Below are 72,089 nucleotides of genomic sequence, written 5' to 3' on the forward strand. Positions count from 1 at the left end.
TTAACATAATCGGAAAATATGTGACCTAACTCATAATTTACAAAATTATGACCCCGTCGGCTTAGTGGCGTCGATGGTCGGTGGTGTCGGGTGTCGGTTGCGTCGGCGGTCGGGGGTTAGTTGTGTCGGTGGTCGGGGGTTAGTGTTGTCCGGGGTCGAGGATCACTGGCGTTGGGGGTTGGGGTCTCTTTGGTCAACAAGAGGCCGAAGAGGTGTCGGGGGTTGGGGGTCAATGGTGTCGGGGGTCGGGGGTAGGGGGCCAGGGGTCGAGGGTCAGGGGCGTCGGGGGTCAGGGGTCGAGGGTCAGTGGCGTCGGGTGTCGGGGGTCGAGGGTCGAGGGTCAGTGGCTTCTGTAGTCGAGGGTCAATGGCGTCGCGCATCGGGGGTCGGGGGTTAGTGGAGTCGGGGGTCGAGGGTCAGTGGTGTCGGGCGTCGGGGGTCGGGAGTCGGGTCTCAGTGGCGTCGGAGGTCGGGGGTCGAGGGTCGGGGGTTTGTGGCGTCGGGCGTCGGGGGTCGTGGGCCGGGGGTCGGGGGTCGGGGTCCTTTTCTTTCTTCTTCTCCTCTCTCATCCTCTTCTTCTTCTTCTTGATCATCATATTATTATTCTTCTTCTTCTTTCTCCTCCTCCTCCTCCTCCTCCTCTTCTTCTTTCTTTTATCTTTCTCCTCCTTTCCTCTTTCTTCTTCTTCTTCTTCTTCTTCTTCCTTTTTCTTCTAGTTTATTATTCTCTTATTTTCTTCTAAGTTTTTTTATCTATTGTTTTCTTCTCTATCTACTTTTTCTAGTGCTGTTGCTGCAACCTTTCTTTTTTATTTATTATCTTTCATATTTTTCATTGTGACAACCTCTTAATATTTTCAGCCATCTCTTCATAGGTACTACTAACTTGGAGGTCTTTATTATGTGAAACCTAAACATGACATGTGAAGCCTAAATAAATGACACACTATATGTCTATACTATATACTATCTATTGTGTATGTAAAATCAAAAGTGTCATTTAACTGACACACTATATGTCTATACTATATACTATCTACTAGTTTAAAAGAAAAAACAGGAAATAGAGAAAAAAAACTTACCTACAGTGGGAGGAGGGCAGTGGGAGGAGGGGAGGGCGAGCTCCGGCCCTGGGCGGCGGGGAGGAGGGGCGTGGGGAGGACATGCGCGGGGAGGAGGGGAGGGCGAGCTCCGGCCGTGGGGGTGGCGCCCCTTTGCGGGGAGGAGGGGAGCGGGGAGCTCCGGTCGTGGGCGGCGGGGAGGAGGGCCGCGGGGAGGAGGGACGCGGGGAGGAGGGGAGCGGGGAGCTCCGGTCATGGGCGGCAGCGGTGGGCCGGAGCAGTGAAGGGGGTGGTGGCGGCGGCGCTGTAGTGGGCAGGGGCGCGCGCAAGATCGAGGGGAGCGGGGGTGGAGCGTGCCGTTAGGGGAGCGTGGGTGGGGGCTGGGTGCCGTTAGGGAAGCCCCCCTTTGCCGTCTGCAGAAGCTGGAAGGCAGACGGCAAAGGGGTGGGTGGGGTGGGGCGGGCTTCGGCCGTTAGGGTGGGGCCCCTTTTCCGTCTGGGTTCTCTTTGTCGTCCGCCTCTGGGGCCTTTGCCATGCGTCAGCAGACAACAAAGAGGTGGCCGACAGCAAATAAAACCTTTGCCATCAGCAACCTCTTTGCCGTCTGCTTTGTGCCAGCTGACGGCAAAGAGGATCTTTGCCATGCGTCAGCAGACGGCAAAGGCATGGCAGATGGCAAATTTCTCAATTACAGTAGTGAGGAGGGGTTTTACCCAACTGTCAGAAGGTGCACGACAGTGGTTTGGGGTGGTTGCACCCCACCACTTGCTATGCAACTTAACAGGATTGGGTTTGGTGCTAAAACAAGGGGTTTCACCAAGTTTGAGCTCCATTGGACAAGTTTAGCTTTGTAAACTTGAAAACATCCCTAAATGACCAGATCCAATCCTTCCAAGGAGAGTGTGGGCAAATTAAGTCCCACAAATCCCATCTTTGGCATGGAGTCCTCATTTGAGGTATTAGGCACTCCTGCAAAGTTTCAGCTCCATTGGACAAACTTTGCAATGTAGAGTTGCTCTAACTTCATATTGGACACAAGGGGTTTTGCAAATATTTGGTGACCTTAATACCCTTGGATCATGGTGAAATTATATATGGGCACCAAATATGGCTTAGGGATACCACTGGAATTTTCTAAGAATTTATTGAGAATACTTTCTTTGGAAATATTTCAAAAGGTCAAAACATACACAAAAGGTTTTCATGGTTTTACTCAATTAATAATAATATAAAAAGGGGTTGTAAAACTTATGTATGGAAAATATATGTCCTTTTAAGTATCTCCAAATTTTCTCAGATTTTTCTAAGGAAGAAAAGTATTTTTTCCATATAGGAATATCATTTCTGGCCTCAGAAATGGACATGCAAATAAAATAGGAAAATAATTCATAAAATAATTATTTTATGGTTTTGGTGAACTAAAATGGTGTTAGAGCCAGATCATCAACTTGGGTAAGAGCACTCCTTGCCATCAAGGACTTGTAGTGCAACCGAGAGCAGAGTTTTGAATTAACCAGAAATGAGAAAAATGGGTTTTCTAAATAATTAGGTGAAAGTGCGTTATATCGACTAGAGGGGGTGAATAGGAGATTTTTAGAATTTCATCACTGAGGAAATTCCTTTTGAGGAAATTCCTCACTGATGACTAACTTACAGCGGAAACGGTTACGGATCAGACGTGCAAACTTTCACAATAGAAGTATTACAGAGTGAAGAATGTGAAAACAGATTGCACAGTAAGCAGGCACGCAGAATACAGATGATGATTAACTCAAGTGAAGAATTTGGGGTTGAGGAAATTCAGAGAAAGTCTTCAGCAAATTCTTCAAACAGTCACAGTGAAAGTCATCAACACATAATACAAAGAAAGTAAAGAGTTGAGGAATTAGAACCCGATTCTTGGTGAAGACTGTTGTTGATGACCCAGTTCCAACTGCTGTGACACTTGTACATCTGGTTTGGAGCGGCTTGGTATTGAAACCAAAGGACACCCAGTCCCGGGACACACAGTCCCTACCGTATTCTCCTTGAGCTAAGGACACACAGTCCTTGCCGAACACTCGTGGTAAGTATTCAGGGCAGACTTCCAAACCCTCACAAACTCGGTCACCCGGCGATCCACAATTCACTGCTGGATTGCTCTAGACCATGACGCCTAACCGTCTGGAGGATGCACAGTCCTCAAAGGTAAAAGGCTTCAGTCCCACACAGGAACAACTTCTTCAGTGATGCTCAATCACTAGGTTTGGTTTGTGGTTTCGGTGGGTGATGTATTTCCTCACTGATGATTTACTCTCGAAAGCTCTGAGGAATTGGGTTGCTCTTATGACAAGTGTCAGTTTCTAGCGGAGCAGCCAACCAGCTAGTGGTTGTGGGGGGCGGCTATTTATAGCCTAGGTGCATCCCGACATGATTTGACATTAATGCCCTTAAATAATATGACCGTTGGAGTGGATAAGATCAGTGACTTGGCGTGGCTTATCGAAACGGTCGGGACTCTCAACTGTGAGAGTCCTCATGTCACTCATATTCCTCACTTGAGGCTTTTGGTAGGATTTGGCTTGGGTTGAGCATCATGAGGAAATCCATTCCATACTGTTACTTTGACCCCCTTTAACAGTACGGTATTCCTATTCATCAAATGCGAAGAAAGTAAAAACAAAAAGAGAAAATCTTCACGCTTCAATTTCTTCAGAACGATTTTCTTCAGGAACCACCGATCTTCTCAATATCAATATCTTCATGAGGAGCATCAGTTTCATCTCAAATTCTTCGCGTTTCATTTCTTCAGCTTCAGACAAATTTCTTCAACTGAAGACATATATTTTTAGGGGTCAATATTCTTCAAATATCTCAAACTCCTCAATGACTTATAGATCCTGTGTACACTTAAAAACACATTAGATACTTAACCTATAAGTCTTCAAACCACCAAAATCACTAAGGGGCACTAGATGCACTTACATTCTCCCCCTTTTTGGTGGTTGATGACAATTAGGTTAAGTCTTCAACATGGATCAAAAATATGAAGTGTAAATACTCATTTGAGGAATTTGAAAACAAGATTTACATAGACTCCCCCTGAAGATGTGCATACCTTGAGGATTTTTCTTTTATAGCATAAGCACATTGATGATTTATATCATGGAGATCTCCCCCTGAATCTTGTAAATCATGCATACATATAACATATCATATGAAGAAAATGAGGATGCATGATGGCAAATGGTATCTGACGAATTTCAGCATGCGTGCATTAAAACTTGAGGAATAAGCATGCGAAGAAAAACGTTCAAAAGCGTCAGAGTACCATCGGGCTTAAGTTACAACTCATTACATAAAAACTTTAGAAGAGCCAAGAGTTTGTAACTTAAATATAGTTCATAAGCCCCAAAAATAAATCCCGTTTGAAGACTAACTCTCAAGTTTCTCCCCCTTTGTCATCAAGTGACAAAAAGGGACAAACTGAGGACTAACGCCCGTGAAGACTTCATTTCTTGGCGGTTGATGAAGATCCTTGGCGCTTCTTTGGTGTAGTCTGCTTTCTTGGGCCTGTTGCGGTGTCGAGCTGTTCCTCATCAGATTCGGCGGTGCGGAAGGACGAGAAGGAGCTGTCTTCAAGATCTGGCACTGGAATGGGCCTGAACTTCTTCTTGGGAGGCCACGACCAGTCAAAGTCCTGCTCAAAGTTCAATTCTTTAAGCTCAGTCTGGGTCTTCAGATGTGCAAGGGTAGCCCAGGTGTGATCAAAAACCTCATGCAGATAGTGATGATTAAGCTTCACACTGTTCTGTGTCTCGGTGAGGGTTTTCACAATGGCACCAAACTGGCGTTTGACCCATTTGTGGTTGTGATCCACCTTCCGATGAAGACTGAGAAGAAGCTCTCTGGTGGTTAGCACGCGAGGAGGAACTGGGCTTGGTGGACGAGTCTCAGTATCGTCCCATGAGGAATATTCATCTGGCTCTTTAAATTGACCATCAAGAGGCCTGCTGCCTTCATCAATGACAGACTTTCCTTTTACCTCAATAGGCTCGAAAGTCTTCTTGGTGACCCGGATAGGAGGCATATAACCAACATGGTTCTGGAAATCTGCATGAAAGTTGATGCCTGTCCTTGTCCTGAGGAATCTCATGATCCATGGTGCATAGATTTTGTGATCATAGGGGCACATTGCATTGTCAGCCAAAGTCCTCAAGAAGAAATCATGGATATTCATCGGGATACCGTGAATGACGTTGAAGAGGATATTCTTCATGAGGCCGACGACATCTTCGTCATCATCATGGCCTTTGATTGGCGCTAGCACACTGCAGAGAATGCGGTAGACAGACCGTGGTGTGTACTTTAGCTCATGGACGAGGAATGTGGTTCTTGAGGGTTTTCCTGCAGCCAAAGGCTTCATGAGGACTTCCACCATTCCATTTGGCAGCTCACGCTCACCATAAAGCTTCACTACCCCTTCTGAAGGAATTGGTACGGGCAGTTCTCTGAGGAGTTCAGACGCTAGAGCCTTGTAGTGAGTATTTTGGGTCATCCAGTCGAACACCCAAGTGTTGATGTCATCAGCATTGCCCGAGATGTGCAGAGTTGAATAGAACTGAAGAATTAGCTCACTGTTCCAATCTGATATGTCGGAGCACATAGGGAGCAAACCTGCATCATGTAGTACACTGAGAACTGGTTCCATGCAGGGAATCTCTTCAAGTTCAGCATGAGGAATGTGCCTGTGCTGGAATATCTTGTTGCGGCCACAGAGCACAGAAGCATAGTAGTTCATTTGCGTCCTTGTCCAAAACTTCAGATGCCTCATTTGAGGCTTGTCATAAGGATTCTCTCCGATGAAATACATGCGTTCCTCAAAGAAGTTTTCTTTTTGAAACTTTGGCCTCTTAGAGAATGGCAGGCGCTGAACTGGATTGAGATTGTGCTGAGGAATGGGAGGGGAAACAACCATGGCAGATTCTGGGTTGAGGACAATGAATTCATTGTCAGGGGCGGGAACATTTTCTTCAGCAGTTTCCTCAGGATGAGGAATTTCTTGCTCTGGCTGAGCATCAGGCTGAGGAATTTCTTCTTCCTTCTCAGCTTGAGGAGTTTCGTCAGCCTGTTTAGTGGGAGGAGCCTGCTCAGACTGGACATTTTCTTTAGCTTGATTTTCATCAGCTGACTTTGTGGTAGAAGCAGATTCATCAGCAGCTTCGGCTGAGGCTTCAGTAGTCTCTTTCTGAGGAATATGAGGTTGAGGACTGTCATCAATTTGTATTTCCTCATCAGTATGCTCCTCAGAGACAACATCCTTCATTTCCTCATCTGCCCTCGTAGTGTGGTCACCAACGACGACCATTTCAAATGAGGGTGCAACATTAAGAGGCACCGGGTCCAGTAGGGCAGATTCTTCAGTTTCCTTGAGGCGTTTTGCCTCAATCTTTTCTTCTGGTGAGGAAGCTTTTCTCTTCTTCGCTTCCTTCTCAGCAGCCCTTGTCTTTTTCGCGTCTGATGTAGACGGGATTAACTTCTTCACCTTTGAAGTTTTTGGTGAAGGTGTTTTCTTAACAGATTCTTCAGCTGGCAGTGAGGAACCAGCTGGAACAGAGTCATCAGCCTGCTTTGATGAAGCAGCTGGATCAGGAGCAGTTTCATCAGGGGTTGCAGTTTCATCAGGAGCGGTCTCAGTGATGATTTCTTCAATGGCCGGCTCATCAACACGACGCTCTTGGTGTTGTTCCTCAGCTTGAGGAATTTCCTCCTCAATAGGAGATGCATCTTTTGGCTGTTCAACCAGGGGCTGAGGAGTTGGTGCTGGTGGGGGGTGACGTCTGTTGTAGTCATCAACAGCACTAGTGGCTAGCTTGATGAAATTGCTTTTGATGCTTGTGCGATCTGACAGTTTCTCACACTTGTCAGTCAAAACTTCCAGCTCTGCCTAGGTGGACACCAATGCTTCAGGCGTCAGCTTGAGAACATTTTGCCTGAGGAATTTCTCCTTTCTGGCCTTTGCAATCTTTGCCTGCTTGGCCTTCTGTTCCTTCCACTTGGCTTCGTTTATGAAAGTAGCCACCATGTGGCTAACACCAGGAGGAAGTTTCAAATCATCAATGGGTGTGTTTGGGTCTTCATACCACACATTGATGAAATCGAGGAGGACCTTGGGGTCCATTGCCAAAGGAATAGCACTGCCTGATGCTTGTGCTACCCTTTCTTGCTTGTTCCTGATGATGGCTTCCAGAGTTTCATCATCATATTCTTCACTGCCCTCTGATGTAGACGGGACTGTGATGATTTTGCTGGGGCTGGGCAGAGGTGCAGGTTCAGTTGTTATCAAAGTCTTCACATGGGGTGTTGAAGACTTTGTCTCCGAGCTAGTTGCAGCTGGGAGTGAGGAGGTGGAGCTGGCAGTCGTATTCTTCACGACTTTCTTCTGTACTGGCTTTGGAGGTGGAGCTAAGGACTTTGGTGTAGATGCAATTGGTGCTGAAGGTTTTGGCGCTGATGGTTTTGGTGTTGTCGGTTTTGGAACCGAGGGTTTTGGAGCTGAGTGTTTGGTGACAGAAGTCTGTGCAAACTTTTCTTGAGGTTTTGAAGCTTTTGGCTTTGTTGGCACAGACTTTGGTTGAGGAATCTCGGAACCTGAGGTTTCTGCTGCTGAGGAATGAGCAGCACCGGAGGCAGCAGCTGAGGATTCATGAAATTTCTTCACTGCTGTTTCTGCTTGCTTCTTGAGCTTGGCCAGATGCCTTTCTTTTTCCTCTGGGTAGTCATCAAGAGTCATAAGACTTGAGGGATGAGCTACTTGATGATCCTCAAGCGGGTCCCTTCTGCCAGGAGGCTTCAAAGCGAATTTCTTCGCATACTTTGGAGTCACAAACCTGTACTCCTTCCACTCCTTTGCCCATCTGCGTTCAATTTTCTGCAGCCTAATCTTTCTTTTAGGCATAGTCCCAGGTTCATCATCAGGCGTGCAGTAGTCCAGGTATATGTCATCAGGAATGTCCACAGCTGTGTTCTGCTCCAGTTTCTTTCCGCCCCTCTGTTTCCTTTCTTCCTCCATTTGCTTCAGACGAGGAATTATCTGAGGATTTTGAACTCTTGAGGATTCTGATGAGCCTTGAAGAGTTTCTTCCAGAAACGCTGCAAATGAGTTAATGTGATGAGAACCGAGAGATTCATCAGCTGACATGTGTGTACCTGTGAACAGAGTATAGTTGCGAGGAATTTGGAGAGGTCATATGCGTTCTCAGATTTGAAGAAAATGGAAAAGTTTGACAATTTGAGGAATATAACCAGTGGTTGAGGAATTTGCTTAAGCATTCTGTTCTTGGGTTCCAGAGTTGTACAGATCCGAAAATTCGCACAATTGAGGAATCGCGTGAAAATCATAGATGCTTAGCTAGTTCATCAATGATTGTGGTGATGGATAGTGTTTGAGCAATCATGTGCGCATCGTATCTTGAGGAAAAACAGATTTCACATGGGAGAGGTAAAATTTTAGATCTAATCTGTTGTAAAAATGGGATATAATTACCCTGGAAGGTGCGAACGAAGAACACAAAAAGGTGGTGATGGAGAGGCTCTTCGATTAAGTGTCCAATGCACCCTAACTTGGCAGCAGAGGACGTCTACGGGGGCGGCGGACGTAGATGTTCCGTCTCCGGCGTGATCCTGGCGGCGAGAAGGTTGAGGCAGTGAAGCTCTTCCTTGCCGGCAACAAGACTACCAGCGGTGGCGCTAGGGTTCGGTGTGCTGTGGCAGGAGAGTGATGAGGTGAAGAAGATGATACCGAGGGGGTTAAGGACATATTTATAGCCCGAAAGTTACTGTTCGGCGCGAAAGTTTCGGACCAAATAGCCCTTGCCTCTACGTCTCCGCAGGACATGTGTAGCTCCCGTACGATGCGGTGGAGATAGTGGAGATCGTGGCTATCCAATCGTGGGAAGTGGGGATTCAGTTACTGTTCCTTTGAAGAAAACAACTTTTCGAAGATTTGAGGATTTTTGTTACAAAATCATCAGTTGACAAGGATGCAGTGAGGATTTTGAACAAAGTTTCAAGTAGAACGCATATGAAGAATTGAATAGACTGGATAAGTATAGCATAGAGGGAAAATCGGGTCCGATCACATTCACTTAGCAGAAACATCAAATTGAAGAAATAGCAATAAGTGAATGCTGTTGAGGACTAAAAATCACAGTCTACCTAGACAAATGAAAGTCATCAAGTGTTTTTGAAGATTTTTGCAATAGATCATCACAATGAAGAACAACTGTCTTGAAGAAAATGCATTGTGAGGAATTTGATCATTTGAAGAAAATCAACTTGAGGAATTTCACATTGGGCGGTGGCGTTGCCCACCATATAAGAATGTTGATTACAGACGCTGCGTACAATTGTCGTAGGGCCGTGAGAATCAATTTCTTCGTTAATTTCTTCACATTCAGAGTGACTTTCTTCATTGGTTGAAGAAAATCGTTTCATCATGTGTTGCACATCTAATTCATCAACTTTGCATAAGTGTTAGGATGTGTGCATGTTTTTACAAAACATTTGAAGATTCTAAGATATTTAGCTCACACCGCAACTTGCAAAACCTTTTCTCATCCAAGGGCTTAGTGAAGATATCAGCCAGTTGATCATCAGTATTCACATGGTCGATGAGGATATTGCCCTTGAGGACATGGTCCCGAAGAAAATGATGACGTATCTGGATGTGCTTGGTCTTCGAGTGCTGTACTGGGTTATAGGCAATCTTGATAGCACTCTCATTGTCACAGTATAGAGGCACATTCTTCATGTTGATGCCGTAGTCCTTGAGGGTTTGCTTCATCCATAGTAATTGAGCACAGCAAGAACCAGCAGCAATGTACTCAGCTTTGGCAGTGGAGAGTGATACGCAGTTCTGCTTCTTTGAGGACCAGCAAACCAGTGATCTTCCGAGGAAATGGCATGTGCCAGATGTTGACTTGCGATCCACATGGTCACCAGCATAGTCTGAATCAGAATACCCTACCAGATGAAGATTGGAGCCCTTGGGATACCATAATCCTAGTGTTGGTGTGTGAGCTAGGTATCGAAGAATATGTTTCACAGCCTTATGATGTGATTCCTTCGGTTTTGCTTGAAAACGTGCACACATGCAAACACTAAGCATTATGTCTGGCCTAGATGCACATAGATACAATAAAGAGCCAATCATAGAACGGTATACCTGCTGATCGAAATCTTTACCATTTTCATCAGTGCCGAGGTGACCGTTGGTAGGCATTGGAGTCTTGGCACCTTTGCATTCATGCATGTCGAATTTCCTCAGAACATCCTTGAGGTATTTCTCCTGTGATATGAAGATTCCATTGCTTTGTTGACGAATTTGAAGACCTAAGAATAATTTCAGCTCCCCCATCATAGACATCTGATATTCTTCACTCATCATATAAGCAAATTCATCACTGTATCTTTTGTCAGTACAGCCAAATATGATATCATCAACATATATTTGACATACAAACAGCTCATTATCATAAGATTTTGTGAAAATAGTTGGATCGAGTGAACCAGGTTTGAAGCCTTTCTTCATGAGGAATTCCTTCAATCTATCATACCATGCCCGAGGGGCTTGCTTGAGGCCATACAGAGCCTTTTTGAGTGTGAAGACTTTGTCTGGATTCTTTGGATCCTCAAAACCTGGGGGCTGAGCAACATATACTTCTTCCTCAAGCTTACCATTAAGGAATGCACTTTTCACATCCATTTGATATAAGATGATGTTATGATGATTAGCATAAGCAAGTAGGATTCGAATAGCTTCAAGTCTAGCAACAGGTGCAAAAGTTTCATCGAAATCTATTCCTTCAACCTGGGTGTAGCCTTGGGCTACAAGTCGTGCCTTGTTCCTCACCACTTGACCGTCCTCATCTTGCTTGTTTCGGAAAATCCACTTGGTGCCGATTATGTTATGCTTGCGAGGATCTGGTCGTTTGACGAGCTCCCATACGTCATTCAGCTTGAATTGAAGAAGTTCGTCTTGCATGGCTTGGATCCACTCCGGTTCCAGAAAAGCCTCAGCTACTTTTGAGGGTTCTGTGATAGATACAAAAGAAAAATGCCCATAGAAGTTAACTAAGTGTGAAGCTTTTGAGCGAGTGAGAGGACCTGGCGCGTTGATGTCGTTGAGGATTTTGTCAAGTTCTACTTCATTTGCAATCCTCGGATGTGCTGGTTGAGGATTTTGTCTGGGCTGAGGAAGTGGTGTTGTTGCAATTTCCTCAGGAGCATCTTCTTGTCTTTCATCAGCGATGGGGATTGTTTCTTCACCAATTTCCTAAGTGGGAACAATGTCTTCAGTAGGCTTAAGCTTTATTGCTTCCTCAGGAGACAGCTTATCTGGATCAGAAGGCAATTGCTCTCTTTGCGAGCCATTAGTTTCATCGAACCGCACATCTACAGTCTCAACAACTTTGTTGTGATAGTTGTTGAAGACTCTGTAGGTGTGCGAGTCCTTTCCATAACCGAGCATAAAACCTTCATGTGCCTTAGGTGCAAATTTAGAGCTATGATGAGGATCTCTAATCCAGCATTTTGCGCCGAAGACTTTGAAATAACTTACATTGGGTTTCTTGTCTGTGAGGAGTTCATATGAGGTTTTCTTTAGGAATTTGTGAAGATATACCCTGTTGATGATATGACATGCAGTGTTGATTGCTTCAGGCCAGAAGCGTCGAGGAGTCTGATATTCTTCAAGCATAGTTCTTGCCATTTCAACCAGAGTCCTGTTCTTTCTTTCGACGACACCATTCTGCTGAGGAGTATAAGGAGCAGACAATTCATGAGTAATACCAGGTTCATCAAGATAATCATCAAGACCAGTGTTTTTGAACTCGGTTCCATTATCACTCCTAATATGTTTGATCTTGATGCCGAAGTTCGTCGAGGCCCTTGAAGAAAATCGTTTGAAGATTTCCTGCACTTCAGTTTTATACACTATGATATGCACCCAAGTGTATGTGGAATAATCATCAACTATCCCTCTTCATAGGCAGATGCATTAATGGCAAGATTGAGCATTGTCACCTCTGCGCACCCGACCTTAGTATCCTTAAGAGCGCAGTGACGGGTGACAAGAGTTTCAACATGGGAACTATAATAGCAAGGAGGCTCAATAAGAATGCTAATGAAGGGGATTTCTTTGGTGGGATCTATGCCACCCGCATAGCAAATTTTCTTGGATTACCCATCCAAAAAGGAGATCTCCCGCTTCATTCAGCTTTCCTTGACCGCGTTGATTTGACACACTACCAGTTCCTTGAGAGGGATGATGAATCCCTCCTATACCGTTTAATATTTAACCGGCAACGTGTTTTCCGTATTACCCTTCCTGCTCCTGCCTTCTTTGACTTTCAGGTAAAACGGATATATTACATAACCAAAGGAGAGGCAGAGGAGTATGAGAGGGAGGCAAAGGCTGCTCGTCTCCGTGAGGCAGCTATTCAGGCAGTGGCTGCAGCGCTCCCGTATAACCTCCATTATGATTTTGGGTGTCGCCAGGACCATCCTTGGGAGTAGAGCAACTTAGGCCAAAAGCCTAAGCTTGGGGGAGTACGTGTGACAGCCCGATGCCGACATTCCAGAAGATTCCCCTTCTATTCCGTTTTCATCGTGTGTCTATTTTCTTTTGTTGCATCATCATCCCATCATGCGCATCATCTTCATTGCATCGGCATCTCCGTTGCTGCCAGTTTTCAAACTTGCATACGTTGTTAGTTGCCGGTTCTCGTCGTTCTCCGTTTTGAGCCCGACCGCACACGCACGCGCCCGCTGCATCATTCGAACCCTGTTTTAAAAGTGTGCGTCAAACTTTCTCTGATCGAGGTGAAACTTGACATGCGGTCGTGATTAGTTATAGCCAGGCCGCCTGTCGAACTTCGTCGCGATCGGAGTTCATCTGGTACCCGAACGGTCGACCGTAGCGGCACCATATTCGGTCTGCCGTCGGACGTCTGTTGGTGTTTTAAAATTCGTTGCCGCGCCGCCCGTTCTCCCTCTCGTCTCCGGATATCCACTCTACACGGCCTCGTAACCGTTCCCGCGTTCGGAATCGTCCGAATCCGACCGCACGGTTGGATCCGGAACGAAATTCTGGCTAACCTAGCCCCCTCATTTGTCTACAAATAGACCTCCTCCTTAATTTTAGGAAGGCAACCCCCCTCACCTCGATTTCCGCGCCGCCCACCTAACCCTAGCTCTCTCCCCCTTAGCCTCTCCCACCTCCAGCCGCCGGGCCCGCCCCAAGCCCATCTGGCCCGAGGCAAACCCTAGCCGAGTCCCCATGGCTCCCCCTGCTCCCGAGCGCCCCTCGTCGGAGGCAGCCGCATCCTGCCTTCTCGCCGCTAGCCTGCGCGCCTCGCCGCCCTGGAACCTGCGCCGCCGGTCGTAGCCCCGCTGGCCGAAGCAACGCCGCCCCGCTCCGTCTTCCGTCATGTCGAAGCAGCCAAGCGCCGCCTGCACCTTGTGTTGCCCCGCTGCCGCCTCGGTCCCGCCGATCCGGCCGGTCCCGTCGAGCCCCCTGTGCTCCCGTCGCCATGCACCGCGGGTCGCCGCCGCGGGAGGAGGACCCGCCGTCGCATGCGATCCAGATCAGGATCTCGATCCCGCTGGCGCCCCGTTGACCGAGCGGCTGCGCTTCCACCTCGCGTGGGCCGGTTCCCTCCCCTCGGCCCATCAGCAGCAGCCTCCACCGCTTCGGCCAGGCCTCGGCCCTCCAGCGCCCACCAGTGGGCCCCGCGGTCGGCCCAGCTTGCAAATCCCGTCGGCCCAAGCGGCCACGCAGGTGAGCCCCCGCCCGAGCCGCTTTTCCTCGCCCATAGCGAGATTTAGTTGCTATGCGCCTCAGGTTTCGGCCCGATAGGGTTTAGTAGATTTTTTTAGTTAGTTGTATTTCAGGAAATATCCGTATATTAGATCGTCCGTAGTTTTAAATCCGTAAGTCGGAACGAGGCGTGTAGTATATGGATTTCGTGTAGTTTTGCGCGTAGAATACGAATTTAAAACATGCATAATTGTTTGACGTAGTTTGAGACGCCATATGCCTAGATTAACATGTTGTCCCAATAGGTTTCGTCCCGTATTAATTTTTCACGCAAGACCGTATAGCCCGAATGTCGTATTAGAAATGCCCATGTTTTAGGAACCATTTTTGCATGTATTTTAGAGTGGTCACTCGTATTTTTGCGTGTAGGGTTTGCCACTAGTTTACTTTTCCGTGTATATGTCTTTATCTCGCATTTATGTGTGGCATTACTTTGTTGTGCAACCCCACATATTTTGTCTGTTTCCGGGGTAGAAAAACCCATGGGATTTTTCTGTGCAATTAGTTTTAGCTTTTGAGTAAGTTAGTTCGCGCGATATTTTGCCATGATGCCCTTTTGTTTATTTCGTAGGATTTATTCCGTGCTTCGTTTGACGGAGTTGTCAACTAGAGAGTTGATCTTGGATGTTTAGTCTAGCCCCGGGTATTTTTGTTTGCAATAGAAAAGCATGTTTAGGTGTGGTCTGCTTGCTCCCAAGTTGCTAGAAATAGTGCTGATTTGGAGGTGCTGAAATATTTCAAGTCTGGAATCTGTTATATTTTGTTGCTGTCTTGTCTTGCTTTTATCTTTTGATCTGTAGCTCTTTTGAGGTTGGTCCAATGGAGTTAGTTGTAGGCCTTGTGTTTCTCTAGCATGCTGTAAATTTTCATGCCATTTGGAGTCTTGTAGCTATAGGTTTTTGCTGCTGTCAATATGCCTTCAGATCGAAAAATGCACTTTCATGAGGTGTAATTTTCACTAAGTCTGAAATAGTGTGTGGGAAGCCATTTTGTGACTTCTTTTCCTAGTGTTCCTTGCTGCCATGCTAGTTGTTGTTAGTTGTTCGTAGTAGTGCTTCTTTCCCTCTTTCATGTCAATCCTTGCTTGAGTTTATCAGAGTTGTGTAGCTCGTAGTTGTGGGGTGTAGAAAATGCTATGTGGCTGATTTTTGCAGATTATAGTGTTTTCTTGTTTTGCTTGTAGTTGTTGAACCGTAGCTCCGATTTGATCGTGTCCTATATGAAACTTGCTTAGAATCTAGTATAGTTTCATTTTATCTTGCTGGTTGTATGTTTTGAAGTGCTCGTGACCGTCGTTGCACCCATATTGCATTCATGCCATCATATCTTGCGGTGCTTGTAACTTTTGATCCGTAGCTCCGTTGGAGATGTTCAATATGTGTAAATTGCTTGTCTCGACGCGTAGAATCACGTGAACCTATTTGTTTTGCTGTTTAATAACCAATTAAATGTCTTAATTCAGATCTGAACAGAATTGTAAATTAACATGTGAGGTCATCTCGGAGGTGCTATATGTCATTTCCGGCCTCATTTAAAATGCCTAGATAGGTAGACTAAATGTGCTTCATGTCTTGCCATGTTTAACCAAATTTCATATTGTCGTGTTAATAAACAGGAGTAAACTTAATATTTAAACGTGGAGTTTCGTAAATATGCAACCCGTTGCATATTGAACTCCACTTAATGTGTAGTGTTTGATTGTGTGAATTGCCATGCCGTGACCTGCATGTTTTCAAATGTTCATGCATCATTTGTGTTGTGCATCGTGTGGTGAATATCGTGTGTTGATGCTTGTTTCCGGTTTTCCCCGTCTCGATAGAGTTCCGCAAGCGTGATCTCAGGAAAGATGACCATTTCCCCAGATACCATTACTATCATTGCCATGCTAGTTTACCGTTTCTATCGTTTATGTCTCGTTGCCTACCATATATTAAATATCAGTCTCTCAACAATGCCATGAAAACCTTCAACATGTTCGACCTAGCAAACCACTGATTGGCTATGTTACCGCTTGCTTAACCTTGTGTTAGCGTTGCTAGTTGCAGGTGCAGTTGCTTCCATGTGATAACATGGGTCCCTTGTTATATCACCATATTAATGCTATTTAATTTAATGCACCTATATACTTGGTAAAAGGTGGAAGGCCCGGCCTTTCTAGCCTGGTGTTTTGTTCCACCTTTGCCCCCTTAGTTTCGGCTACCGGTGTTATGTATTGTACTGCTCTTCTTCATGATGATTATGTATTGTACTGCTGTGACTCTGATGTAGCTTGTGGCGAGTGTAAGCCAATTCTATTTATATCTCATCTTTTCAATACATGTACTTTTAACGATATCCATTCTTGCGACACGACGAGATGCGCTTCTATCCCTGACGAGGCCTTCGTGCCAAATTGAGGATAGGGTCGCATCTTGGGCGTGACAGTACGTGTTCTCACCGACTTTACATTCTTGCTTATGCTTTCACTTTGTTCATCGGTGTTCACACTTTGCCACTGTATCATCCATGCTAGTTTTTTTTCTTTTTCTCGTTTTCTTTTCGTGTGTTTGTCTAGTTTGAGAAAAAACAAAAACATTTTATTTTCTTCTTTTGCTTGTTGGGAGCTTTCCCGTGTAAATAATTTTCTTTTTATTTGGGTCAAGGTAGAAGACCATGGTTACACTGTTTAGTGGCTCTTGCATGCATACCTGTTTAGCTGTCAAAGAGCAATATTACTTTGTCTTCTCCTTTGTGTTTGCCTGCAGATTCCATCTTTAGTCCAATGCACGAGCACTCTTATTATTGTTCACATCGTTCGGTCGTGCAAGTGAAAGGCAATAATGACGATATATGATGAAGTGACTGAGCCTGGAAAAGCTGGTATGAACTAGATCTATTTTGTTTTTGTAAATATGAATAGGTCATCATGCCTGATTCAGCTTTGTTGTGAGAGAGACATGTTTGCAATGACAACTTAGATATCATAGTTGCTTATGCCATGCTTACTTAGCTAGGAGCTTATAATGGTTTGTCTTGGTTGCCAACATGAATGTTGAGATGACTATGATGTAGTATGATAGGATGGTAACCTCCTTTGAATGATTCAAGTGGCTTGACTTGGCGCATGTTTATGAATGTAGTTGAAACAAAATCAACATAGAATCTATGATATTCATGTTGATGGTGATTTATGTCCTACTCATGCTTGCACTAAATTTTAGTTAATCTCAATGCATTTTGATGACCGTTGTCACTCTCTAGTTGGTCGGTTCCCAGTCTTTTTCTAGCCTTCACTTGTACTAAGTGGGAATACTACTTGTGCATCCACTTCCATAAACCCAAAGTTGTTCCATATGAGTCCACTATACCTACCTATGTGCGGTATCTACCTGCCGTTCCAAGTAAATTTGCATGTGCCACTATCTAAATCTTCAAGAAATAATCTGTTTTGCATGCCCGAACCTCTCATGTGGTGTCAGGGGGCTATTAGTATCTTCCATGCTAGGCGTGTTATCCTCGGTATGTGTTTATTCACTATCATTCATGAGAAAGGGGCCGGTAATTGGAATTCCCAGTTCGATGCTCAAATCGAAAAGATAATTGCAAACAAAACTCCCCCAGGATTGATGTTGGTATGGATGGTACCCGAGGATTCGGCTAGCCGTGGAGTGTGATTGATTGGTGGTGGGGGAGTCAAAACTTTACTTTTCTGTTTGGGAATCGCCTATAGCATGTGTAGCGTGGAAGATGTTGAGAACTCTTAGTAATTGCATTGACAATGAAAGCATGCCACCCAAAATTATTATCTCTGTTTTCAAAGCTTGAGCTCTGGCACCTCTGCAAATCAATGCTTCCCTCTGCGAAGGGCCTGTCTATTTTTGTTCCTGTTGAGTCATCCTCCTCTTATAAAAGCACCAATTAGAGAGCACCTCTGTCATTTTATGCTTTGCTTTTAACTGTGTTGAGTATGACTATGACTGGATCTTATTTGCCATGAATTACAATGTTTAGTCAGCCCTTGGTCTTTGAAGGTGCTCTGCATTTATGTTTTGCGGTCTCAGAAAGAGCTAGCAAGATACCATCTGTTCGCGCTGTTTCATGTTGTTTTGATTGAAGTGTTGACATTTGAGGCTTATTATTATTTGCTCGCTAGTTGATTATGCCATTGATATGAGTTTACCGTGAGACCTAGATGTCATTTGCTTATGTGGTTTGCTTGTGATTTTGCTGAAACTCTGGATATGAGTTAGACATAGTTGCAACAACAAGATCAAACAGAGTTCGTCAAAGTTTTTCTTTTGTCTCTTTCAGTTTGTCAACTGAATTTCTAGAGGACAAAGCAAGGCTTTAAGCTTGGGGGAGTTGATACGTCTCCATCGTATCTACTTTTCCGAACTCTTTTGCCCTTGTTTTGGACTCTAATTTGCATGATTTGAATGGAACTAACCCGGACTAATGTTGTTTTCAGCGGAATTGCCATGGTGTTGTTTTTGTGCATAAATAAAAGTTCTCAGAATGACTTGAAAATTTTCGGAGAATTTTTCTGGAATTAATGATAAATACCTGCGCAAAGATCCACCGGAGGAGGTGAGCCAGTGGGCCACAAGCCCAGGTGGCGCGGCCACTCCCCTGGCCGCGCCTGGCAGGCTTGTGGGGCCCACGAGGCTCCACCGCCTCCAATCTCAGCTCTATATATTCCGTTTCACCCGAAAAAATAATCAGAGAGAAGATTCATCGCGTTTTACGATACGGAGGCGCCGCCACCTCCTGTTCTTCATCTGGAGGGGAAATCGTCGCCATCGTCATCATAAACCTTCCTCCATCGCCAATTCCATGATGCTCTTCACCGTTCGTGAGTAATCTCATCGTAGGCTTGCTGGACGGTGATGACTTGGATGAGATCTATCATGTAATCGAGTTAGTTTTGACGGGGATTGATCCCTAGTATCCACTATGTTCTGAGATTGATGTTGCTACTACTTTTCCATGCTTAAGGCTTGTCACTAGGGCCCGAGTGCCATGATTTCAGATCTGAACCTATTATGTTGTCGCCAATATATGTGTGTTTTAGATACTATCTTGCAAGTTGTAGTCACCTACTATGTGTTATGACCCGGCAACCCCGGAGTGACAATAGCCGGAACCACTCACGGAGATGACCATAGTATGAGGAGTTCATGTATTCACCAAGTGTTAATACGTTGGTCCGGTTCTTTATTAAAAGGAGAACCTTAATATCATGTAGTTTCCATTAGGACCCCGCTGCCACGGGAAGGATGGACAATAGATGCCATGCAAGTTCTTTTCCATAAGCACGTATGACTACATACGGAATACATGCCTACATTAGATTGACAAACGGGAGCTAGTTACTTATCTCTCCATGTTATAGCTGTTACATGATGAATCACATCTGGCATAATCATCCATCATCGATCCAATGCCTACGAGTCTTTTACTACTGGTCCTTGCTACGTTACATTGCCGCTACTGCTGTTACTTGCTACTGCTGTCACTACTGCTGTTACTTGCTACTTATGTCACTACTGTTGTTACTTGCTACTGTTGTCACTACTGTTGTTACTTTTTACTTTGTTGTTACCTGCTGCAAGACCTTTTTTTGGCACCATTGATACAACAAGTAAGGAATAGTCTGCCGTCAACAAACCTTTTTCTGGCACTGTTGTTGTCATACCACTTTGCTACTGATACTTTGCTTGCAGATAATAATCTTTTAGGTGTGGTTGAATTGACAACTGAGCTGCTAATACTTGAGAATATTCTTTCGCTTCCCCTTGAGTCAAATCAATAAATTTGGGTTGAATACTCTACCCACGAAAACTGTTGCGATCCCCTATAATTGTGGGTTATCATGCCCTGCCGGAGGGGGGATTCGGACAAGGAGGGCTTCTACATCAACACCATTGCCTCTCCGATGATGCGTGAGTAGTTCACCACACACCTTCGGGTCCATAGCTAGTAGCTAGATGGCTTCTTCTCTCTCATGGATCTTCAATACAAAGTTCTCCATGATCTTCATGGAGGTCTATCCGATGTAATCCTCTTTTGCGGCGTGTTTGTCGAGATCCGATGAATTGTGGATTTATGATCAGATTATCTATGAATCTTATTTGAGTTTCTTCTGATCTCTTATGTGCATGATTTCATAACCTTGTAATTCTCTTCGAGTTGTGGGTTTCGTTTGGCCAACTTGATCTATAATTCTTGCAATGGGAGAACTGCTTGGTCTTGGGTTCATACCGTGTGATGTCCTCACCCACAGACAGAAGGGGTAGCGAGGCACGCATCGTGTTGTTGCCATCAAGGGTAAAAATATGGGGTTTATATCTATTGCTGTCACACCCTGTTTTTGGCTTTCCTCACTAACTAACTTATTTCAAAATTTAGGACCAATTAATTTTTTTTTGTGAATGCTTGTGATGCTTGGAGTGACTATTGTCTGTCTGTTTGTTTTGCATGTGATTGATCCCCATTAATTCATGCCATTCCCCTAATCACATCCTCACTCCATGATCTTCTGCCTAATGATCATACCATGTGTTTAGGACAAATATCTATTTTCACCAAATATTATTTTCACCAAAAAGCTTTTCTTTGAATTAAACTTTCAAACCCCTGAGATGAGGTTTGTACTACAAGTCCTCAAATTAGGGATTTTCTTTTGCACCAATTGTTTTATTTAAAACCATTATCAAAATGACTTCCAAAATCCACCATATTATTATTTTAAAAGTTATTTTATTATTTTATTTTAAAGCCCTTCTGTGAGGCCAGAAATGGTCTCCTATGAAGGAAAGTTATTTTTATTGCTGTCAAAATATTTCAAAAAATTTAGGGAAACTCAGTGGATATACTTATTCCATATTTATGAGTTTCAACACATGGTCATGTTCAAAATATTGGGCAAACCCCTCCAAAACCATTCCTGCCTATTTCAAGATTTTGGAATATTTCTATATGAAATATTCTCAACAAATTCCAGTAAAATTCTAGCATGTCATCTATGATGTTCTTGATGATCTTGCCAAGTTTCATTTAAATCCAAGTTGATTTGACTCCTCTAATCACTCTAAAACCCTATCTGTCCAGAATCAAATTTGAGCAACTCTACATTGTGAAGTGTCTCCAATTGTGCTAAAATTTGGCGGACATGTTCCAGTACTCCAATGAGGCATCCACACCAAGTGGTACACCAAGGAGAATAGAGGAACTTGTCCTAAGACCCCCAAAACCCTCTCTGTTGATTTTTGACTTTGACAAACTTTACATTATAAAGTTTGTCCAATTGACCTAAAACTTTTTGTGCATGCCTTAATGCTCAAATAATGCCCCTACACCAAATATTGGATTTGTGGGAATTTATTTGAATAGGGTTCTAAGCAGAAACCCATTTCTGCCCCTTTCTAGAGTTTTCAAGTCTACATTGGAAAACTTCTCCAGCATATCCCAAATTTGGTGTGCAAGCCTATTTTGATATATTATTTGACCCTGTTAAGTTTCATAGCCATTGGAATCCATATGGTAGCCTAACCATAGATCAAACACCTTGTGTGCACTCACTAATTTGGCTTCTTTTGCCCCTTCCACTTTATTCCTTGAGCCCAAATTTCTACCACAGCCTCACATAGTTACATTTCATCTCCAGTAACTTTCCAATGGCCACTGGTCAATTATTGGAGAAGGTTACTTTGTAACTTTCTCTCATTTTTACCTTTGGCAGCACTGTTTTACCATTCCTTCCATTCTTCTGCTTAAGCTATCACCCCCAACTCTTTCCAGAGCATCTATTATATGCCAAGGCTCTATAAAGAACCAAGAAATGGCATGCTCATGTGGCGAAAATGAGGAGCACATCTGCAAGTTCATTTTTGGCTGAAAAGTAGCTTTGTACAGCAAGTGCTAGCTACACTTCTTTTCTTGAGCTGAATTTTTGCAGACGTGTAGTCCTTCCATACCAGATGCTCCCGGACATGGTTTCACCTCCCCTCTCTCCCTGTGAAAACTATTTGCATCAGCCCCTAGTTTCCTGCTGAAATGTTCACAACAGTCAAACCCCATTCAAACCTTCTTCACTTGGCTCCAAACTTCACCTGTGCATCGTGGCAAGTATGCCTTGCATGGTTGACACCTTGGCCTGGCCAAGGGGTGCCCCAGGACACCAGGTGGGGTGGTGACCACCACCCTGGCATGCTGAAACGGTGCTCTGCACCATTGGACTCTAGCTGCAGCTTGGGTCCAGCGAGGGGAGCGTGTCCCAGAGCGCCGCAGAGCATCCTTGACCCCCTCCACGACTCTAGCAAGCCTCCAAGACCCCTCTGGGACATGTGGCGCCCATGCCCACGTGAGCTCCAGAGAGCTCTCGAGCTCTCTCGGTTCCTCCTCCCCACTTAGAGCCTCCCGAGCCCTCATTGTCTCTCTCTCGTTTCCCCTCTCTCCCTTGAACCTTCGGGCGCCCTCATTTCTCCTCCCATGCCCCATTTCCACCCCATGGCCGAAGCTCCCTCAGCGGCATCCGCTTGAATCCAAGCATCCCCAGCCTTCCCCTCTCCACCTTGCACCTCCAGGCCTCGCAGCTCCTTTCCCCTCCTTCCTATCCCCTCCAGGTGGTCGGGGCGCAGCTCCCCATGGCAACCATCGCGGCCCTCCACTGCGGCCGTGGGCCAACTTCCCCAAGGCTCCCCTGCTGGTACCAGGCGTGGGCGGTGGCTGCGGTGCGGTCTCCCCGAGCCGCCGGTGCGCTCGCCTAGGCCGGAGCTGGCCGGAGGCACCGGGCCAGTGCGGCTACCCCTCCTCCTTTGTTCTTCCCTGCCCGAGCCGGAGGAAGAAGAAGGGCATGACGAGCGGGGCACCCTGTCAGCGACTAAAGGGATGGGCCCAGCCGTCTTAAGTGGAGGCGGGTTCCCCTGGAGCCGTCTTCCTCACGCCGAAGGCATAAATCCCGCAATGCGCCTCCTGCATGGCGCCTCGCTGGTGGCCCGGGCCAGTGGGCTGGCCCAAAGGCTTACCTGGCACTGGTGGCGCAAGATAGCCTTTCCCCAGAGGCTGAGCTCTTTTCCTTTTATCTTTCTCTTTAACTTATAAAATCCATTACAAATGCATTATGACTCCAATTTCATTGATTCAAATTTCTACAGGTTCCTAAATTCAAGCTCTATCCACCTATGTGCCTTGCACATTTTTCCAAGCACCTTTCCTGTTGTATTATTTTTCAAATGTCAATCTGGACATTGAAAACTCCACCTTTGAAAAATCCCATAGTCTTCATTTCAACTCCAAATGGAGTGATTCAAACTCCCAGAGCCTTCTAAAATCATTCTCCATTTTTAGAACCCTGGTCAACATTTTTGTGTGACTTATTTCTGTTGCAATAAATAAATAGCTCCTATCGCTATTTATTCCTCATTGTAAAATCTCTAGAATATTCATACCATCTCCAAATCCAGTGAAACCACTTCCTAAATATTTCTGAAATCATTCTCTGTTAAATGGGTGCCTCCACTCATTTTTAATAGAATGATTTCTGTTGGTTATTCAATGGCCACCTATTGCTCCTTTCACCTATTCAAAAATCCTTGATGATTCAAATCTCCTATGAGAAGCTTCAGGTATTTTTCTTATGACTAGAGAGGTCCAAGAAAAATAAAACTTCTATTTATAGAACACATTTATTCTTCTTAATTTGTGGCTTACTATGGTTATTTCCGATGTTAGTTGACGTTAGACGGAGTATTCGGGGACGGAGAGGAAGACCTCGAAGACCCCGAGGACTTACGTGAGCAAGGCAAGCAACCCTTTGACCATGACTTGAGCACAAGCATTGTTGTATGCTAGAATAGCCAGTACTTTTCTATTGCATGTGATCACGATGCCGGTTCATCATTGTGGTGATGGTACCGAAGGCTTCTTCGAAGCACTTGCATGATAGTAATGTTATACACATGGCTCCTCGGAGCACAAGCATGATGAGCTTGACCCTACCACTTATAAGGATCATGCTACTGTCATGTTGACTAGTAGAGTAAGATCATTGCATTGAGCTTGACCCTACCCCTTGATGGTCATGTTATTACCATGTTGACAAGTAAAGATAGAGCATTTTATCATGAGCATGATGATGAGTTAAATCAAAGAGTTTATGAAAACCCCGTCGGGTGCCACTAATGCCCGAGGGTGATGATGAGTTGGTGATCACTATTGGTGAAGTGATGCACCGGTGTTTTTGTGTGAGTATGGTTTCAGAAATGGGATTAGATTTCTGATGTGTCGAATGTCCCAACCTTACCAGTACGACCACGATACCCCTTTATGGGACGGGGCTTTGTTGATTACTCTGGTCGGTACTAGCAAAGAGCCACATTACTAGTGGCGGGAGTGATCAGTGTCACTCTCGTGATGGGGTCGTGCCAGGTAGGACGACTATGCCATTATTATGAGTTCCAGGCACACCGTTGGTCCCTGCATGGTTGATACTGTCCAGAGTCGGTGCTCATAAGACGTACAACATGTGGGCTGGGTACCAATCGAGTGGACCTCTTTGTCTAGTATCGTCAGGGGAAAGATGATGATCGGGTACTTACCTCGGGTATATGTGATATACCGCGAGTCGTGGATGACACGGAAGTTTCCTGTTTCTCGTGGGTCCAGCGTACTACCTCTGAAGAGTGTAAACTATTCGAATAGCCGTGTCCACGGTCAAGGACAGTTGGGTGGTGCTGCTTAAACTACGTCCAGCGTTTCCGCATAAACCAAGTGTGTGTGAGTGTGTGGGTTTGGTGTTAAAAAGGTGTTGTTATGATAATCATAATAATATGACCAAGATCGGTGACTTGGCATATAGGGTAAACCCAGATGGTTTAGCCCTCATTAATACATTGAGGTTATAACAAGTCCGATGACTTGGCATATAGGGTAAACCCGGATGGTTTAACCCTCATTAATACATTGAGGTTATGACAAGTCCGATGACTTGGCATATAGGGTGAACCCGGATGGTTCAACCCTTAGCAGATATGTTGATATCTGTAACCAGTTCTTCAAAAGTAATTCTTTAACTTGATGCATATTCATGATCATTCCACCCAGATGAGTTATACAAGAGATGCATGATATTGTTATCCTTCACTTCCATTGTTCGTATCATGGGTTGTTTGCGAGTACATTCAAAGTACTCATTGGCTTGCCACTGGTTATTTCATTGACCAGGTGTGAAAGACAGGATACGGTGAAGATTAACTCGGTGACGTTCTTGCGAGCTAGGACGCTTCCCAGTCAGAATGCCTATAGGTTAAGGCTGATGGCATGGGTTCACGCTTTCAACCAATAATTCCGCTATTGGTCTAGTTTGGTGCTTTGGCCTTTAAGGCCCTATGTATGTAAGACTCGACCGAAGTGGTCATTTATTGTATCAAACAGTATGTGTGGATGTAAGACTCTATTATTCAGTATATGTGTTCAGTGAGCATTGATCCTTGGGATCACTGGGCACGGCGATCTCGACTTACCAGTCGGGGTCCCCACAGAGCTGGTATCAGAGCCATCCTGACTTTAGGAAGCCCTTAGTTAGCACGGACGTTAGTTAGGATAAAACTGCTTTCCAGATTCTTCAAAATACTTACAAAACCTATATATTTTGTCGACTCTCCTAAACCTTCAAAAAAATTGAAGGTTATGCTCTAGCCTTCCACTCTTATTTTCTTGACACTCCTCGTCTACTTTTTCAAAACTTGCAAACGGTCGCTAGTACCCTATGCCCTCTGACCACGGGATAAATTTAAATCCTCGTGGGCAGCCCGGAAGGAAGTAACCTTCCAGGAAAACACCTGTGCTGAAGGACAGAGAAGACCACTCCGCGACCGGACGACACCAACAGAAGTACCTCTAAGAGGAACAAGGACATCGAGGCTTAGAAGATGGTGAAACCCTGGGCACTGTTCCATAGTGATGCCACTTTCGCCTATGATAATATGGACATAATATATGCAAACCTTGATCCGCATCACTAGTAGAGCGACCCTGTCAGTTATACGTAATTGTGTCGACCACCACCGGTGGATGAGAGCCTCGCCATTTGGTCTGCCTCACCTTAGTGAGCAGGAAAACGGTTCTCTTCATCGCCCGCTCTAGGTGTCGATATCGCAATTAGAATGATTGGCAGATCAGAACTCTATCATGTCATGCGAATATCGGTGCATGAAGATGTCCACTTGAGACTCTCGAAGCCTCGGAAGACAAGAAGACACTGACAAGATCATGAAGACAACAGAAGACCCTGTTAGTGACAGCTATGAAGAACCACCTTTGTCAGCAACTTCCCAGACGAGAAGACAACCAGGGTTCCTTACAACTCAAGCGAATTGCATCAGCAAGCGGCAACAAGAGGCGTTACAACACCATGAGAAGGTCCAGAAGACTTAGCGGACTCCTCTACGGAGCAAGAAGCAAGCACGACTGTCGAGTCCCTGAACCTAGGATAGGATGAGTCGTGAATCCCCTATGCGAAGTCGAGTCCGTGAAATGGTTCGGATGGACCATGTTATGTGTTGTTGTTTGTACTTTGATATAAGTCACACTTTTGCTTAGGCAACAAGCATGCGGTTATATCACTTGCCTTATTTTGATGTTCAAAATAATTTTAGCACTTATTTGAGTTGATTTTTCAACGCTTGTTTGATTGCACTAAGACACTTAGACCTTCCCCCTGGTACTCTCTCTCTCTCTCTCTCTCTCACCCCTCTCGACAACTGAAGACAGCAAGACAAGATGCACCAAGGATCCACTTCGGAGGACGAGTGACACTGAAGACACTGACTGTGCTATGCTTAACCACACGCAACCCGTAGGAGTGTGTTTTCCCCTCGAGATTGGAAAACCACACTAGACCAGACTATCCTCCACAAGCCTTTCCGACTCAAATTTTCTGGTCACGTGTCTAGTACATGTACTTGCCAGAACTCGTGTAGGTCCCTGATAAACCCCGCTAAGCACCGGGTTCCTTGTGGAACAGGTGATCACCGTGAACAAGTATCCTTCCATCTCAAGATAGCACTGTAACGTCGATGCCATAGGAGGATCGTTCGCGGATATAGAGTATTCGACTAAGATTGTGGTGATGATATGTGTCTTGAGGATATAGCTAGACTATTCTGGTGGATCGTGAGACCCTTATAAAGGTAAGTAAACTTGGTGGAACGATTCGATACAGTAGTATAACCTGCATAATCTGGAGTAAGATTGGATTTAGTAGGATGATTATGATCGTGAACCTTATTCTTGGTGGTATACATGACTTTAGCTAGTAGTTGGCATGATTTGATGTGTTTGCCAAGATAACTTGGAGTATCAAGTAGACTTCCTATTGGATTTGAGTCTTGGATTTAAATAGGGAATCTTAATAGAGTATTAAGGATAACAGAAACCACATGGTTCGGAGTAAATTGGATTTAGCTCGTTAATATCGATCATGATACCATGTTTCTCGGTGGATATAGAGTGTGTATACTTGGAGTTGTAAATAGATTTACAACCTATGTAGTTTGTCCTTGGAGATTAGATGGCCATGATTATTGAAGTTGGTGGATATACTATGACGTAATTCTTGCAGTAATATGTGAATTATGAGGACCCTAAGAGATTATGTAGAACCCCATCCGTGTTGGATTTGTAAGAGTGATAGGTCTAGTAATGATTGATCAGATTGATGGATCACTTGATCTGATTCATAGGAAGGAAACAAAATATTGGATCGGTCTACTACGTGTTTCCTTAATATAGTAGTGTAGTACCCTGTCCATTGGATGACATAGGTGGACAATTGGATTTGTTGTGCCTCAGATTCAATCATGGTAGCTGTATGTCTCCCCAAGGTCCTTGCATAATAATGCATGTGCATTTGGGGCTACGCCATACTTGTAGTGTTTGGGTTTAGTTCTTCCCTCAATCCGGGGTTGACTAGCATGAGCGGTGTGGAGTTGACCCACGTAGGATGATATCCTTGATGAGATGAGGTGATGTTGTCTCAAGTTAGCGGTCGAACTATTGGCATCTAAGGAATGTGCTTAGAGATAATATGATAACTATTCGCCCACATCCTAAGTTCCTTGAGACCCTAAAGCTTCGCGTAGCCACAAGATGGATGGACTACGACCATAGAAAACGACACTAAGTCATTAAAATGTGGCCAGTACCCACCCATAGCAAGTCCTGTTCTCCTCACCTGACTTTTGAGCACTGTGCTTATGTCGTGTTTGGGGAAAGTATGTTGCCATCCTCACTGATGACATCCTTACTCACCCAGTAAGAGGAAGAACACCTTAGTCCTGTTTGGACGAACCCCAGGAACGCCGATTGTTATACCTCTCGAGGGTACGGTGATGTCTCGAGAAGGTGGACTTCTTGAAGCAATCCCAAGACGACGGAAGTCTATCCTACTCCAGCCAAGACGAAGAACTACCGTGATGAGGAAGCCACGACAACGGCAATGAAGCAACAAGAAGTCAACCACCGACCACGCGCCGACTACATCAACAACGTCAAGAAGCCTCGACGATTCAAGATGATGAAGCCCTTCGACAAGGGAAAGGATCAGACGACCTCTCCTTGGTCAAAATCAAGGACGAGAGTACTAGTAAGTCGTGGTGGAAACCTGCTAAAGGTGATTCCCGCTTGCCGAGTCGCAGACCTTGGGAATGGATGACTGGTCTATACTCTTGGGTAGCGAGCTTATCCAGAAACCTTCACAACTCCCAAGATGGCAGGACCTGTTCAGGACCTGAGCCTCCGAGCTTAGACTCATAGGTGAGACCCAGCCCGGACCCTTTCAAGAGGAGCCTTCGAAGACTAATTGCGACCATAGCTTGACTGCCGAAAGGAAGTCAAGGACTTCCCCGTAAGCAGGAAGCCATGCGAAGACTTGACAGTGCGTTCTAACACGAGACATCTTGATGTCACTAACCGGCATGCGAAACCCCAGGACCAAATCCTAGACGCACTATCTTGCCACGTATTCTCACTTGGAGTACACTCGCAAGCCAGAACCTTGCACGGACTTAGCTTACCAAGCCCTTGACCTCGGTAAAGCCTAACTTATTGCCAGATTCCGCTCACGATCAGTCGAGGACTTGTGAACATTCGAAGTTGTACCATCAAGCACCTCAAGACCACCACAGCAACATGGGGACATGAAGACTACCTCCGACTCAAGATTCTGTATCTCACCAACCCCTAGCCTAGAAATCTCGGGGACGAGATTTTCTTAAGAGGGTAAGGTCTGTCACACCCTGTTTTTGGCTTTCCTGACTAACTAACTTATTTCAAAATTTAGGACCAATTAAAAAAATGTGTGAATGCTTGTGATGCTTGGAGTGACTATTGTCTGTCTGTTTGTTTTGTATGTGATTGATCCCCATTAATTCATGCCATTCTCCTAATCACATCCTCAATCCATGATCTCCTGCCTAATGATCATACCATGTGTTTAGGACAAATATCTATTTTTACCAAATATTATTTTCACCAAAAAGCTTTTCTTTGAATTAAACTTTCAAACCCCTGAGATGAGGTTTGTACTACAAGTCCTCAAATTAGGGAGTTTCTTTTGCACCAATTGTTTTATTTAAAACCATTATCAAAATGATTCCAAAAACCACCATATTATTATTTTAGAAGTTATTTTATTATTTTATTTAAAAGCCCTTCTGTGAGGCTAGAAATAGTCTCCTATGAAGGAAAGTTATTTTTATTGCTTTCAAAATATTTAAAAACAATTAGGGAAACTCCGTGGATATATTTATTCCATATTTATGAGTTTCAACACATGGTCATGTTCAAAATATTGGGCAAACCCCTCCAAAACCATTCCTGCCTATTTCAAGATTTTGGAATATTTCTATAAAATTCGAGTAAAATTCTAGCATGTCATCTATGATATTCTTCATGATGTTGCCAAGTTTCATTTCAATCCAAGTTGATTTGACTCCCCTAATCACTCTAAAACCCTATCTGTCCAGAATCAAATTTGAGCAACTCTACATTGTGAAGTGTCTCCAATTGTGCTCAAATTTGGTGGACTTGTTCCACTACTGCAATGAGGCATCCACACCAAGTGGTACACCAAGGAGAATAGAGGAACTTGTCCTAAGACCCTCAAAACCCTCTTTGTTGATTTCTGACTTTGACAAACTTTACATTATAAAGTTTGTCCAATTGACCTCAAACTTTTTCTTCATGCCTTAATGCTCAAATAATGCCCCTACACCAAATATTGGATTTGTGGGAATTTATTTGAATAGGGTTCTAAGCAGAAACCCATTTCTGCCCCTTCCTAGAGTTTTTCAAGTCTACATTGGAAAACTTCTCCAGCACATCCCAAATTTGGTGTGCAAGCCTATTTTCATATATAATTTGACCCTGTTAAGTTTCATACCATTGGAATCCATCTGGTAGCCTAACCACAGATCAAACACCTTGTGTGCACTCACTAATTTGGCTTCTTTTGCCCCTTCCACTTTATTCCTTGAGCCCAAATTTCTACCACAGCCTCACATAGTTACATTTCACCACCAGTAAGTTTCCCATGGCCACTGGTCAATTATTGGAGAAGGTTCCTTTGTAACTTTCTCTCATTTTTACCTTTGGCAGCACTGTTTTACCATTCCTTCCATTCTTCTGCTTAAGCTATCACCCCCAACTCTTTCCAGAGCATCTATTATATGCCAAGGCTCCATTTAGGACCAAGAAATGGCATGCTCATGTGGAGAAAATGAGGAGCACATCTGCAAGTTCATTTTTGGCTGAAAAGTAGCTTTGTACAGCAAGTGCTAGCTACACTTCTTTTCTTGAGCTGAATTTTTGCTGACGTGTAGTCCTTCCATACCAGATGCTCCCGGACATGGTTTCACCTCCCCTCTCTGCCTGTGAAAACCATTTGCATCAGCCCCTAGTTTCCTGCTGAAATGTTCACATCAGTCAAACCCCATTCAAACCTTCTTCACCTGGCTCCAAACTTCACCAGTGCATCGTGGCAAGCATGCCTTGCATGGTTGACACCTTGGCCTGGCCAAGGGGTGCCCCAGGACACCAGGTGGGGTGGTGACCACCACCCTGGCATGCTGAAACGGCGCTCTGCACCATTGGACTCTAGCTGCAGCTTGGGTCCAGCGAGGGGAGCGTGTCCCAGAGCGCCCTAGAGCATCCTTGACCCCCTCCACGATGCTAGCAATCCTTCAAGACCCCTCTGGGACGTGTGGCGCCCATGCCCACGTGATCTCCAGAGAGCTCTCGAGCTCTCTCGGCTCCTCCTCCCCACTTAGACCCTCCCTAGCCCTCATTGTCTCTCTCTCGTTTCCCCTCTCTCCCTTGCACCTTCGGGCGCCCACATTTCTCCTCCCATGCCCCATTTCCACCCCATGGCTGAAGCTCCCTCGGCGGCATCCGCTCGAATCCAAGCATCCCCAGCCTTCCCCTCTCCACCTTGCACCTCCAGGAGCAACCTCCAGGCCTCGCAGCTCCTTTCCCCTCCTTCCTATCCCCTCCAGGTGGTCGGGGCGCAGCTCCCCACGGAAACCATCGCGGCCCTCCACTGCGGCCGTGGGCCAACTGCCCCAAGGCTCCCCTGCTGGCACCACGCGTGGGCGGTGGCTGCGGTGCGGTCCCCCCGAGCCGCCGGTGCGCTCGCCTAGGCCGGAGCAGGCCGGAGGCACCGGGCCAGCGCGGCTACCCCTCCTCCTCTGCTCCTCCCTGCCCGAGCGGGAGGAAGAAGAAGGGCATGACGTGCGGGGCCCCCTGTCAGCGACTAAAGGGATGGGCCCAGCCGTCTTAAGTGGAGGCGGGTTCCCCTGGAGCCATCTTCCTCACGCCGAAGGCGTAAATCCCGCAATGCGCCTCCTGCATGGCGCCTCGCTGGTGGCCCGAGCCAGTGGGCCGGCCCAAAGGCTTACCTGGCACTGGTGGTGCAAGATAGCCTTTCACCAGAGGCTGAGTTCTTTTCCTTTTATCTTTCTCTTTAACTTATAAAATCCATTACAAATTCATTATGACTCCTATTTCATTGATTCAAATTTCTGCAGGTTCCTAAATTCAAGCTCTATCCACCTATGTGCCTTGCACATTTTTTCAAGCACCTTTCCTATTGTATTATTTTTCAAATGTCAATCTGGACATTGAAAACTCCACCTTTGAAAAATCCCATAGGCTTCATTTCAACTCCAAATGGAGTGATTCAAACTCCCATATCCTTCTAAAATCATTCTCCATTTTTAGAACCCTGGTCAACATTTTTGGGTGACTTATTTCTGTTGCAATAAATAAATAGCTTCTATCGCTATTTATTCCTCATTGTAAAATCTCTAGAATATTCATACCATCTCCAAATCCAGTGAAACCACTTCCTAAATATATATAAAATCATTATTTGTTAAATGGGTGGCTACACTCATTTTTAACAGAATGATTTCTGTTGGCTTATTCAATGGCCACCTATTGCTCCTTTCACCTATTCAAAAATCCTTGATGATTTAAATCTCCTGTGAGAAGCTTCAGGTATTTTTCTTATGACTAGAGAGGTCCAAGAAAATTAAAACTTCTATTTATTATGACCTCTCGTGATGGGGTCGTGCCAGGTAGGACGACTATGCCATTATTATGAGTTCCAGGCACACCGTTGGTCCTTGCGTGGTTGATACTGTCCAGAGTCGGTGCTCGTAAGACGTACAACATGTGGGCTGGGTACCAATCGAGTGGACCTCTTTGTCTAGTATCGTCAGGGGAAAGATGATGAGCGGGTACTTACCTCGGGTATATGTGATATACCGCGAGTTGTGGATGACACGGAAGTTTCCCGTTTCTCGTGGGTCCAGCGTACTACCTGTGAAGAGTGTAAACTATTCAAATAGCCGTGTCCGCGATCAAGGACAGTTGGCTGGTTCTGCTTAAACTACGTCCGGCGTTTCCGCATAAACCAAGTGTGTGTGAGTGTGTGGGTTTGGTGTTAAAAAGGTGTTGTTATGATAATCATAATAATATGACCAAGATCGGTGACTTGGCATCTAGGGTAAACCCAGATGGTTTAGCCCTCATTAATACATTGAGGTTATGACAAGTCCGATGACTTGGCATATAGGGTAAACCCGGATGGTTTAACCCTCATTAATACATTGAGGTTATGACAAGTCCGATGACTTGGCATATAGGGTGAACCCGGATGGTTCAACCCTTAGCAGATATGTTGATATCTGTAACCAGTTCTTCAAAAGTAATTCTTTAACTTGATGCATATTCATGATCATTCCACCCATATGAGTTATACAAGAGATGCATGATATTGTTATCCTTCACTTTCATTGTTCGTATCATGGGCTGTTTGCGAGTACATTCAAAGTACTCATTGGCTTGCCACTGGTTATTTCATTGACCAGGTGTGAAAGACAGGATACGGTGAAGATTAACTCGGTGACGTTCTTGCGATCTAGGACGCTTCCCAGTCAGAATGCCTGTAGGTTAAGGCTAATGGCATGGGTTCACGCTTTCAACCAATAATTCCGCTATTGGTCTAGTTTGGTGCTTTGGCCTTTAAGGCCGTATGTATGTAAGACTCGACCGAAGTGGTCATTTATTGTATCAAACGGTATGTATGGATGTAAGACTCTATTATTCAGTATCTGTGTTCAGTGAGCATTGATCCTTGGGATCACTGGGCACGGCGATCTCGACTTACCAGTCGGGGTCCCCACAATTGCATGAATTTATCCCTCTACATCATGTCATCTTGCTTAAGGTGTTACTCTGTTTTTTATGAACTCAATACACTAGATGCATGCTGGATAGCGGTCGATGTGTGGAGTAATAGTAGTAGGTGCAGAAAGTATCGGTCTACTTGTCTGGGACGTGATGCCTATATGTATGATCATTGCCTTAGATATCATCATGACTTTGCGCGGTTCTATCAATTGCTCGACAGTAATTCGTTCACCCACTGTAATATTTTCTATCATAAGAGAAGCTCTAGTGAACACTGTGGCCCCCGGGTCTACTTCACATCATATTTTCAACCCTACACTTTTACTTTGTTGCACTTTCCACCTTCAGATCTCACCTTGCAATCAATCGTGAAGGGATTGACAACCCCTTTGTAGCTTTTGGTGCAAGTTTGTTGTTTTTGCGCACGTACTTTGGAGACTTGCCTTGATACTCCTACTGGATTGATACCTTGGTTCTCAAACTGAGGGAAATACTTACTGCTACTATGCTGCATCACGCTTTCCTCTTCAAGGGAAAAACCAACGCAAGCTCAAGAGGTAGCAAGAAGAATTTCTGGCGCCATTGCCGGGGAGCATCAAGTCAAGAATAGTCTTCCTCCAACGTGTAAATTTCTGGCACCGGGGACTATTCTAAGTGAAGCTTATCCAAGTAACTGTCGCAAACTCATCTCTTGCATTTAATTTTTTGCATCTCGTTTTCCTCTCCCCCACTTCTGAAAAACAAAAATTTACAAAAATATTTGCCTTTTTCGTTTGCCCTTTTCTTTCGCTTGCTTTCTATTCGCTTGTGTGCTTGTCTACTTGCTGAAGTCACCATGACTGAAAACACCTAACTTTGTGACTTCTTGAATACTAATAATAATGATTTTATTAGTACTCCGATTGCTCCCGCCACTAGTGCGGAATCATATGAAATCAATGCTGCTTTGCTGAATCTTGTTATGAAAGAGCAATTCTCCGGCCTTCCTAGTGAATATGTCGCATCCCATCTTAATACCTTCATTGAGTTATGCGATATGCAAAAGAATAAAGATGTGGATAAGGATGTGATTAAATTGAAGCTATTTCCGTTCTCATTGCGAGATCGAGCAAAAACTTGGTTTTCATCTTTGCCCAAAAATAGTATTGATTCTTGGAACAAGTGCAAAGATGCTAATATATCCAAGTATTTTCCACCGGCTAAGATTATCTCTCTCCATAATGATATCATGAATTTTAGGCAACTATATCATGAAGATGTTGCACAATCTTGGGAGAGAATGAAATTGATGATTAGAAATTGTCCCGCTCATGGCTTGAGTCTTTGGATGATTATACAAATCTTCTATGCTGGTTTGAATTTTGCTTCTAGAAATATCCTTGACTCCGCCTCCGGTGGAACTTTCATGAAGATCACATTAGGAGAAGCCACAAAACTCCTAGACAATACCATGACAAACTATTCTCAGTGGCACACTGAAAGGTCACCCACTAGTAAAAAAGTGCACGCTATAGAAGAAATTAACTCTTTGAGTGCTAAGATGGGTGAGTTAATGAAATTTTTTGCTAGTAAAGGTGATCCTTTAGATCCTAATGATATGCCCTTGTCTTCCTTGATTGAGAGTAGCAATGCGAGCTTGGATGTTAATTTGTTAGTAGGAATAATTTTGGCCACAACAATGCTTTTAGAGGTAACTATATTCCTAGGCGTTTTCCTAGTAATCCCTCTAATAACTTTGGCAATTCCTACAACAATGCTCATGGAAATTACAATAAATTACCCTCTGATCTAGAGAGTAATATTAAAGACTTTATAAACTCGCAAAAGATTTTCAATGCATCCATAGAAGAAAAACTGCTCAAAATTGATGATTTGGTTAGGAGCGATGATAGAATGTCTCTTCATATTGATGCTTTGAAATTTAGAGGTGATCCTCCCAAGATCAATATGGATGAAACTTTGAAAGCTATCCGTGTTTCCATGAATGAGAGTAAAGAAAGAACCACCAAAATTCGTGCTAGACATGAATGGCTTAAAAAGGAGTGCCCTCGTGATGAGAATCATGAAGATCTTAAAGTGCTTGGTGTGACTCCCATTGAATCCTTGTTTTCTAGTGTCAAACCTAATGATGATGGGGTTGGATATGAATCCACTTGGTTTGAGAAACGCCCCAATGATTCGAAGTCTATCTATCTTGATCATAAAAGCATTGAAAGTGGAGTACATGATATCAAAACTTTGAGTAGTAATGAAACTACTACTTTGGATTTTAAGGAATTCAATTATGATAGTTTCTCTTTGATTGAGTGCATTTCCTTTTTGCAATCCATGCTAAAATCTCCACACGCTTATAGCCAAAACAAGCTATGATGAAATCTCTTGAAGAGAAATTTGAATTGGAAGTTTGTATTCCTAAAAAACTTCATGATGAGTGGGAACATACTATCAAAATCAAGATCAAAAACTATGAATGAAATGCTTTGTGTGATTTGGGTGCTAGTGTTTCCGCGATTCCAAAGTCTTTATGTGATGTTCTAGGCTTCAATGAGATTGATGAGTGCTCTCTTAATTTGCATCTTGCGGATTCTACTGTTAAGAAACCCATGGGAAGGATCGATGATGTTCTTATTATTGCAAATAGGAACAATGTACCCGTGGATTTCATTGTGCTTGATATTGATTGCAATCCAACATGTCCTATCATTTTTGGTAGACCTTTCCTAAGGACTATTGGTGTTGTCATCGATATGAAGGAAGGGAATATTAGATTTCAGTTTCCATTAAAGAAGGGCATGGAAAATTTTCCTAGAAAGAAAATAAGATTACCTTATGAATCCATGATTAGGGCTACTTAAGGTTTGAGTACCAAAGACGACGGTACGTGATTCTATCGCCTTATGCCTAGCTAAGGGCGTTAAACAATAGCGCTTGTTGGGAGGCAACCCAATGAATTTATCTTTGCTTTTTGCTTTCTGTTTTGTTGCGTCCACACCATCATAATTATGTTATGATTGTGTTTTTTGTGTTCGAGCCAAGTAAAACCTATATGACTAGTTTTGGTGATGGTTGTTTGATTGTGCTGAAAAAGATAGAAACTTTTCGCTCACGCAATTATTTTTCATTTTTATCCAGAAATAGATTTTGAGTTGATTCTTTTTGTGGCTGGTTGATATGCCAACTGACCAAATTGTCATAAGTTTTCAGAATTTTTTAGATAACAGAAGTATACGAAGTATACATATTGCTACAGACTGGTCTGTTTTTGACAGATTCTGTTTTTGTTGTCTTGATTGCTTATTTTTGATGAAACTATGGATAGTATCGGGGGGTACTAGCCATGGAAAAGTGAGAATACAGTAATATAACACCAATATAAATAGAAATCAAGTTTCCTACAGTACCTAAAGAGGTGGTAGTTTGTTTTCCTGTGCTAATGATATCACGAGTTTCTGTTTAAGTTTTGTGTTGTGAAGTTTTCTTCTTTTGGGTGATGTTCTCATGGACAATGGGATGAAGAGTGGAAAGAGCTCAAGCTTGGGTATGCCCAAGGCATCCCAAGCCAAATTCAAGGACACCAAAAAGCCTAAGCTTGGGGATGCCCCGGGGAGGCATCCCCTCTTCGTCTTCAATCCATCGGTAACGTTACTTGGAGCTATATTTTTATTCACCACATGATATGTGTTTTGCTTGGAGCGTCATGTATTATAGGAGTCTTTTTGTTGTGTCACAATCATCCTTGCTGCACACCTTTTGAGAGAGACATGCACTCATCATGAATTTGCTAGAATACTCTTTGAGCTTCGCTTATATCTTTTGAGTTAGCCAATTTAGCTCGCATGTGCTTCACTTATATCTTTTGAGCTAGATAACTTTGCTCTAAGTGCTTCACTTATATCTTTTTAGAGCACGGCGGTGTCATATTTTGGAGAAATAAGAACTCTCAATCTTCACTTATATCTTTTTGAGAGTGCTCTCTTTGAGTAGCTGGGTAGTTGGCTTGTGCTATGAAAGTAGTCCTAAAGATGATAGACATCCAAAGAGGATACAATAAAAACTTACATATTCTTGCGCATTGATTAGAAAGAGAAGTTTGACTCCTCTCAGTTAGTTTTGAGACATGGATTTGGTAATATTAGAATCATGTTAGTAGGGTGTTGTGAATGTAGAAATACTTGTGCTGGAGTTAGTGATTCCCGTAACATGCACATATGGTGAAACGCTATGTTAGGAAGTCGGAGCATAATTGATTTATTGATTGTCATCCTTTGTGTGGCGGTCGGGATCGCGCAATGGTTAACCCCTACTAACCCTTCCCCTAGGAGTATGCGTTTAGCACTTTGTTTCGATTACTAATAAAAACTTTCACAATAAGTATGTGAGTTCTTCATGACTAATGTGAGTCCATGCTATAGATGCACTTTCACCTTCCACCATTGCTAGGCTCTCTAATGCCGCGCAACTTTGGCTGGTACACAAAACCACCATAGACCTTCCTCAAAACAGCCACCATACCTACCTATTATGGCCTTTTCATAGCCATTCCGAGATATATTGCCATGCAACTCCCACCGTTCCGTCTCATGACTTGTGTCGTCACTTACATATTGCCATTGCATGATCGTAAGATAGCTAGCGAGATGTTTCAACGTCATACGCCAAGCTAGATCGTTGCACATCCCGGTACACTGCCGGAGGCATTTCCTATAGAGTCATCATCGTTCTAAGCATTGATCTATGAGCAAATAAAAGTGTGATGATCATCATTATTAGAGCATTGTCCCATGTGAGGAAAAAATGAAAAGAGGCCAAAGATGCCCACCAAAAAAAATGAAAAGAGGCCGAAGAGCCCAAACAAAAAAGAGAGAGAAAAAGAGATAAGGGACAATGCTACTATCTTTTTCCACACTTGTGCTTCATAATAGCACCATGTTCTTCATGATTGAGAGTCTCTTGTTTTGTCACCACCATATACTAGTGGGAATCTTCATTATGTAACTTGGCTTGTATATTCCAATGATGGGCTTCGTCAAGATTGCCCTAGGTCTTCGTGAGCAAGCAAGTTGGATGCACACCCACTAGTTCTCCTTTTGAGCTTTCAAACACTTATAGCTCTAAGTGCATCTGTTGCACGGCAATCCCTTGATATCTATTCATGGGCATCTCCATAGGCCTTTGATATGCCGAGTCAATGTGACCATCTCCTCCTTTTTGCCTCACAACCTCCACCACACTCTATTCCACCTATAGTGTTATATCCATGGCTCATGCTCATGTATTGCGTGAGAGTTGAAAAAGGTTTGAGAAAGTAAGAGTGTGAAAACAATTACTTGGCCAATACCGGGGTTGTGCATGATTTAAATTCGTTGTTTGGGGATGATGGAGCATAGCCAGACTATATGATTTTGTAGGGATAACTTTCTTTGGCCTTGTTATTTCGGAAGTTAATGATTACCTTGCTAGTTTGCTTGAAGTATTATTGTTTTCATGTCAATAGCAAACTATTGTTTTGAATCTTACGGATCTGAACATTCATGTCACATGAAAGAAGTTACAAAGGACAAATATCCTAGGTAGCATTCCACATAAAAATTCAGTCTTTATCACTTCCCTACTCGAGGATGAGCACGAGTTAAGTTTGGGGATGCTTGATACGTCTCCAACATATCTATAATTTTTTATGGTTCCATGCTATTATCTTGTCAAACTTTGGATGTTTTGTATGCATTTTATATCTTTTTGGGACAAACTTATTAACTCAGTGCCAAGTGCCAGTTCCTGTTTTTCCGTGTTTTTGACATTTTTCATAGGAGAATATCAAACGGAGTCCAAACGGAATAAAACATCCGAAAAGATTTTTTCCGGAACAGAAGATACGCACGGAGCTTGAGAACCAAGGCAAAGGGTCCCGGGGGAGGCCACAAGCCCCCTAGCCGCGGCCTGGGGGCACGGCTAGCAGGCTTGTGTGCCCCTGGCTTCTTTGTCCTACTTCTTCCGCCTATAAATCCCTGAAAAATCTGAAACCACGAGAGAGAGCCATGAAAATACTTTTCCGCCGCCGCAAGCTTCTGTCTCCGCAAGATCCCATCTGGGCACGTTCTAGTGCCCTGCCGGAGGGGGGTTCGGACAGGGAGGGCTTCTTCATCAACACCATTGCCTCTCCGATGATGCGTGAGTAGTTCACCACATACCTTCGGGTCCATAGCTAGTTGCTAGATGGCTTCTTCTCTCTCTTTGATCTTCAATACAAAGTTATCCATGATCTTCATGGATATCTATCCGATGTAATCCTATTTTGCGGTGTGTTTGTCGAGATCCGATGAATTGTGGATTTATGATCATATTATCTTTGAATCTTATTTGAGTTTCTTTTGATCTCTTATATGCATGATTACATATCCTTGTAATTCTCTTCGAGTTGTGGGTTTCGTTTGGCCAACTTGATCTATAATTCTTGCAATGGGAGAAGTGCTTGGTTTTGGGTTCATACCGTGCGGTGTCCTCACCCAGTGACAGAAGGGGTAGCAAGGCATGCATCGTGTTGTTGCCATCAAGGGTAAAAAGATGGGGTTTATATCTATTGCATGAATTTATCCCTCTACATCATGTCATCTTGCTTAAGGCGTTAGTCTGTTTGTTATGAACTCAATACACTAGATGCATGCTGGATAGCAGTCAACGTGTGGAGTAATAGTAGTAGATGCAGAAAGTATTGGTCTACTTGTCTCGGACGTGATGCCTATATGTATGATCATTGCCTTAGATATTGTCATGACTTTGCGCGGTTCTATCAATTGCTCGACAGTAATTCGTTCACCCACCTAATATTTGCTATCATGAGAGAAGACTCTAGTGAACACTATGGTCCCCGGGTCTACTTCACATCATATTTTCAGCCCTACACTTTTACTTTGTTGCACTTTCCGCCTTCAGATCTCAGCTTGCAATCAATCGTGAAGGGATTGACAACCCCTTTGTAGCGTTGGGTGCAAGTTTGCTGTTTTTGCGTAGGTACTTTGGAGACTTGCCTTGATACTCCTACTGGATTGATACCTTGGTTCTCGAACTGAGGGAAATACTTACTGCTACTGTGCTGCATCACCATTTCCTCTTCAAGGGAAAAACCAATGCAAGCTCAATAGGTAGCAATGTGCACTATAGAATTTGCATTTAAATACAAAATGCACAAGATGGGATCATCACTTTCTCTATATTTATAGAAACATTGGACATGTTCAGAAAGATCCACAAGAGGCAAGGAAGAGAAACGATACACAAAATCCAATGTAAAGATGATTAGCAATTTCTAACACATGAAGGGAATACCAATTGTCAAAGAACTATAAGTGTTTGGATATAATTCTTATTGCTAGATTGCAAATATATCCAACATCATCTTTACTTCTAAAACACAAGTAAATGACACTTGTAGGGCTAACATGCCACCTAGGGACAAGATAATTTACAATATCAACACTAAGTGGCAATATCTCAAATGTACACATTTCTAGGCTTGTAATACGCACATAGCATATTATTCCCCCATAATGTGATAACCCAACATTATTAACAAGTGGCAAATGAAAACCAACAAGAGAAAATTAATGGACTATTTAGAATTTGAATTTCTCATGAGTAATACCTACCACATAGAGAATATATATTCTTGAAATATCAATACTAAGTGCCCATCACCCCCCTTAAGAACATGCAGTTATGAAAATGTCAATGATATGGATATGTGAAACATCTATGAATGAAGAATCGACAAAAACTCCCAACTTCGAAAACATCATAGAAGATGCATATGGACTCCATTTTCGAGGAACTCGAGCTTGTCATGCAGATGACCATAAGCTCTACAACTCACAAAGAGAAACACCAAACAAGAACCAAGCAATATGATGCAAGGATGCAAATGGTTTGAGCTCTCAACAAACGATACAATCAAGCTACCCACTTGAGAGCCCCCTTGATAGTACGACATTCTATCCTAACATAGAAAAACCTATCAAGGGAAAACCTATACCTTGCACATAGTCCACTTGAGCTAGAATATGATGATCTTGACTTCCTCAAGATGGACCACCTTTCTTGATTGTGTTGTCTTGATTTAGACTAGTTGATTGCTCCCCCATACTCACTATGGGTGAGCCACTCTTCAGCACATCTTCACAAGTCCAGTGCCACCACAATGGACGACAAGCTTCAAGCATGATATCTTCGTGATGATCCACTTGAACTTGCACACCACAATATTGATGATGATCACCACTTGACTTCATCCTCCATGGGTTGCATGAGATCTTCCTCTTGACGCAAGCCCATGGAAACACACCTAACCCCACATAGAATTCTCACAAGGACCATGGGTTAGTACACAAAAGCATAATGGACAATACTTACCAGACCATGGGATCACTTGATCCCTCTCGGTACATCTTGTATGCTTTGTGTGTTGATCAACTTGATTTACTCTTTGACTTAGTCTTGATCAACCTTGTGTCTTTATGACCAAGCTTTGGATAATACCTTGAATAACACCTTGGTCATCATATAAACTCCTTGAAACCAACAGATGGACTTCAAGAAACCAACATATGGACTTCAAGAAGTGCCTATTGACAAATCCTACAATTATAACTTAAGGCAACCATTAGTGCATAGGGATTGTCATCAATTACAAAAACCACATATGGAGAAATATGATCTAACATCAAGTAAAGCCAATCCACATTCGAATATTGCTCTCCCTCATGTTGTGTAACTTGTTTGAGCAGATACAAGATTTGTGAAACTGTTGCGAGCTGGAAATTCTTTTACAAGATACCTTAGAGAGATCATAAAAGAATAGAAAAAAATTAGTGAGAGCATCTTCCCAACCGCTTTAGATATTAAAATATTATTACATAGAAAACACAACTAGTAGTGAATAAGAAAAATTTGTGAAATGGTCAAAAATCATATGCATATATGTCCATCTGCACCCATGAATATGCTTGCATAGAAAGAAGAAAAACATAAGTAACATAAAGGGAGATAATTATCAGCATGTTGATGTGAGTCTCGACAGGAAACGACCTGAAAGTAAAGATACAAGTACCATGGAAAACAATGAGCAGTGCATTTTGTTGGGGAACGTCGCATGGGCAACAAAAATTTTCCTACGCGCACGAAGACCTATCATGGTGATGTCCATCTACGAGAGGGGATTTCCGATCTACGTACCCTTGTAGATCGCATAGCAGAAGCGTTAGTGAACGCGGTTGATGTAGTGGAACGTCCTCACGTCCCTCGATCCGCCCCGCGAACCGTCCCACGAACCGTCCCGCGATCTGTCCCACGATCTAGTGCCGAACGGACGGCACCTCCGCGTTCAGCACACGTACAGCTCGATGATGATCTCAGCCTTCTTGATCCAGCAAGAGAGACAGAGAGGTAGATGAGTTCTCCGGCAGCGAGACGGCACTCCGGAGGTTGGTGGTGATCGAATCTCAGCAGGGCTCCGCCCGAGCTCCGCAGAAACGTGATCTAGAGGTAAAACCGTGGAGGTATGTGGTCGGGCTGCCTTGGAAAGTTGTCTCAAATCAGCCCTAATAGCACCATATATATAGGAGGAGGGGAGGGGAGGCTTGCCTTGAGGCTCAAGGAGCCCCAAGGGCTGCGCCACCAAGGGAGGAGGAGTCCTCCTCCAATCCTAGTCCAACTAGGATTGGAAGGTGGAGTCCTTCTCTCCTTTCCCACCTCCTTTTTTTCTCTTTGATTTTCCATCTATGGCGCATAGGGCCTTCTTGGGCTGTCCCACCAGCCCACCAAGGGCTAGTGTGCCACCCCCAAGGCCTATGGGCTTCCCCGGGGTGGGCTGCCCCCCCCCTCCGGTGAACACCCGAAACCCATTCGTCATTCCCGGTACATTCCCGGTAACTCCGAAAACCTTCCGGTAATCAAATGAGGTCATCCTATATATCAATCTTCGTTTCCGGACCATTCCGGAAACCCTCGTGACATCCGTGATCTCATCCGGGACTCCGAACAACATTCAGTAACCAACCATATAACTCAAATACGCATAAAACAACGTCGAACCTTAAGTGTCCAGACCCTGCGGGTTCGAGAACTATGTAGACATGACCCGAGTGACTCCTCGGTCAATATCCAATAGCGGGACCTGGATGCCCATTTTGGATCCCACATAATCTACGAAGATCTTATCGTTTGAACCTCAGTGCCAGGGATTCATATAATCCCGTATGTCATTCCCTTTGTCCTTCGGTATGTTACTTGCCCGAGATTCGATCGTCAGTATCCGCATACCTATTTCAATCTCGTTTACCGTCAAGTCTCTTTACTCGTACCGTAATACAAGATCCCGCAACTTACACTAAGTTACATTGCTTGCAAGGCTTGTGTGTGATGTTGTATTACCGAGTGGGCCCCAAGATACCTCTCCGTCACACGGAGTGACAAATCCCAGTCTCAATCCATACTAACTCAACGAACACCTTCGGAGATACCTGTAGAGCATCTTTATAGTCACCCAGTTACGTTGCGACGTTTGATACACACAAAGCATTCCTCCGGTGTCAGTGAGTTATATGATCTCATGGTCATAGGAATAAATACTTGACACGCAGAAAACAGTAGCAACAAAATGACACAATCAACATGCTACGTCTATTAGTTTGGGTCTAGTCCATCATGTGATTCTCCTAATGACGTGATCCAGTTATCAAGCAACAATACCTTGTACATAGTCAGAAGACCCTGACTATCTTTGATCAACTGGCTAGCCAACTAGAGGCTTGCCAGGGACAATGTTTTGTCTATGTATCCACACATGTATATAAGTCTTCATTCAATACAATTATAGCATGGATAATAAACGATTATTTTGATACAGGAATTATAATAATAACTATATTTAATATTGCCTCTAGGGCATAATTCCAACAATCTCCCACTTGCACTAGAGTCAATAATCTAGCCCTCACATCACCATGCGAATTACATTGTAATAAATCTAACACCCATATAGTTCTGGTGTTGATCATGCTTTGCCCCTGGAAGAGGTTTAGTCAGCGGGTCTGCTACATTCAGATCCGTGTGCACTTTGCATATATTTACGTCCTCCCCTTCGACGTAGTCGCGGATGAGGTTGAAGCGTCGTTTGATGTGTCTGGTCTTCTTGTGAAACCGTGGTTCCTTTTCTAAGGCTATGGCACCCATGTTGTCACAGAACAAGGTTATTGGATTCAGTGCGCTTGGCACCACTCCAAGATCCATCATGAACTGGTTCATCCAGACACCCTCCTTAGCCGCCTCCGAGGCAGCCATGTACTCCGCTTCACATGTAGAATCAGCTACGACGCTTTGCTTGGAACTGCACCAGCTTACCGCACCCCCATTAAGAATAAATACGTATCCGGTCTGCGACTTAGAGTCGTCCGGATCTGTGTCAAAGCTTGCATCGATGTAACCCTTTACGGCGAGCTCTTCGTCACCTCCATACACGAGAAACATCTCCTTAGTCCTTTTCAGGTACTTCAGGATATTCTTGACCGTCGTCCAGTGATCCACTCCTGGATTACTCTGGAACCTGCATGCCATACTTATGGCCAGGCTAACGTCCGGTCTAGTGCACAGCATTGCATACATGATAGATCATATGGCTGAAGCATAGGAGACGGTGCTTATATGCTTTCTATCTTTATCAGTTGCTGCGCACTGATTCTTACTCAATCTCGTACTTTGTAAAACTGGCAAGAACCCTTTCTTGGATTGTTCCATTTTGAACCTCTTCAAAACTTTATCAAGGTATGTGCTTTGTGAAAGTCCTATCAGGCATTTTGATCTATCCCTATAGATCTTAATGCCTAGAATGTAAGCAGCCTCTCCTAGGTCCTTCATAGAGAAACTTTTATTCAAGTAATCCTTTATGCTCTCCAAAAACTCCACGTTGTTTCCAATCAGCAATATGTCAGCCACATATAATATTAGAAACGCCACAGAGCTCCCACTCACTTTCTTGTAAATACAAGATTCTCCAACCACTTGTATAAACCCAAATGCTTTGATCACCTCATCAAAGCGTTTATTCCAACTTCGAGATGCTTGCACCAGTCCATAAATGGATCGCTAGAGCTTGCATACTTTGTTAGCATTTTTAGGATCGACAAAACCTTCGGGTTGCATCATATACAACTCTTCCTTAAGGAAACCATTAAGGAACGCCGTTTTGACATCCATCTGCCAGATTTCATAATCATAAAATGCAGCTATTGCTAACATGATTTTGACAGACTTAAGCATCTCTACGGGCGAGAATGTCTCATCGTAGTCAACTCCTTGAACTTGTGAAAAACCCTTTGCCACAAGTCGAGCTTTATAAACGGTCACATTGCCGTCAGCGTCTGTCTTCTTCTTAAAGATCCATTTGTTCTGAATAGCCTTGCGGCCCTCAGGTAGTACTTCCAAAGTCCACATTTTGTTTTCATACATGGATCCTATCTCGGACTTCATGACCTCCAGCCATTTGTTGGAATCTGGGCCCACCATTGCTTCTTCATAATTTGCAGGTTCATTGTTGTCTAACAACATGATTGACAAAACGGGATTACCGTACCACTCTGGAGCAGCACGTGGTCTCGTCGACCTACGTGGTTCGATAGGAACTTGAACCGGAGTTTCATGATCATCATCATTAACTTCTTCCTCAACCGGCGTCGCAACGACAGGGGTTTCCCCTTGCCCTGCGCCACCATCCAGACGGATGAGAGGTTCAACAACCTCATCAAGTTATATCTTCCTCCCACTCAATTCTCTCGAGAGAAACTCCTTCTCGAGAAAAGCTCCATTTTTAGCAATAAACACATTGCCTTCGGATTTGAGATAGAAGGTGTACCCAACTGTCTCTTTTGGGTAACCTATGAAGATGCACTTTTCCGCTTTGGGTTCCAGCTTTTCAGGCTGAAGCTTTTTGACATAAGCATCACATCCCCAAACTTTAAGAAACGACAACTTTGGCCTTTTGCCATACCACAGTTCGTATGGTGTCGTCTCAACGGATTTTGATGGTGCCCTATTTAAAGTGAATGCAGCTGTGTGTAATGCATAACCCCAAAATGATAACGGCAAATCTGTAAGAGACATCATAGATCGCACCATCTCTAATAAAGTACAATTACGACATTCGGACACACCATTACGCTGTGGTGTTCCAGGCGGTGTCAACTGTGAAACGATTCCACATTGTCTTAAGTGAGCACCAAACTCGAAACTCAGATATTCACCCCCACGATCAGACCGTAGGAACTTGATCTTGTTGTTACGATGATTTTCAACTTCACTCTGAAATTGCTTGAACTTTTCAAATGTTTCAGACTTGTGCTTCATTAAGTAGACATAACCATATCTACTCAAATCGTCAGTGAAGGTGAGAAAATAACGATATCCGCCGCGTGCCTCCAGGCTCATCGGACCGCACACATCGGTATGTATGATTTCCAACAAGTCACTCGCACGCTCCATTGTTCCGGAGAACGGAGTTTTAGTCATCTTGCCCATGAGGCATGGTTCGCACGTGTCAAGTGAATCAAAGTCAAGTGACTCCAAAAGTCCATCGGTATGGAGTTTCTTCATGCGCTTTACACCAATATGACCTAAACGGCAGTGCCACAAACACATGGCGCTATCATTGTTAACTCTAACTCTTTTGGTCTCAATGTTATGTATATGTGTATCATCACTATCAAGATTCAATATGAACAATCCTCTCACATTGGATGCATGACCATAAAAGATGTTACTCATAGAAATAGAACAACCATTATTCTCTGACTTAAAAGAGTAACCGTATCGCAATAAACAAGATCCAGGATCTAATGTTCATGCTCAACGCAGGCACTAAATAACAATTATTCAAGTTCATAACTAATCCTGATGGTAACTGAAGTGAAACTGTGCCGACGGCGATTGCATCAACCTTGGAACCATTTCCTATGCGCATCGTCACTTCATCTTTCGCCAGCCTTCGCCTATTCCGCAGTTCCTGTTTCGAGTTGCAAATATGAGCAAAAGAACCGGTATCGAATACCCAGGCACTACTATGAGAGCCGGTTAAGTACACATCAATAACATGTATATCAAATATACCTGATTTTTCTTTGGTCGCCTTATTATCAGCCAGATACTTGGGGTAGTTGCGCTTCCAGTGACCCATACCCTTGCAATAGTAGCACTCTGTTTCAGGCTTAGGTCCGGCTTTGGGTTTCTTCGTCGGATTGGCAACAGGCTTGCCGCTCTTCTTTGAATTGCCCTTCTTCCCTTTGCTGTTTCTCTTGAAACTAGTGGTCTTATTCACCATCAACACTTGATGCTCTTTACGGAGTTCAGACTCTGCGACTTTCAGCATCGCAAACAACTCGCCGGGTGACTTATTCATCCCTTGCATGTTGTAGTTCAACACAAAGCCCTTATAGCTTGGAGGCAGTGATTGAAGAATTCTGTTAGTGATAGCCTCTTGCGGGAGTTCAATCCCCAGCTCAGCTAGACGGTTTGAGTACCCGGACATTTTGAGCACATGTTCACTGACAGACGAATTCTCCTCCATCTTGCAAGCATAGAATTTATCGGAGGTCTCATACCTCTCGATCCGGGCGTTCTTCTGAAAGATAAACTTCAACTCCTGGAACATCTCATATGTTCCATGACGCTCAAAGCGATGTTGAAGTCCCGGCTCTAAGCCATACAAGATTGCATATTGAACTACTGAGTAGTCCTCCTTACGTGTTAACCAAGTGTTCTTAACATCTTGGTCAGCCGTAGCGGGTGGTTCATCTCCTAGCGCAGCATTAAGGACATAATCCTTCTTCCCAGCTTGTAGGATCAACTTAAGATTACGAGCCCAGTCTACAAAGTTGCTTCCATCATCTTTCAACTTAGCTTTCTCTAGGAATGTATTAAAATTCAGGGTGACTGTTGCGTGAGCCATGATCTACAACACAAATATATTCAAAGTGGACTTAGACTATGTTCAAGATAATTAGAGTTTAACTTAATCAAATTACTTGCTAAACTCCCACTCAAAAAGTAAATCTCTCTAGTCATTTGAGTGGTTCATGACCCACTTACACTAGCTCAAGTCTGATCATCACGTGACTTGAGTATAGTTTCAGTGGTAAGCACCCCTATGCTAATCATATCAACTATATGATTCATGATCGACATTTCGGTCTCATGTGTTCCGAGGCCATGTCTGCACATGCTAGGCTCGTCAAGATTAACCCGAGTGTTCCGCGTGTGCAACTGTTTTGCACCCGTTGTATGTGAAGTTGAGTCTATCACACCCGATCATCACGTGGTGTGTCGAAACGATGAACTATAGCAACGGTGCACAGTCGGGGAGAACACAATTTCGTCTGGAAATTTTAGTGAGAGATCACCTCATAATGCTACCGTCGTTCTAAGCAAAATAAGGTGCATAAAAGGATTAACATCACATGCAATTCATAAGTGACATGATATGGCCATGATCACGTGCTCCTTGATCTCCATCACCAAAGCACCGGCACGATCTTCTTGTCACCGGCACCACACCATGATCTCCATCAACGTGTCGCCATCGGGGTTGTCGTGCTACTCATGCTATTACTACTAAAGCTTCATCATAGCAAAATAGTAAACGCATCTGCAAGCACAAACGTTAGTTTAAAGACAACCCTATGGCTCCTGCCGGCTGCCGTACCATCGACGTGCAAGTCGATATTATCTATTACAACATGATCATCTCATACATCCAATATATCACATCACATCGTTGGCCATATCACATCACAAGCATACCCTGCAAAAACAAGTTAGACGTCCTCTAATCTGTTGTTGCATGTTTTACGTGGTGACCATGGGTATCTAGTAGGATCGCATCTTACTTACGCAAACACCACAACGGAGATATATGAATTGCTATTTAACCTTATCCAAGGACATCCTCGGTCAAATCCGATTCAACTAAAGTTGGAGAAACCGACACTTGCCAGTCATCTTTGAGCAACGGAGTTACTCGTAGCTATGAAACCAGTCTCTCGTAAGCGTACGAGTAATGTTGGTCCAAGCCGTTTCAATCCAACAATACCACGGAATCAAGAAAAGACTAAGGAGGGCAGAAAGACGCACATCACCGCCCACAAAAACTTTTGTGTTCTACTCGAGATTACATCTACCCATGAACCTAGCTCATGATGCCACTGTTTTGGGGAACGTCACATGGGAAATAAAAATTTTCCAACGCGCATGAAGACCTATCATGGTGATGTCCATCTACGAGAGGGGATTTCCGATCTACGTACCCTTGTAGATCGCACAGCAGAAGCGTTAGTGAACGCGGTTGATGTAGTGGAACGTCCTCCCGTCCCTCGATCCGCCCCGCGAACCGTCCCACGAACCGTCCCGCGATCTGTCCCACGATCTAGTGCCGAACGGACGGCACCTCCGTGTTCAGCACATGTACAGCTCGACGATGATCTCGGCCTTCTTGATCCAACAAGATAGACGGAGAGGTAGATCAGTTCTCCAGCAGCGTGACGGCGCTCTAGAGGTTGGTGGTGATCTAATCTTAGTAGGGCTCCGCCTGAGCTCCGCAGAAACGCGATCTACAGGTAAAACCGTGGAGGTATGTGGTCGAGCTGCCTTGGAAAGTTGTCTCAAATCAGCCCTAATAGCTCCATATATATAGGAGGAGGGGAGGGGAGGCTTGCCTTGAGGCTCAAGGAGCCCCAAGGGCTGCGCCACCAAGGGAGGAGGAGTCCTCCTCCAATCCTAGTCCAACTAGGATTGGAAGGTGGAGTCCTTCTCTCCTTTCCCACCTCCTTTTTTTCTTTTCTCTTTGATTTTCTATCTATGGCGCATAGGGCCTTCTTGGGCTGTCCCACCAGCCCACCAAGGGCTGGTGCGCCACCCCCATGGCCTATGGGCTTCCCCGGGGTGGGCTTCCCCACCCCCCCCCCCCCCCCGGTGAACACCCGGAACCCATTCGTCATTCCCGGTACATTCTCGCTAACTCCGATAACCTTCCGGTAATCAAATGAGGTCATCCTATATATCAATCTTCGTTTCCGGACCATTCCGGAAACCCTCGTGACGTCCGTGATCTCATCCGGGACTCCGAACAACATTCGGTAACCAACCATATAACTCAAATACGCATAAAACAACGTCGAACCTTAAGTGTGCAGACCCTGCGGGTTCGAGAACTATGTAGACATGACCCGAGTGACTCCTCGGTCAATATCCAATAGCGGGACCTGGATGCCCATATTGTATCCCACATGTTCTACGAAGATCTTATCGTTTGAACCTCAGTGCCAGGGATTCATATAATCCCATATGTCATTCCCTTTGTCCTTCGGTATGTTACTTGCCCGAGATTCGATCGTCAGTATCCGCATACCTATTTCAATCTCGTTTACCGGCAACTCTCTTTACTCGTTCCGTAATACAAGATCCCGCAACTTACACTAAGTTACACTGCTTGCAAGGCTTGTGTGTGATGTTGTATTACCGAGTGGGCCCCGAGATACCTCTCCATCACACGGAGTGACAAATCCCAGTCTTGATCCATACTAACTCAACGGACACCTTCAGAGATACCTGTAGAGCATATTTATAGTCACCCATTTACGTTGTGACGTTTGATACACACAAAGCATTCCTCCGGTGTCAGTGAGTTATATGATCTCATGGTCATAGGAATAAATACTTGACACGCAGAAAACAGTAGCAACAAAATGACACGATCAACATGCTACGTCTATTAGTTTGGGTCTAGTCCATCACATGATTCACCCAATGATGTGATCCAGTTATCAAGCAACTAAACCTTGTACATAGTCAGAAGACCCTGACTATCCTTGATTAACTGGCTAGCCAACTAGAGGCTTGCTAGGGACATTGTTTTGTCTATGTATCCACACATGTATCTAAGTCTTCATTCAATACAATTATAGCATGGATAATAAACGATTATTTTGATACAGGAATTATAATAATAACTATATTTATTATTGCCTCCAGGGAATAATTCCAACACATTTTCCAATACAAATTCACCAAACGTTGGGGTCATATCATCATTTGAATCATTCTGAATCACTTGACAATTGCATAGAGGGTTCATCACTGCTGGAGTCACAAGCAAGCAATACAAATTAATAATCAAATAATTATACAGCATGTACACAACACAGTCTCACTTCCCCCTCCCACCCTACCTTCCTACCCATTTATACATCGATTGTGAATAGAAGAAGCAACAACAGTGTAGCATAAAAATCATTGTATCTCTCGCACACTCACACACACACACGAGTGTAGCAGCAGTAGCATCACGAACAACAAAAACAACATAGACAAAAAATATCTATCTTTCTCTCTCTCCCTCTCTTAATATAAGAGCATGCAACATGATGAGATGAAATTTGCACTTGTATTTCTCAAACTAGCAATGAAACAAGAAAGAGAGTATCTATAAAAGGAAAAAAGTATTCAACGACGGGGCATCGGGGATAACACAAGAATTAACAAATTACGCCCTACTTGAGTATAGAATAAACACATCACAGATTGGTAATTGTAGTCTATGATTTGCAAGATTTCACCCTTATGTGTAAGCAATTCTGAAAATAATTTCAACTTCAAGAGAAATACTAAAAAACATGTTGCTGTTTGAACTGCTCCCACCCACTTTGGCGTCCTAGTTGCCTTACCAGATCGTGGCGGTCAAGCCACTATGCGCGCTTGTGATAGCCTGGCTTATTAGGGATGATAGACTACTCATATCAATAAGGAATTCCTTCTTTTCGGGAGCCCATTCGAACAGAACTCCCAAGTTGGAGTAGTTCTAGGATGGGTGACCGACCGGGAAGTTGATCCCGGGTGCGCATGAGTGAGGACAAAGTGCGCAGAAAAGACTAGTGTTGGTATGTGGGGCCAGTCTAGATCCCGCCAGGAGTAACGACCGTCGGCGGGTGTGTTCGGGGCGTTACAAGTTTGGTATCAGATCCGACCCTCGCGGTTACATGGATGTTTGCGAATAGGTGTGCGGTCCCGTCGTGGCACACGACATGGTACATGTACTGGACTGGATGCACAAACGTTTGTACCAAGAGGGAACGCTCCTGTGGCCCGACGAAGAGGTCGGTTCCTCTGAGTGGTGGTGTATGTGATAGCCTGGCTTATTAGGGATGATAGACTACTCATATTAATAAGGAATTCCTTCTTTTCCGGGAGCCCATTCGAACAGAACTCCCAAGTTAAGCGTGCTCGGCTTGGAGTAGTTCTAGGATGGGTGACCGGCCGGGAAGTTGATCCCGGGTGCGCATGAGTGAGGACAAAGTGCGCAGAAAACACTAGTGTTGATATGTGGGGCCAGTCTAGATCCCGCCAAGAGTAACAACCGTCGGCGGGTGTGTCCGGGGCGTTACGGCGCTGATCTCATGCTTCTTGATGGCCATTGGAAAGCGCTACCCCCTTCTTCCCCCATGCATCATCCTTGCAACGCACACTGCTCTGGAATAGACACGAAAACATTGGTGCACGGATCAAGCTCCAGCATGACTGCTCGTCGTGACTTCGTGAGGTAATTCGTTATTGGTTTTCTTAAAATCCGTAACTTTGTTTCCTAAACTAAACTGCATTTGTGACTGAGATCATTTGATTTGGGTAAGCTAGGAAAGTTATATTTGCAATATTTTGTTCGTTAGGAAATTGTTGGTTACAAGAAAATAGTGAAGAGAAAATTAAACCGGTGGCAAGAGCTAGTGAGAGGAGATGGTGGTAGGCGAGACAAAAAAACCGACAAAAATAAACCTCAAACGGAAGCTACCAACACCTCCTTTAGGAGTAGAGGTGGGAGGAGGGACAAAAAAAGACGAAAAAAACAAAGGAAGGTGGGACAAGAAAGAGAGAGAAAAATCTAGAACATAATGTTAATTAATGTAATTTGGTGATGTATGGAAATATTAATTAATGTGATTGAGCAATTCATGTTAATGTTAATTAATTTAGATTTGATCTTTAAAGATTCATTAGAAATTAATCATGATTCATTCTTTCACATAAATACATTACTAAATATAAGATGATGGGAGGAGGGACCAAAACGTCGTACAAAAAAACTAGACGAAGGTGGGAGGGACGACGGAAAAAAACGGAAGAGAATCTACCAAGTCCCCCTATCATCACGACTGCAAACAAAAAAGTGACAAAAATAAACCTGGAACGGAAGCTGCCAACTCCTCCTTTAGGAGTACAGATGGGAGGAGGGACAAAAAACCAAACAAAAAATAGAGGAAGACGGGAGGAGAAACATAAAAAAAAATATGGAACGGAATGTTAATTAATGTAATTTGGTGATGTATGGTAATATTAATTAATGTGATTGAGCGATTTATAGTAAGGTTAATTAATTAAGATTTGGTCTTAAAAAATCATTATAAATTAATCTTGATTGATTCTTTCACATAAATACATTATTGAATATAAGATGATGGGAGGAGGGATGAAAAAACCGGATGAGAACAAACCGGACGAAGGTTGGAGGGAGGAGGGAAAAAACCAGAACGAAAGCTACCAAGTCCCCCTACCATCATGACCGTAGACAAAAAAAGGCAAAAATAAACCTGGAGCGGAAGCTACTAATGACCCACAAGTGTAGGGGATATATCGTAGCCTTTTCGATAAGTAAGAGTGTCGAACCCAACGAGGAGCAGAAGGTATTGACAAGTGATCTTGAGCAAGGAATAACTGCAAGTACTGAAAGGTAACTTTTTATTCGTTTTCTAGTATAATCAACAAGGAGATAAATGCAAGTAAAGTAAATGGTGCCGAGGTGCAGCAAGTGGCCCAATCGTTTTGAACACAAAGGATAAGCCGAGGGAGTAAACTTATAAAGACTAAGGCGTTCCTGAGGACACACGGGAAAGATAGTTAAGTGCTTTCGCCATATTCGTCTAGTACTATGTTTTATATTGATAAGTGTTATGTGGGAGGATCTTAACTAGTGCACCGTCTAGGCTAATACAAGCACACCCTCATGATTAATCCCTCTTGCAAGCATCCGCAAATACAAGAGAGAAATTAAGGCAAAGCCTAACCATAGCAATAAACTTTAGGATCCAATACTCCCTCATGCAAAAGTATGTGAACTGGGGTTCATGTTTCTCTCACTCCGGCAACCCACCATAAGCATTCTTTATACACGATGCATTCCCCTAGGTCCTTAAAAAGGCGAAGTGTTATGTAGTCGATGTTCACATAACACCACTAGAAGAATAACACCATAACTTAAATATCAATCAACACATATTACTTCAACATCATATGACTACTAGCATCTAGACTTTTCCCATGTCCTCGAGAACTAACGGAACTACTCATAAGAAATAAAAGAGATCATCATCAGAGGTGATGAAAATATGATTAACAATCTGGTCATAACAATAATTATCCAACAAAACTCAATAGCATTCACCACAAAAGAGTAACCAACACCGGTAGAGTAGAGGGGATGAATAGCAAGGTACAAATCCGATTGCAATGGTGAAGTAGATGGGATGAAGATGGAGATGGTGTTGCTGATGGTGATGATGGTGATGATGATCTCGATGGTGATGACGATGAGGATGATCTCCCCTTCCGGGAGGAGTTCTCCCCGGTGGAATCTGCCCATCGGAAAGGTCTTTTCTTCTTTGTAGGTTTTCGCCGCGGAGCGACGGCGGAACTGCGAAAACTCTTCTGTCCCCATAACTTTTAGGTCAAGAGGATGATAAAGGCCAAAGGAGAGCGCCGGAGGCGGGATCCACCACGAGGCGGCCTCTGGGCGTGGCCTAGAGGTGGCCCGCACCAGCAGGTCGCCTGGGTGACCTGTGGCCCCCCTCCGGCCCTCACTCGGTCAGTCTTCATGATTTGTTCAGAACCTTCTTCCCCCAAAATTTCAGTGCAATTGGAGATGTTCTGATATTGCAACTCTTCGTGCTTTTTTTCTGTTGAATCCTGCGTCTGCTATTTCTGCACCAGAAAGTTGTAAAATGTGTAAAAGTAAGCCAAAACACTATAAGTACATCATCATAATGTGAAATAGATCAATGAATAGAGACAAATTATGATACAAAACAGTGATGCATTTGGGGACGTATCAACTCCCCCAAGCTTAGACCTCGCTTGTCCCCAAGCGAATACTGAGCTCGGTAAACCTGTCCACAAGTTTAGAGAGTGAACTATTGATAAATAAGAATACGGACAAGAAGCATCATAATTTCTCTACTAGACGCAACCATCCTCAACAGCAATCTCAACTCATAAGGCTCATATGAAAGAGTAACATCAATCACAATCAAAAGTAGAGTTAAGAAAACTCATCAAACCATGGAAAACATGTCCTTGGTCAAAGAACAACTAGTAAATTTTAACTTTTTTCTCTTCCTCTTATACTTTGATGAGATCAATTGAAGCTTTTTTTGAAAGAACATGTTATTAGTCAAGAAGTGAAAATGCTAACACAAAGTAAGATGTTTTCTTTAGCTAGGTTTTAACAAACAGCTTACTTATCTTAATGATAATATCAACAAAGGTGTGATATGGAAAATCTCAATGAAACAATATAAATGCATGCATCTTTGTCAACATAAGGTGTCTGCTCTTTTTAGGATAGAAAGAAGTAGGTTTTACTGACTCAACATGTAAGTAAAAGATTGGCCCTTCGCAGAGGGAAGTAGGGAAAACTCATGTGCTACAGCGTTTAAAGATTTTGAAATCAACAAGATTGTAAAACAAGCTTTTGAGAGGTGCATAATTTGTCAATGAATGCTAATAGATAGCCCAATACTTCTCATGCTGGACAAGTTTTGAGGAACGGCTCCCAAAGTGGGGACGATCACATCCCCTTAGTCTCCTTTGTTTATCACTACCAAAGTTTTCTGATTTCTCATCAACAAAGTGTGAAGGAGGTTTTGTTTTTTGTTATTATCTTTTACGAGCTGGATGCGCTCATGCCAGTTCCTTCTTGTATTAGGGGTTTGCATATTAGACATGCAAACCCAAGATAAAACTTGTCCAGTATGAGAAGATCATGAACTATCTACTACTTCCTCATGAGCTAAATCAGAGGCACAAAACAGGGAGTAATATTTGAAGGTCCAAATATAGCACATGAGTAATATACTTTAGGAGTGGCGGTGAAGTACCACGTATAGGGAAGGTATGGTGGACTCTTCGGAAGGTTGAGGTTTCAGGGTATGGATGCATAAGCAGTATTCCCGCTTAGTACAAGGGTTGGCTAGCAAAGGCTTTTGAGAGCACACAAATAATGTTTAGTAGGATGCAAACCAATATAAAGTTTAACATCAAGAATTGGCATAAAACATCAAGTTGTCTTCCTTGTCAGCATAACACTTCAAGCATAAGAACATAAAGGTTTTGACTATGTCGCTACTAGAAAAACTCATGCGTGTTGTTATAATCAATGCTATGTTTGCCAACATTAAATAAAGTTTTAAAAGCCATACCTGATATGTAAGATCAATACTCCCATAAGAATCAGCATATAAGATCGATTGCATGAAGAGAATACCAAGTGCAGCAAAGAATCCAATAGACTTCAAATTAATATTCCATCATAGACACTACACTCTCATGGATACAAGACTCCCCACAAAGGTGTGATAGACCTCAATGCAAACACCTATTTCATAAGATAACTTCCCTAGACATGATACGACACTAAACTTGACCATAAAAGGTAAAGGATAAAAATAAAAGATACCACGCACCCCCAAGCTTGGAACAAGCTAAGGGAATGCCATTACCCATGAAGAGTTCACTCTTCATCCTTGTTCTTGTTCCTCAGCTAATCCTTAGCGAAACGCTTCCATGACAGAGGTCCTCCCTCCACACAGGATTTTTCAGTCCAAGATCCTGCTTTCGGCAGATAAGCCTATGCGCAAAAACTTAAGTTCATACTCACAGTTCTGGCTTTGAAGGTCATAGATGTTCCCTTGAAGCTCGAACACTTTTGTTTCTAGTGCGGATATGATTGATCGCACTTCCTTCATCTCCTCCTCATGTTCCCTCTTCAGCTCGGCGATAATATCGTAGTTGGCCTCGACACCACGCTCGATCTTCAACTTGTACTTGAAGACTTCTTGCTCCACTTCTTCCAGCCTGGCCCTGGTGCTCCCCTCCTTGACAGGTCCCTTCCAATCTTCTTTGTGGAGGACACCATCCTCCACCCAAAGTGTTTGAGGGTGTCTCTTTACCTCTGCGAGGTAAGGGTTGATGATGTTGGCGAGGAACTTGTCCTTGGGAGATTTTGGGGAAGCCATGGCACCTAAGTTTGCTGAAAGTTCTCCTGGTACAAACAAGTCGAAAAGAAACCGCATGGAATCACAAAATACAAAGCCGGGGCGATCCGGGAAAATATATAGCAAAACTTTCTGCACCAAAAGGAAGGTAACAAGCCAAAGTAGAGGCGGAGGCGGTCTCCGGGTGGTCCAGGCGGCCTCCTGGCGCGGCCAGGGGCTAGCCCGTGCCACTGATACGTCCATTTTCATCATGTTTTCATGTTGATATTTATCGCTTATTGGGCTATTATTTCACTTCCCGGTACAATACTTATGCCTTTTCTCTCTTATTCTGTAAAGTTTACATGAAGAGGGAGAATGCCGGCAACTGGAATTCTGGCCTGAAAGTGGAGCAAAGTTGAGATACCTATTCTGTGCAACTCCAAACGCCGTAAAAATCAACGAGGATTTTTTCCGGATTTATAAAAAATACTGGGCTGTAGAAGTGCCAGAGGGGCGCCAGGGGTTGGCCACAAGCATGCACTGCGCGGCCACCCCCCTAGGTTGCGCCATGAGGGCTTGTGGGCAACCTGCTGGCCCACTTGCCCCCCTCTTTTGCTATATGAAGGGTTTCGTCCAGAAAAAAAATCAAGGAGGAGCTTTTTCATGGATTCGCCACCGCCACGAGGCGGAACTTGAGCAGAACCAATCTAAAGCTCCGGCAGGACAATCCTGCCGAGGAAACTTCCCTCCCGGAGGGGGAAATCGACGCCATCGTCATCACCAACACTCCTCTCATCGGAGGGGACTCGTCACCATCAACATCTTCATCAGCACCATCTCATCTCCAAACCCTAGTTCATCTCTTGTAACCAATCTCCGTCTTGCGACTCCGATTGGTACTTTTAAGGTTGCTAGTTGTGTTAATTACTCTTTGTAGTTGATGCTAGTTGGATTATTTGGTGAAAGATTTTATGTTCAGATCCTTGATGTTACTCATTACCTCTCTGGTCATGAATATGATTATGCTTTGTGAGTAGTTACTTTTGTTCCTGGGGACATGGGATAAGTCATGCTAATAGTAGTCATGTGAATTTGATATTCGTTCGGTAATTTGATATGTTGTATGTTGTTTGTCCTCTAGTGGTGTTATGTGAACGTCGACTACATAATACTTCACCATTATTTCGTCCTAGAGGAAGGCATTGGGAAGTAGTAAGTAGATGATGGGTTGCTAGAGTGACACAAGCTTAAACCCTAGTTTATGCGTTGCTTCCTAAGGGGTTGATTTGGATCCACTAGTTTAATGCTATAGTTAGACTTTGTCTTAATTCTTCTTTCGTAGTTGCGGATGCTTGCGAGAGGGGTTAATCATAAGTGGGATGCTTGTCCAAGTAAGGGCAGTACCCAAGCGCTGGTCCACCCACATATCAAACTATCAAAGTAACGAACGCGAATCATATGAACATGATGAAACTAGCATGACAGAAATTCTTGTGTGTCCTCGGGAGCGTTTTTCCTCCTATAAGACTTTGTCCAGGCTTGTCCCTTGCTACAAAAAGGATTGGGCCACTTTTCTGCACCATTGCTACTTTTGTTACTTGTTCCTAGCTACGAATCATCTCACCACACAATCACTTGTTACCGACAATTTCAGTGCTTGCAGATATTTCCTTGCTGAAAACCACTTGTCAGATCCTTCTGCTCCTCGTTGGGTTCGACACTCTTACTTATCGAAAGGACTACGATCAAGACTCTTTTCTGGCACCGTTGCCGGGGAGTGAAGCGCCTTTGGTAAGTGGAACTTGGTAAGGAAACATTCATATAGTGTGCTGAAATTTATTTTCACTTGTCACTATGGATACTAATCCTTTGAGGGGCTTGTTCGTGGTATCTTCACCTCGAACGGAAGCACAAATAGTTTCTCCACAACCTTCTGCACCTACTGAAAATATTTGCTTTGAATTTCCTTCGGGTATGCTTGAGAAACTGCTGGCTAATCCTTTTACAGGAGATGGAACATCATATCCAGACTTGCATCTAATCTATGTAGATGAAGTTTGTGGTTTATTTAAGCTTGCAGGTTTGCCCGAGGATGAGGTCAAGAAGAGGGTCTTTCCTTTATCTTTGAACGATAAGGCGTTGACATGATATAGGCTATGTGATGATACTGGATCATGGGACTACAATCGGTTGAAATTGGAATTTCATCAAAAGTTTTATCCTATGCATTTAGTACATCGTGATCAAAATTATATTTACAATATTTGGCCTCGTGAAAGAGAAAGCATTGCTCAAGATTGGGGGAGGCTTAAATCAATGCTATATTCATGCCCCAATCATGAGCTCTCGAGAGAAATTATCATTCAGAACTTCTATGCTCGGCTTTCTCATGATGATCGCACCATGCTTGACACTTCTTGTAACGGTTCTTTTATGAAGAGAGATATTGACTTCAAATGGAATTTATTGGAGAGAATTAAATGCAACTCTGAAGATTGGGAGCTTGAAGAACGTAAGGAGTCAGGTATGAATTTCACGTTTGATTGTGTTAAATCCTTTGTTGAGACAAATACCTTTAGTGATTTTAGCACTAAGTATGGACTTGACTGTGAGATAGTAGCTTCATTGTGTGAATCCTTTGCTGGTCATATTGATCTCCCCAAAGAGAAGTGGTTTAAATATCATCCTCCTTTATAAGTCAATGTAGTTAAACCCAATCCAGTTGAAGAGAAAGTCATTGCCTATAATGATCCTGTTGTTCCCAGTGCTTACATTGAGAAACCACCTTTCCCTGTTAGGATAAAGGATCATTCTAAAGCTTCAACTGTGATACATAGAGGCTATATTAGAACACCGACACCCCCTGAGCAAATTAGAGTTGAACCTAGCATTGCTATTATCAAAGATCTTCTGTCTGACCATGTTGAGGGACATAATATTCACTTATGTGAAGATGCTGCTAGAATTGCTAAACCTCACGTTAGAGACAAACATAGGCCTGTTGTTATCATGGCTTATGTGACGTGGGTGCTAGTGTTAGTGCAATACCTCAATCCTTATATGATGAAATCAAAGATGAGATTGCACCTGTTGAGATAGAGCCCATTGATGTCACTATTCAGCTTGCCAATTGAGATATTATCTTCCCTGTGGGAATTGTTAGGGATGTTGAAGTCTTGTGTGGTGAAACGAAGTATCCTTTTGATTTCCTCGTTCTTGCTACTGCACAAGATAGCTTTTGTCCCATCATATTTGGTAGACCTTTTCTCAATACTGTCAATGCTCATATTGATTGTGAGAAGCAAACTGTAACTGTTGGATTTGAAGGTGTGTCACATGAGTTCAATTTCTCTAAGTTTGGTAGACAACCTCATGAAAAAGAGTTGCCTAGTAAGGATGAAATTATTGCCTTAGCCTCTATTGCCGTGCCTCCTACTGATCCCTTAGAGAAATACTTGCTTAAGCATGAAAATGATATGCATATGGATGAAAGGGATGAGATAGATAGAGTTGTCTTAGAACAATATCCTATCCTTAAGAATAACTTGCCTGTTGAACTGCTTGGGGATCCACCCCCATCAAAGGGTGATCCTGTGTTCAGGCTTAAACAGTTGCCTGATACTCTTAAGTATGCCTACCTTGATGAAAAAGAGATATATCATGTTATTATTAGTGCTAGCCTCTCAGAGCAAGAAGAAAAGAAGTTACTAAAAACTCTGAGGAAGCACCGTGCTGCTATTGGATATACTCTTGATGATCTTAAGGGCATTAGCCTACCCTTTGCCAGCACAAGATTAAAACTGATCCTGACTTCAAACCAGTTGCTGATCATCAAAGGAGATTAAATCCTAAGATGAAATAAGTAGTGAGAAAAGAAATACTAAAGCTCCTGGAAGCGGGTATTATCTATCATGTTGCTCATAGCGATTGGGTGAGTCTGGTGCATTGCGTCCCTAAGAAGGGATGCATTACCATTGTCCCTAATGATAAGGATGAATTGATCCCATAGAGGATTATTACTGGCTATAGGATGGTGATCAATTTTAGGAAATTGAATAAATCCACTAGGAAATATCATTACCCTTTGCCATTTATCGACCAAATGCTAGAAAGGTTGTCCAAACACACACACTTCTGCTTTCTATACGGATATTCTGGTTTCTCCCAAATACCAGTTGCACAATCTGATCAGGAGAAAACCACTTTCACCTGCCCTTTCGGTACCTTTGCTTATAGACGTATGCCTTTTGGCTTATGTAATGCACCTGCCACCTTTCAAAGATGTATGATGGCTATATTCTCTGACTTTTGCAAAAAGATTGTTGAGGTTTTCATGGATGACTTCTCCGTTTACGGGTCTTCCTTTGATGATTGCCTCAGCAACCTTGATCGAGTCTTACAGAGATGTAAAGACACCAATCTTGTCTTGAATTGGGAGAAGTGCCACTTTATGGTTAATGAAGGCATCGTCTTAGGACATAAAATTTCTGAAAGAGGTATTGAAGTCGATAAGGCTAAGGTTGATGCAATCGAGAAAATGCCATACCCCACAGATATCAAAGTTATAAGAAGTTTCCTTGGTCATGTTGGTCTCTATAGAAGTTTCATCAAAGACTTCTCTAAGATTTGTAGGCCTCTTACCAATCTCTTGCAAAAGGATATTCCTTTTGTCTTTGACGATGATTGTGAGGAAGCCTTCGAAATACTTAAGAGGGCTTTGATAACTTCACCTATTGTTCAACCACGTGACTGGAACTTACCTTTTGTGATCATGTGTGACGCTAGTGATTATGCTGTTGGTGCTGTTCTAGGGCAAAGAGTTGATAAGAAGTTTAATGTTATTCACTATGCTAGTAAAACTCTAGACAGTGCCCAAAGAAACTATGCCACTACGGAGAAGGAATTTTTAGCAGTCGTGTTTGCATGTGAAAAGTTCAGGTCTTACATAGTTGATTCCAAAGTCACTATTCACACCGATCATGCTGCTATTAAGTACATCATGGAGAAGAAGGACGCTAAACCTAGACATACCACATGGGTTCTCTTGTTACAAGAATTTGATTTGCACGTTGTCGGCAGAAAGGGTGCTGATAACACCGTAGTAGATAACTTGTCTAGGTTGGAGAACGTTCTTGATGACCCACAACCTATTGATGATAGCTTTCCCGATGAGCAATTGAATGTCATCAATGCTTCACGTAGTGCACCGTGGTATGCTGATTATGCAAACTATATCGTTGCCAAATACATACCACCTAGTTTCACATACCAACAAAAGAAGAAATTCTTCTTTGACTTGAGACATTACTTTTGAGATGATCCTCACCTTTATAAGGAAGGAGTAGATGGTTTTATTAGACGTTGTGTACCCGAACATGAACAGGGACAGATCTTACAGAAGTGTCACTCCGAGGCCTACGGTGGACACCATGCGGGAGATAGAACTGCACACAAGGTATTGCAATCAGGTTTCTATTGGCCCACTCTCTTCAAGGATGCCCGTAAGTTTGTCTTGTCTTGTGACGAATGTCAAAGAATAGGTAATATTAGCAAACGTCAGGAAATGCCTATGAACTATTCACTTGTCATTGAACCATTTGATGTTTGGGGCTTTGATTATATGGGACCTTTTCCAAAATCCAATGGGTATACTCACATCTTAGTTGATGTTGATTACGTCACTAAGTGGGTAGAAGCTATCCCCACTAGTAGTGCTGATCACAACACCTCTATCAAGATTCTGAAAGAAGTTACCTTCCCTAGATTCGGAGTCCCTAGATATCTAATGACCGACGATGGTTCACACTTCATTCATGGTGCTCTCCGTAAAACGCTTGCTAAGTACGATGTCAACCATAGAATTGCGTCTCCCTACCACCCTTAGTCCAGTGGTCAAGTAGAGCTAAGTAATAGAGTGATTAAACTGATTCTGCAAAAGACTGTCAACAGGTCTAGAAAGAATTGGTCTAAGAAGCTCGATGATGCACTGTGGGCTTATAGAACTGCCTATAAGAATCCCATGGGCATGACTCCATACAAAATGGTGTACGGTGAAGCATGTCATTTACCTCTTGAGCTAGATCATAAAGCTTATTGGGCAATCAAAAAGCTCAACTTTGATTTCAAACTTGCCGGTGAGAAGAGGTTATTTGATATTAGCTCGCTTGATGAGTGGAGAACTCAGGCATATAAGAATGCCAAGCTGTTCAAAGAGAAGAATAAGAGGTGGCATGATAAGAGGATACAAAAGCGTGAGTTCAATATAGGTGATTATGTCTTGCTATATAACTCTCGTTTAAGATTCTTTGCAGGCAAGCTTCTCTCTAAATGGGAAGGTCCCTATGTTGTTGAGGAAGTATATAGTTCCGGTGCTATCAAGATCAACAACACGGAAGGTAATTTTTCGAGAGTTGTAAATGGGCAAAGAATCAAGCATTATATCTCAGGTACTCCCATAAATGTTGAAAGCAATATTATCAATACCATAACTCCGGAAGAATACCTAAGGGATATTTATCAGCCTGTTTCAGACTCCGAAAACGAAGAGGTATGTGATTCGGTAAGAAAACAGAGTCCAAAACTTTTTTAGTAGGAAATTTTCTCCGTTTTGGAATATTTCTAAAATACAAAAATTGGAAGTAGTCGAGAAAGTGCGCGAGGAGGCGACAAGCTTGCACGGCGCGGGCCCACCCCCTGGCCGCGCCGTGAGGGCTTGTGGCCACCTCGTGCACCTCCCGGACTCCGTTTTCGTGCGAGATACTCCTTCCGGTCTGAAAAAAAATCATTATATATACTTCCGTTTGGTCTGACCCCTTCATCATGCAGGTTTCCTCTGTTTTTCATTTCGAGCATGTTTTCTGCCGCAGATCTAGGTCAAGATGTCGTCCCGGGAATCTGTGAGGGAGAACAATCGCCGTCAAATCTATGGACAAGTTCATACTGATCTGAAAAGGATGGAGGTCATGGAAGCTAAGGAAAGGTTACCTAAAGAAACAAAGGGCAAAGCTAAGGAGAAGGATCAGGCATGGGACGAAGTGCAATCTGTGCTCAACAAGGAAGAAGTTGAAGAAATCTCCAAGGTATAAATCAAAGACTGATGGCCCTCTTGGAGTCAAAGATTGCAAAAACTCCTCCACCTTCACCACCAAAGGAAGACAACTGAGCATTGGTATGGGCAATCCCCTTGGCTTGTGCCAAGCTTGGGGGAGTTGCCCCGGTATCGTATCACCATCACATCTTTTGCATTTACCTTTGTTTTAGTTTGTTCCTTTTCAGTTTTCTCTTTCTCTTGTAGTTTAAAAGTCTTAGTGTTTTAGTCTTGAGTTTTGCTTTGTGTCACCCCCGATGTATTCTTGCTCGTGAGCCATATAATAAAGAGTGTCTTAGTTGAAGGGCTTTGCCTCTTGCCATGATCAAAAGAGTGAGAATAGAACAAAAGCATGAAATATCATGTAATGATCTTATGGAAAGTGATGGCTTCACATATAAAAAGAATGAGGATTGAAACTTGTTGAGGGTAGGCAAGCGTAGACCTTGGTCATTGTTGCAATTAATAGGAAGTGATAAAGAAGGAGAGGTTCACATATAAATATATCATCTCTGACACCATCTATGATTGTGAACACTCACTAAACTATTGCATGCCTAGAAGTAGATGTTGGACAAGGAAGACAACATAATGAATTGTGTTTGCTTGGCTCTGAACAATGTTATATGATTAGAGATCCCTTAGCATGTGACAATTGCTTCCACCTCATATTAGCCAAAACTCCTGCACCAAGTAGAGATACTACTTGTGCATCCATAAACCTTCAAACCAGTTTTGCCATGAGTGTCCACCATACCTACCTATGGATTGAATAAGATCCCTCAAGTAAGTTTTCATCGGTGCAAGCAATAAAAATTGCTCTCTAATATGTATGATCTATTAGTGTGTGGAAAATAAGCTTTATACGAACCTGTGATGAGGAAGACATAAAAGCGATAGACTGCATAATAAAGTTCTTTATCACAGGAGGCAATATAAAGTGACTTTCCTCCGCACTAAGAGGACACGCATCCAAACCTCAAAAGCGCATGACAACCTCTGCTTCCCTCTACGAAGGGCCTATCTTGTACCTTTATTTTTTACCCTTGAAAGAGTCATGGTGATCTTCACCAATTCCTTTTTTCGCCTTTATCTTGGCTAACGTCATATGCTTGGGAAAGATCTATATTCATATGTCAACTTGGAGGTAGGCATTCATGAATTATTATTGTTGACATTACCCTTGAGGTAAGCAGTTGGGAGGCAAAACTGTAAGCCCCTTCTTTTTCTATGTCCAGCTGAAACTTTGATCTCATGAGTACCACGTCAGTTGTAGCAATTGTAGAGAACGAAAGAATGATTGATTATGTGGATTTTCTTAACAAGCTCTTATTTGACTCTTTCTGATGTTGTGATAAATTGCAATTGCTTCAATGACTAAAGGCTATTGGTTGTTACTTCTCGGTAAGGTTCTTGATCCATGCTTTACTTTGTGAAGGAATTATCACTTTAGCATGAGAGATTATATGTTGGTATTGCTGTTCTGATCTTGATCATGATGCATGCATGTTCGTATCTTGTTTTGTCGACACCACTCTCCATAAACATGTGGACATATTTATTGAGCTAGGCTTTCGCTTGAGGAGAAGCGAGGTCTAAGCTTGGGGGAGTTGATACGTCCATTTTGCATCATGTTTTCATGTTGATATTTATCACTTCTTGGGCTGTTATTTCACTTCACGGTACAATACTTATGCCTTTTCTCTCTTATTCTACAAGGTTTACATAAAGAGGGAGAATGCCGGCAACTGGAATTCTGGCCTGGAAGTGGAGAAAAGTTGAGATACCTATTCTGCGCAAATCCAAACGCCGTAAAAATCAAAGAGGATTTTTTTCCGGATTTATAAAAAATACTGGGCAAAAAAGTGCCACAAGGGCGCCAGGGGTTGGCCACAAGCCTGCATGGTGCGGCCACCCCCCCAGGTCGCGCCATGAGGGCTTGTGGGCAACCTGCTGGCCCACTTGCCCCCCTCTTTTGCTATATGAAGGGTTTCGTCCAGAAAAAAATCAAGGAGGAGATTTTTGCAAAAATAGATAATACGGAACTTTTATTGATGTTCGCGAAGTTTCCTTACCGTATTTCATACCTATTCTCATTTTGCTTCTGCCGGTGTCTGATACAGTGTTGCAATATGTTCTTCGTGAGTGGCTACCTATATCACATCCACTTCTACATTGATGAGATCTCCAGCATGTAATGCTTGAGTCTTTGCCCATTCACAACATTTGGTATTGTGCCTTCAAAATTATTAATCTTGATTGCACCGGAGCGATAGACTTCTTCGATATGGTACGGTCCTTCCCACTTGGAAAGTAATTTACGTGGAGAAAACCTGAAACGAGATCTATACAACAAAACTTTATCACCAACATTAAATTCACGTTTCAAAATTCTCTTGTCATGCCACTTCTTTACCTTTTCTTTGAACATTTTTGCGCTCTCGTAAGCTTCACTTCTCCACTCATCTAGAGAATTCAAGTTCATGAGACGCTTTTCACCAGCAAGCTTTGGATCATCATTAAGCTCTCTAACAGCCCAGACAGCTTTGTGCTCTAACTCTAGAGGTAGATGACATGCCTTGCCATGGACCATCTTGTACGGAGACATCCCCATGGGATTTTTGTAAACAGTTTTATACGCCCACAAGGCATCTCCTAGCTTATTGGACCAATCCTTTCGAGAACTATTCACTGTCTTTTGCAAGATCAGCTTGATCTCTCTATTTGTGAGCTCAACATGCCCACTTGTTTGAGGGTGGTAAGGTGAAGCAATTATATGATTAACATCATATTTGGCTAGAGCTTTTCTAAAAGCATCGTGTGTAAAATGTGAACCCTCGTCGGTCATGAGGTACCTAGGTACACCAAACCTAGTGCAGATTACATCCTTGAGCATTTTCAAAGATGTCTTGTGATCAGCACTTTCAGTGGGGATTTCTTCAACCCACTTGGTCACATAATCAATAGCTACTAAGATGTGAGTGTACTTGTGTGAAGGAGGGAAAGGACCCATAAAATCAAAACCCCTGCAATCAAAAGGCTCAATGACTAGAGAATAATTCATAGGCATCTCATTCCTCCTACTAATATTACCAACTCTCTGGCACTTATCACAAGATAAAACATAATTTCTAGCATCTTTAAAAAGAGTAGGCCAATAAAAACTTGATTGGAGAACCTTGTGAGCGTTCCTCTCACTGGCATGATGTCCTCCATAAGGACTGCTATGACATTGTATCAAGATATCCTTGTGCTCATGCTCCGGTATGCATCTCCTCACAATTCCATCCGCACCTTCTCTAAAAAGATGTGGGTCATCCCAAACATAATACCTCAAGTCGGGGAAGAACTTCTTCCGTTGTTGGAATGTTAAACCTGGAGGCAAAAAATTTATAACAATGAAGTTAGCACAATCCGCATACCATGGATCTGAATTAGATTTCACCTAGAAAACAGGTAACTGTTCATCAGGAAAATAATCGTTGACTGGAATAGAATCATGTGGTATGTCCTCCATCATGGAAAGGTTGTCTGCTCCTTTCCTATCAACAATCTGCAAATCAAATTCTTGAAGAAGAAGGACCCATCTGATAAGCCTTGGTTTGGCATCCTTCTTTTCCATAAGATACTTAATAGCAGCATGATCAGTATGAATGATGACTTTAAAATCAACAATGTAAGGCCTAAACTTATCACAAGCAAACACTACCGCTAAAAATTCTTTCTCAGTAGTAGTGCAATTATTTTGAGCACTATCAAGGGTTTTGCTAGCATAATGGCTAAAATTCAATTTCTTATCAACCCTTTGTCCTAACACAGCTCCAACAGCAAAATCACTAGCATCACACATGATTTCAAAAGGAAAATTCCAATCAGGTGGTTGGACTATAGGGGCGGATATCAAGGCTTTCTTAAGAACTTCAAAGGCTTCCTTACAATCTTCATCAAACACAGAAGGAATATCCTTCTGGAGAAGAGTAGTGAGGGGTTTCGAAGTTTTAGAAAAGTCTTTAAGAAATCTTCTAAAGAAACCAACATGACCGAGGAAACTACGAATACCTCTGATGTCCTTTGGATAAGGCATTCTCTCGATTGCTTCAACCTTTGCCCTATCCACGTCGATTCCTTTTTCAGAAATCTTGTGGCCAAGAACAATTCCCTCATTGACCATGAAGTGGCAGTTCTCCCAGTTGAGTACCAAGTTCGTCTCCTCACATCTCTGCAATACTTTATTAAGGTTGTGGAGACAATGGTCAAAAGAGGTTCCATAGACGGAGAAATCGTCCACGAAGACCTCCACAATTTCCTCACAAAAACCATGAAAGATAGCGGACATACACCTTTGAAAAGTAGCAGGAGCATTGCATAAACCAAAAGGCATACGTCTATAAGCATAAGTACCAAAGGGACAAGTAAAAGTGGTCTTCTCTTGATCGACAGTGTTAACATGAATTTGAGAGAAGCGAGAGTACCCATCAAGATAGCAAAAGTGAGTGTTTTTAGATAACCTTTCAAGCATTTGGTTGATGAACGGCAGCGGGTAGTGGTCCTTCCTGGTTGCCTTGTTCAGCTTCCTGTAATCAATACACATTCTATATCCAATAATAATTCTTTGAGGTATTAGTTCATTCTTATCATTAGGAACCATAGTCATACCTCCTTTCTTGGGAACACAATGTACTAGACTTACCCACTTACTATCAGCTGGGTAGATAATACATGCGGCTAGAAGGTTGAGGATTTCGGTTCTCACAACACCCTTCATCTTCGGTTTCAACCGTCGTTGATGATCAACAACCGATTTAGCATCAGGCTCAAGATTGATAGTATGATGACAAATAGATAGACTAATCCCCTTAAGATCATCAAGGGTATAACCAATAGCGCCTTGGTGTTTACGAAGGACTTCCAATAATTGCTCTTCTTCATATCCTGAAAGGTTAGAATTGATAATAACAGGATATACTTTCTTTTCATCTAAATAAGCATACTTGAGCATACTGGGAAGAAGTTTAAGACCAAACACCGGATCTTCTTTTGGTTTCGATAAAATTCCCAAAGGCTCAACCGGAAGGTTGTGCTTCAGGATAGCAGGTTGTCTCAAGAATATGTCATCTAGCTCATTCCTTTCCTGCGTATGCATATCATTCTCGTGGTCTTCCATAAATTGTTGCAAAGGATCGTTAGGAGGAATAACAATAGAAGCAATCTCTTCAATAATTTTATCGTTACTAGGCAGATCATGTACCACGAGTTTGCTTTGAGAATTTAGAAAAGTTAAATTCATATGTGTGACAGCCCGATGCCGACGCTACAGAAGGTTCCCCTTTTAATTCGTTGTTGTAGTGTGTTTTATTTTGTTTGTTGCATTCATCACGCATCATGCATCATCTCCATCATCTCTGGTGTGATTGCTTCCCTTATTGTGTTCATTTGTTTTTCCCTCTTCTCCTAGTCACTCCTTGATCCTTTCCTTTTCCCTTTGCTTTCATTTATTTGAGTTACAGATTTAAGTGCTCAAATAAATGTTTCGGTTGAGCCCATAAATAATATCTATTGTATAGGGTCACCATCTAAAATCTTAGTCCTTTTGGGGTTTGTTTGGTTATGGTTTATAATTTAGGCAAGCTTGAAGTATATTCAAACTCGTCCGAATTTATATTCTGTAAAAATCCCCAAACCAATTTTACTAAATCCTCCCTGTTTTTTTGGCTCCGGGAAAATATCTCTCGTTGGAATTCCAACTGCGCCCATTGTTTTATTTCTTTACAAGTTGCTGTAACAGAAATAAAATTAAAAGGTTAAGAGAGAGAAAAGAGAGAAGCCCAGCCCCTGCCCGAGCCGGCCCAAGGCCCACCCGGGCTCCCCTAACCTAGCGAGAGGGAGCCTCCTCCCGATTCCATCTTCCTCCTCGGGCTCCCTGCGCCGTCTTCCTCCCCCGATTCCCACGCGCGTGCATCTCTCCCCTTAGCCTCCGAGCGTCTCCTCCCGTAGCACCTCACCTCCGGTCGCCGTTCGCCAAGCCCTCGCCGCCGGCGTCCCTCCCGAGCACCCCTCTCCCTGTTCCACTTCGCTCGCACCAGGGAGAAGCTCCCCTGCCGAGCCGTGCTCGCCTCCCGCGCCGGAACCCGTTCTCGCCGCCGCCCCGCCGAAGCTCCTCCAGCGCCGTCGCCGAAGCCATGCGTCGCCCTGCTCTTCCTCGGCAACCCCCCCCCCTTCCTATCCTTCCCATATCGTGATGCAGGTCGCCGCGCTGTCCCGAGCTCCGCCCGTCGCCGGGAACCAGCGCCCTCGGCCGGATTCGCCCAAGCCCCGCTCGTCCTCGTCCCTCCCTCCTGCGGGCCGCTGCACTCAGCTCCTGGCAACCGAGAGCCAGTCGACCCACCTCCCCTGCGCGTTGTCCATGCGAGGCCAGGTCGGCTCGCGTGTGTGTGCCAGAGAACCCCAGCCGACCGGTGCCTCATTCTGCCAGCTCGAGGAGCTCCGGACCGCCAACAGCGCCTGGCACGGCCATCCGCTCGCCTCCACGCCTTTGTCAGCACCCAGGCCGCTTAGTTTCCCCTGCAAACGAGCTGCCCCAACCCTTTGCCTCCTCCAACAGCCGTTGCTTGCTGTCGATGTAGTTGTCGCGTTGCTACTGTAGCTGTGGCCTGCTAGCCGGTGCTGCTGATGTTGTTGCTTGTGTTACCTGCTGCTTGCTGCTTGTAGCTGCCGCTATCGCTGCTTAGCTATTGTTGCTTGCTGCTGACGCTAGTTGTTGTTGCCTGCTCCTGACACTGAGGCTTACTGCTAGCGATGTCTGCCTGCGTTGTGCTGCTTGCTGCTGCTATGCTGCGTCCTGATGCTGTCGCTGTTGCTTACTGTGGCCTGCTAGTTGCTGCTGTAGCTTGCTGTTGATGCTTGCTGTAGCTTGTTGCTGATGCTTGCTACTATTGATTGTCGCTGATGCTTGCTGTAGCTTGTTGTTGATGCCTGCTACTATTGATTGTTGCTGATGCCTGTTGCTATCGCTAGTCTGCTTG

The sequence above is a fragment of the Hordeum vulgare genome, chromosome 3H (genome assembly GCF_904849725.1).
Source record: "Hordeum vulgare subsp. vulgare chromosome 3H, MorexV3_pseudomolecules_assembly, whole genome shotgun sequence".
Taxonomy (NCBI): Eukaryota; Viridiplantae; Streptophyta; class Magnoliopsida; order Poales; family Poaceae; genus Hordeum; species Hordeum vulgare.